We start from the raw sequence: 72,089 nt of genomic DNA, 5'->3' as shown, positions 1-72,089 counted from the left end.
ACCGGAGAGCGTAGTCCGGATAGGGGGATTCATTACCATATTCACATAGGCTAGACTTCTAGGGTTTAGCCATTACGATCTCGTGGTAGATAAACTCTTGTAACACTCATATTCATCAAGATCAATCAAGCAGGAAGTAGGGTATTACCTCCATAGAGAGGGCCCGAACCTGGGTAAACATCGTGTCCCCCGTCTCATGTTACCATCGATCCTAGACGCACAGTTCGGGACCCCCTACCCGAGATCCGCCGGTTTTGACACCGATGCTTTCATTGAGAGTTCCACTGTGCCGTCGACAAAAGGTTTGATGGCCCCTTCAATCGTCGATAATAACGCCGTCCAAGGAGGAGTCTTCCTCCCCGGACAGATTTTTGTGTTCGGCGACTTCGCACTGCGGGCCAACTCGCTTGGCCATCTGGAGCAGGTCGATAGCTATGCCCGATTAGGTCAGATTTGGAAGCTTGAACTACGTCGCGGATATCCATGGAGACTTGACCTTCGATGGATTTGAGACCGCGGCGATCGCTCCCCCTCTCTCCGATGAACATGACTTAAATCTGTCATCGGATCACATCCAGGAGATGGATTCTGTTGCTGCAACGGCCTCAGAACCGTAGCAGACCGTGCCCTCCGAGGCCACAAAGTCCGCGGCGTTGGAGCCGCACATAGACTCGACATCCTACAATGCTTGCGTCAATGGAACTCCGGACTCGTCTCCGGCTACACGTTCCGGATCAGGTGCGCCTGCGGACACCGAGCTGGATCGGTTATCGATTTTCGAATTTAGCGCCGCAGACATCTTCCAACATTCACCTTTGGGTGACGTACTAAACTCTTTAAAGAACTTGTCCTTGGAGGAAGACTCACAACCGAACTATGTCGGTTCGAGCTAGAGGCGAACGACGAGGAATTTTGCTTCCCACCCGCCACCCACTTCATAGCCACCGTCGGTGACTTAACCGACGTGCTTGACTATGGCTCCGAAGACATTGACGATATGGACGACGATGCCAACAAGGAGCAAGGCCAAGACCCGCCATTTACTGGATGCTGGACGGCCACCTCTTCGTACGACGTGTACATGGTTGATACACCTAAAGGATCTGGCGACGACAAAGAAGAGCCAGACGCGAATAAACCCTCTGAGACGCAGTCCAAGCGCCGGCGCCCCAAACGCCGCTCTAAGCCTCGTCGCTCAAAAGATAGCAATACTGGCACCAGAGAAAATAGTACTCCGGGCGATGCCGAAAACAACGAAGACCCTGTAGGAGCTACATTCGAACAGGAGGAATATGACAACAGGCAAGACAACCCTGATGAACAGGCCATAGAAGATGACTCGGAGGACGATAGTTACCGTCCACTCTCCGAGGAGGAGACAAGCCTCGACAATGAAGACTTTATCGTGCCTGAGGATCCTCTGGAGCAGGAGCGCTTTAAGCTTCAGCTCATAGCCACTGGAAGGAGCCTGAAAAAGAAACAGCAGCAGCTTCAAGCTGAACAAGATCTGCTCGTCGACAGATGGACTGACGTCCTGATAGCCGAAGAATACGGCCTCAAGCGCCCAGCCAAGAGCTACCCGAAATGCAGACTGCTACCTCAATTCGATGAGGAGGCACCAGAGCACACATCTCCCTCGCGTAACGCGGAACGACCACCACGTGGTCGAGACAGGGCGGTTGACCGGCCACCCCGCGGTCGGGATAAAGCGGCAACTCAGGCCAAACAACAGCCTGCCCCACCGCCCCGTAAAAATAAAGACGGAAGAGTTCGGGGTCACACGTACGACCTCCGGCAGACCCTGGACAGTAGAGCAGGACATACAAGATCGATCTACGGATCGCGAGGACGCGCCTTGAGGCACGATGACAGTTACCTATTCGGACGCGACAAACTTAATCACATCGGGCCGATAACCACAGACGGACTCCGTCGGAGGTGCGTCGCGACGCGGCCCGCTATAGAGGCGCCGCACACCCTCTCTGCTTCACAGATGAGGTGTTGGATCACGAATTCCCCAAGGGGTTCAAGCCTGTCAATATTGAATCATACGACGGAACAACCGACCCTGCAGTGTGGATCGAAGATTTTATTCTCCACATCCATATGGCCCGAGGAGACGGCCTCCACGCTATCCCTCCCGTTAAAGCTCAAAGGACCAGCTCGACACTGGCTAAACAGTCTGCCTGAGAGCTCCATCGGCAGCTGGGAGGACTTGGAAGAAGCCTTCCTCGACAACTTCCAAGGTACATATGTCCGGCCACCCAATGCCGACGACTTAAGCCACATAGTTCAACAATCTGGAGAATCAGCCAGAAAATTCTGGACTAGGTTCCTAACGAAAAAGAACCAGATCGTCGACTGTCCGGATGCCGAAGCCCTAGCAGCCTTTAAGCATAGCATCCGGGACGAATGGCTCGCCCGCCACCTCGGCCAAGAAAAGCCGAGGTCCATGGCAGCCCTCACGGCATTTATGACCCGCTTCTGCGCGGGAGAGGACAGTTGGCTGGCTCGCAGTACAAACACAGCCAACAAAACAGGCCCCTCCGAGGACAAAAACAGCACCGGCAAGCTCCGGCACAACAGACACAAACGCCGCAGCAATGGCGATAACACCGATGACACAACAGTTCATGCCGGATTCAGTGGCTCCAAGTCCGGCCAGCGAAAGAAGCCCTATAAAAGGAGCAGTGGAAGACCATCCAGCTTGGACCGCATACTCGATCGTCCTTGCCAAATACATGGCACCCCAGACAAACCGGCAAATCATACTAACAGAGATTGCCGGGTCTTTAAACAAGCCAGCAAGGTAAACAGCAAAAACAAGGAAGGGGAATCACAGAGCGAGGACGATGAGGAGGAGCCCCGGCAGCCGAGCACTGGGGGGCAAAAGAAATTTCCCCCTCAAGTCAAAACGGTGAACATGATATACACCACACACATCCCAAAAAGGGAGCGTAAGCGAGCACTTAGGGACGTCTACGCGGTAGAGCCAGTCGCCCCAAAATTCAATCCGTGGTCGTCGTTCCCGATCACCTTCGATCGCCGAGATCATCCAACCAGCATCCTCCATGGCGGTTCAGCCGCACTGGTCCTCGACCCAATCATTGACGGATTTCACCTGACACGAGTCCTAATGGACGGTGGTAGCAGCCTCAACCTGCTCTATCAAGACACAGTGCGGAAGATGGGCATTAACCCCTCACGAATCAAACCAACAAAGACTACCTTTAAAGGAGTCATACCAGGCATAGAGGCCCGTTGTACGGGCTCAATAACGCTGGAGGTAGTATTCGGTTCCCCGGATAACTTACGAAGCGAAGAACTAATCTTTGATATCGTCCCATTTCGCAGCGGCTATCACGCCCTGCTCGGACGAACCGCATTCGCTAGATTCAACGCGATACCACATTATGCTTATCTCAAGCTCAAGATGCCCGGTCCACGTGGCGTCATTAGAGTAAATGGAAACACGGAACGCTCCCTCCGTACAGAGGAGCACACCTTCGCCCTAGCAGCAGAAGTACAGAGCGGCCTTCTCAAGCAGCATTATAATCCGGCTGCCGAGCCCCTGGACATCATCAAGAGGGTCCGGACAACACTGCAGCAGGACAGCTCGGCTCGTCACGAGCCGAATTAGCAATTCGGCCTCCGTCCCAGCCCCGATGAGGCAACGGCATTACTACCGCACGTACATAAACTACGCATTCAAAACCCCATGGGTATCGACGGAGGCATAACTCGTTCGTGATCCACAGTACGGCTTGACCGACCCTGGGATTCGCCCGCTTTTACTTTTTTTATGGGTTTTCTTCTCTTTTCGAGGTCTATACAGACAACCCGCTTTCAGAACACACCAAGGAGGCAAGGAGCTTCTGCGTACAGGGGAACCCCCAGGCGATCTCTAATAAACGATTACCATACTTGTTTTACATACCCACACGCAGCTCGCCCTTGGTTACGGCATGTTAAATAGCCTTACTCGCTCATCGCATTACTTGTACAAAGTACGCCTCGACGTACTAGTTACATCACAATGGTGAATAAATGGTGGCGTCAGCTCATTACTTCATTTTTTCCGTTTCCTCACCTTAGTATCTATTACTCATTGCACATGTACACCATGGTACGTACTGCTACGCCAGGGGCTTCATTACACCCCGCATCACGGCAATAAAAGTCCGAACACTTTTACAGTACAGTTCGGCACCCCGAATTTGTAGCATTATCGGCTCTGAATCATGTCTTTGGTCAAAGTTGAGTTGCCCGGCTCCTGTGTTTACTACCTTACGTTCCGCTATATCGGCTAGGGTAGTAAAGGGAGAACTACTGCGATTGTGTCCCAGTTCTTCCGGATGAGCACCTCAGTAGAGAAAGCCGAAAACTGACTGTCATGATGCAGCGAGAGCCGGTCAGCTGTTCGCGAGGTTCCAAATCGTTGGAGATTTTTTCCGCTTCTTGCGAAGAACCGGTTCTTCTGATTAGGCGTGTATAACGCCCCTGATTCGGCCTTCCGAACACCAGGGGCTTCGCCAACTTTATCAATTGTCAAACTCCTATGGCTAAGTGAGGGCGGTAAAGGCCGCATAGTCTGATTGCCTTGTTCGTTGCGCTAAACACCTCCTTTAAGGACCAGAATGTGGAGTAAAGAGTGTTTAGATTTATCCCAAACACCCCCGTACTATCTACGTGGGGGCAGAAGCCGCCGACTGGTCAACCCTCAGATTTAATAAACGGCCGCACAGGAGGTAAAATTTAAATCATAAACATTATACTACATAACATCATTGTTCCATATTACAGAACAAGGTAATATACATGTTCTCATGGGAATATAACATCCTTCGAACATTGCTCCGCCACAAGGCGTGACCCCTCCAGAACACCGTCAAAATAGTGCTCGGGTCAACGATGCTCCTTGCCCTCTGGCGGTCCCTCGGTCATCAGCTTCTTGGCATCCAGCTTCGCCCAATGCGTCTTGACGCGGGCAAAGGCCATACGCGCACCTTCAATGCAGACCGACCGCTTCACGGCTTCGAGCCGCGGACAGGCACTCACAAGCCGCTGCACAAGTCTGAAGTAGCTGCTAGGTATAGGGTCGACAGGCCACAACCGGACTATCAGGTCCTTCATGGCTAGCTCTACCAACCTGTGCAGCTCGACCAACTGCTTTAGCTGGTCGCTGAAGGGCACCGGATGTTCGGATCCCAGATGTTGGGACCAGAATAGCTTCTCCGTAGACATCCCTTCTTTGGCTCTATAATACCCGGCAGCATCTGATACACTGTGCAGCAGATCCGTAAACGCCCCTGGAAAATCCAAATTTAGGATAAGTACAAGGAACATTTCTTCTACATACTTGCTATGCATGGTGAAAGACTTACCCGCTGTAATCTTCTTGGCCGCCTGAATTTCTTGGAGGGCGCTCTGGGCTTCGGCTCGTGCATCCTGCGTGCTCTCGCGGACCTTCGCCAATTCGGACTCTTGCGCCTTACAATCGCGCTCCAGGGACTCAAATCTCTCTATCGCGCCCTGGAGCTGTTGCTGCGCCTCGCCAACCCGGGCCTCGTGCTTCTCGCGCGAGGCGCATTCCTTGGCCGCTTTGTCCTCGGCCTCGGCTAGCGCCTTCTTAAGGGTTGCCACCTCGGTCATGGCCCCTAATAAAGTTTATGACACTTTAGTCCAGTCGGACTATTCATTTTTTCCAAACATACCCACAGGTTACTGCATACCTTGGCTATCCTCCAGCTGCTTCTTCACGAGGCCGAGCTCCTCCTCGGCCCGCTCCAGTTTCTGCTTTAGTCCGGAGACCTCCGCAGCATGAGCAGTGGTAGCCTGCAGCGATACCTGCTTATTCACATAGACAACTCATGTTAGACTCCTGCGATATTTATTCTTGATCCTCTGTTCGGCTTTTCTTCCCGAACACCAAACAGAGCATCAGGGGCTACTGTCTATACTGTGATATTTTTCCTACAATCACATAACTTACCTCAAAGCCCGTTAGAAGGCTAGTGCAGGCTTCGGTCAGTCCGCTTTTGACGAACTGAACCTTCTCTATCACCGCGTCCATAAGGACACGATGTTCATCCACAATAGAGGCGCCTCGTAGCGCCTCTAGTAGATTATCTGGTGCCTCTGGTTGGACAGAGGTCACCGGTGGAACAGGCACATTCCCTCCTTGTGGGGAATGCCGTTTGCTGGACCCTGGAGCCGTGTAGATCTCCGGAATGGTATCCGGCTGAGGGCCGAAGGGAACTCGGGTCCCGCCACCAGTCCCCGTATGTCCGGCGGCCGAGGAGTCATCCTGGGGCGTCACCCCGATGATCTCCGGAATCTCGCCCCGGCCTGGGAAAGTCTTTTTGGACGCCACCTCGTCATCACCCTTGGGCGAGACGGAATGAGCAGGTGGCTGAGACATGCTAGCCATCTCCTTCGAATCCAACGAATCCTCTGTCGAGGATCGCGGGGAGCCATCGCATGCTGGACTGCAGTAACACGGTTTAAAGTATATCAATATCACAACCCAGGAAGGTCAGATGTTTTTGGATTCTGGTACTTACGAGGCGGCCTGAGGCTTGGTCCGACGAGGTCGCTCCGGACTGCTATCAACATCCCACACAGAGTTATCCGTGAGGGAGCCTCTAACCCTCTTAGGTGCTTTCGCCTCCGGAATTGTGGGGGGCGCTCTCTTTTTCCTCCCCACTTCAGGTGGGGAGTCGTTTTCTTCTTCCTCTTTGTCGTCAGACAGAGAGGAAGTCTCGCTTACGGACGTCACGTCCGGAGTGCTTTTCCGGTGAAGGCCCTTCTTGGCCCTTGTGGCCGCCTTTTTAGCCGTCTTCTCCGGCACCACGTAAGGTGCAGGGAACAACATTTTCGTCAGTAACGGTTATTCTTGGTCCTCGGGCAGCGGAGCCGGACAGTTGATCTCCTCTGCCACCTTGATTCAGGCCTGAAAATAGGGGAAGGAAAGCTTAAATTTCCTCTCAAAATATGCTAGTAGAGGGTACTCCTTGAAAACATTAAAAGAACTGACCGGGTTGGGCTGGCGTTTTAAGCTAAGCCCGCGATCTTCGGTCGTAGGCGGTGGCGTCTCGCCGGCCTTGAAGAGCACTTTCCAGATTTCTTCGTGCGTCGTGCCGAAGAGCTCTAGTAGCGTCTAGTGCTTGGCCGGATCAAACTCCCACAGATAGGAAGTCCGGCATTGGCACGGAAGGACCCGATGAATAAGCATGACCTGGACCATGTTGACGAGCTTGATTTTCTTGTCTATCATGTTCTGGACGCACGTCTGGAGCCTAGTCAGCTTGTGCGAAGGACCCCAGGTTAGGTGTTGGGGATCGTAGCAGAATTTAAAAAAAAAATCCTACGCATCACCAAGATCCATCTATGGAGTATACTAGCAACGAGGGGAAAGGAGTGCATCTACATACCCTTGTAGATGGCGAGCGGAAGCGTTCCAATGAACGAGGTTGATGGAGTCGTACTCGCCGTGATCCAAATCACCGATGACCGAGTGCCGAACGGACGACACCTCCGCGTTCAACACACGTACGGAGCAGCGATGTCTCCTCCTTCTTGATCCAGCAAGGGGGAAGGTGAGGTTGATGGAGATCCAGCAGCACGACGGCGTGGTGGTGGATGTAGCGGGATCTCGGCAGGGCTTCGCCAAGCTTTTGCGAGAGGGAGAGGTGTTGCAGGGGGAGAGGGAGGCGCCAGGGGCTGTGTTGCTGCTACCCTCCCTCCCCCCCACTATATATAGGACCCCTGAGGGGGCGCCGGCCCTGGAACCCATCTACATGGGGGGGCGGCAGCCAAGGGGGAAGGGGGGTGGCTTACCCCCCAAGCCAAGTGGGGCGCCCCCCACCCCTAGGGTTTCCAACCTTAGGCGCAGGGGAGGCCCAAGGGGGGGTGCGCCAGCCCACTAAGGGCTGGTTCCCTTCTCACTTCAGCCCATGGGGCCCTCCGGGATAGGTGGCCCCACCCGGTGGACCCCCGGGACCCTTCCGGTGGTCCCGGTACAATACCGATAACCCCCGAAACTTTCCCGGTGGCCGAAACTGGACTTCCTATATATAATTCTTCACCTCCGGACCATTCCGGAACTCCTCGTGACGTCCGGGATCTCATCCGGGACTCCAAACAAGTTTTGGGTTTTCGCATACTAATATCTCTACAACCCTAGCGTCACCGAACCTTAAGTGTGTAGACCCTACGGGTTCGGGAGACATGCAGACATGACCGAGACGCCTCTCCGGTCAATAACCAACAGCGGGATCTGGATACCCATGTTGGCTCCTACATGTTCCACGATGATCTCATCGGATGAACCACGATGTCGAGGATACAATCAATCCCGTATACAATTCCCTTTGTCAATCGGTATGTTACTTGCCCGAGATTCGATCGTCGGTATCCCAATACCTTGTTCAATCTCGTTACCGGCAAGTCTCTTTACTCGTACTGTAATGCATGACCCCGTGGCTAACTCCTTAGTCACATTGAGCTCATTATGATGATGCATTACCGAGTGGGCCCAGAGACACCTCTCCGTCATACGGAGTGACAAATCCCAGTCTCGATCCGTGCCAACCCAACAGACACTTTCGGAGATACCCGTAGTGTACCTTTATAGTCACCCAGTTACGTTGTGACGTTTGGCACACCCAAAGCACTCCTACGGTATCCGGGAGTTGCACGATCTCATGGTCTAAGGAAAAGATACTTGACATTGGAAAAGCTCTAGCAAACGAACTACACGATCTTTGAGCTATGCTTAGGATTGGGTCTTGTCCATCACATCATTCTCCTAATGATGTGATCCCGTTATCAATGACATCCAATGTCCATAGTCAGGAAACCATGACTATCTGTTGATCAAAGAGCTGTCAACTAGAGGCTTACTAGGGACACGTTGTGGTCTATATATTCACACATGTATTACGATTTTCGGATAACACAATTATAGCATGAACAACAGACAATTATCATGAACAAAGAAATATAATAATAACCATTTATTATTGCCTCTAGGGCATATTTCCAACAGTCTCCCACTTGCACTAGAGTCAATAATCTAGTTACATTGTGATGAATCGAACACCCATAGCGTCCTGGTGTTGATCATGTTTTGCTCTAGGGAGAGGTTTAGTCAACGGATCTGCTACATTCAGGTCCGTTTGTACTTTACAAATATCTATGTCTCCATTTTGAACACTTTCACGAATGGAGTTGAAGTGACGCTTGATATGCCTGGTCTTCCTGTGAAACCTGGGCTCCTTGGCAAGGGCAATAGCTCCAGTGTTGTCACAGAAGAGAGTCATCGGGCCCGACGCATTGGGAATCACCCCTAGGTCGGTAATGAACTCCTTCATCCAGACTGCTTCCTGTGCTGCCTCCGAGGCTGCCATGTACTCCACTTCACATGTAGATCCCGCCACGACGCTTTGCTTGCAACTGCACCAGCTTACTGCTCCTCCATTCAAAATATACACGTATCCGGTTTGTGACTTCGAGTCATCCAGATCTGTGTCAAAGCTTGCGTCGACGTAACCCTTTACGACGAGCTCTTCGTCACCTCCATAAACGAGAAACATATCCTTAGTCCTCTTCAGGTACTTCAGGATATTCTTGACCGTTGTCCAGTGTTCCATGCCGGGGTTACTTTGGTACCTTCCTACCAAACTTACGGCAAGGTTTACATCAGGTCTGGTACACAGCATGGCATACATAATAGACCCTATGGCCGAGGCATAGGGGATGACACTCATCTTTTCTCTATCTTCTGCCGTGGTCGGGCATTGAGCCGTGCTCAATTGCACTCCTTCCAATACAGGCAAGAACCCCTTCTTGGACTGATCCATATTGATCTTCTTCAATATCTTGTCAAGGTACGTACTCTGTGAAAGACCAATGAGGCGTCTTGATCTATCTCTATAGATCTTGATGCCTAATATATAAGCAGCTTTTCCAAGGTCCTTCGTTGAAAAACACTTATTCAAATAGGCCTTTATACTTTCCAAGAATTCTATATCATTTACCATCAATAGTATGTCATCCACATATAATAAGAGAAATGCTACAGAGCTCCCACTCACTTTCTTGTAAACACAGGCTTCTCCATAAGTCTGTGTAAACCCAAACGCTTTGATCATCTCATCAAAGCGAATATTCCAACTCCGAGATGCTTGCACCAGCCCATAGATTGAGCGCTGGAGCTTGCATACTTTGTCAGCATTCTTAGGATCGACAAAACCTTCCGGCTGCATCATATACAATTCTTCCTTAAGGAAGCCATTAAGGAATGCCGTTTTGACGTCCATCTGCCATATCTCATAATCATAGTATGCGGCAATTGCTAACATGATTCGGACGGACTTCAGCTTCGCTACGGGTGAGAAAGTCTCATCGTAGTCAACCCCTTGAACCTGTCGATAACCCTTAGCGACAAGTCGAGCCTTATAGATGGTCACATTACCATCCGCGTCTGTCTTCTTCTTAAAGATCCATTTATTTTCTATGGCTCGCCGATCATCGGGCAAGTCAGTCAAAGTCCATACTTCGTTTTCATACATGGATCCTATCTCGGATTTCATGGCTTCTAGCCATTTGTCGGAATCCGGGCCCGCCATCGCTTCTTCATAGTTCGAAGGTTCACCGTTGTCTAACAACATGATTTCCAGGACAGGGTTGCCGTACCACTCTGGTGCGGAACGTGTCCTTGTGGACCTACGAAGTTCAGCAGTAACTTGATCCGAAGCTTCATGATCATCATCATTAACTTCCTCCCCAGTCAGTGTAGGCACCACAGGAACATCTTCCCGCGCTGCGCTACTTCCCGGTTCGGAAGGGGTGACTATCACCTCATCAAGTTCCACTTTCCTCCCACTCAATTCTTTCGAGAGAAACTCTTTCTCCAGAAAGGACCCGTTCTTGGCAACAAAGATCTTGCCTTCGGATCTGAGGTAGAAGGTATACCCAATGGTTTCCTTAGGGTATCCTATGAAGACGCATTTTTCCGACTTGGGTTCGAGCTTTTCAGGTTGAAGTTTCTTGACATAAGCATCGCATCCCCAAACTTTTAGAAACGACAGCTTAGGTTTCTTCCCAAACCATAATTCATACGGTGTCGTTTCAACGGATTTCGACGCAGCCCTATTTAAAGTGAATGCGGCAGTCTCTAAAGCATAGCCCCAAAATGAGAGCGGTAGATCGGTAAGAGACATCATAGATCGCACCATATCCAATAGAGTGCGATTACGACGTTCGGACACACCATTTCGCTGAGGTGTTCCAGGCGGCGTGAGTTGTGAAACGATTCCACATTTCTTTAAGTGCGTACCAAATTCGTGACTTAAATATTCTCCACCACGATCTGATCGTAAGAATTTTATTTTCCTGTCACGTTGATTCTCAACCTCACTCTGAAATTCCTTGAACTTTTCAAAGGTTTCAGACTTGTGTTTCATTAGGTAGACATACCCATATCTACTTAAGTCATTAGTGAGAGTGAGAACATAACGATATCCTCCGCGAGCCTCAACACTCATTGGACCGCACACATCGGTATGTATGATTTCCAATAAGTTGGTTGCTCGCTCCATTGTTCTGGAGAACGGAGTCTTGGTCATCTTACCCATGAGGCATGGTTCGCACGTGTCAAATGATTCGTAATCAAGAGACTCCAAAAGTCCATCCGCATGGAGCTTCTTCATGCGCTTGACACCAATGTGACCAAGGCGGCAGTGCCACAAGTATGTGGGACTATCGTTATCAACTTTACATCTTTTGGTATTCACACTATGAATATGTGTAACATCACGTTCGAGATTCATCAAGAATAAACCATTGACCAGCGGGGCATGACCATAAAACATATCTCTCATATAAATAGAACAACCATTATTCTCGGATTTAAATGAGTAGCCATCTCGAATTAAACGAGATCCAGATACAATGTTCATGCTCAAAGCTGGCACTAAATAACAATTATTGAGGTTTAAAACTAATCCCGTAGGTAGATGCAGAGGTAGCGTGCCGACGGCGATCACATCGACCTTGGAACCATTCCCGACGCGCATCATCACCTCGTCCTTCGCCAGTCTCCGTTTATTCCGCAGTTCCTGTTTTGAGTTACAAATATGAGCAACCGCACCGGTATCAAATACCCAGGAGATACTACGAGTACTGGTAAGGTACACATCAATTACATGTATATCACATATACCTTTGGTGTTGCCGGCCTTCTTGCCCGCTAAGTATTTGGGGCAGTTCCGCTTCCAGTGACCACTTCCCTTGCAATAAAAGCACTCAGTCTCAGGCTTGGGTCCATTCCTTGGCTTCTTCCCGGCAACTGGCTTACCGGGCGCGGCAACTCCCTTGCCGTCCTTCTTGAAGTTCTTCTTACCCTTGCCCTTCTTGAACTTAGTGGTTTTATTCACCATCAACACTTGATGTTCCTTTCTGATCTCCACCTCCGCTGATTTCAGCATTGAATATACCTCAGGAATGTTCTTTTCCATCCCCTGCATATTGAAGTTCATCACAAAGCTCTTGTAGCTCGGTGGAAGCGACTGAAGGATTCTGTCAATGACCGCATCATCCGGGAGATTAACTCCCAGCTGAGACAAGCGGTTGTGTAACCCAGACATTCTGAGTATGTGCTCACTAACAGAACTATTTTCCTCCATTTTACAGCTGAAGAACTTGTCGGAGACTTCATATCTCTCGACCCGGGCATGAGCTTGGAAAACCATTTTCAGCTCTTCGAACATCTCATATGCTCCATGTTTCTCAAAACGCTTTTGGAGACCCGGTTCTAAGCTGTAAAGCATGCCGCACTGAACGAGGGAGTAATCATCAGCACGTGATTGCCAAGCGTTCATAACGTCTTGGTTCTCTGGGATTGGTGCTTCACCTAGCGGTGCTTCTAGGACATAATCTTTCTTGGCAGCTATGAGGATGATCCTCAGGTTCCGGACCCAGTCCGTATAGTTGCTGCCATCATCTTTCAGCTTGGTTTTCTCTAGGAACGCGTTGAAGTTGAGGACAACGTGGGCCATTTGATCTACAAGACATATTGTAAAGATTTTAGACTAAGTTCATGATAATTAAGTTCATATAATCAAATTATTCAATGAACTCCCACTCAGATAGACATCCCTCTAGTCATCTAAGTGAAACATGATCCGAGTTAACTAGGCCGTGTCCGATCATCACGTGAGATGGACTAGTCAAGATCGGTGAACATCTCCATGTTGATCGTATCTTCTATACGACTCATGCTCGACCTTTCGGTCCTCCGTGTTCCGAGGCCATGTCTGTACATGCTAGGCTCGTCAAGTCAACCTAAGTGTATTGCGTATGTTCCGAGGCCATGTCTGTACATGCTAGGCTCGTCAACACCCGTTGTATGCGAACGTTAGAATCTATCACACCCGATCATCACGTGGTGCTTCGAAACAACGAACCTTCGCAACGGTGCACAGTTAGGGGGAACACTTTCTTGAAATTATTATAAGGGATCATCTTACTTACTACCGTCGTTCTAAGCAAATAAGATGCAAAACATGATAAACATCACATGCAATCAAATAGTGACATGATATGGCCAATATCATTTTGCTCCTTTGATCTCCATCTTCGGGGCACCATGATCATCTTCGTCACCGGCATGACACCATGATCTCCATCATCATGATCTCCATCATTGTGTCTTCATGAAGTTGTCACGCCAACGATTACTTCTACTTCTATGGCTAACGCGTTTAGCAATAAAGTAAAGTAATTTACATGGCGTTATTCAATGACACGCAGGTCATACAAAAAATAAAGACAACTCCTATGGCTCCTGCCGGTTGTCATACTCATCGACATGCAAGTCGTGATTCCTATTACAAGAATATGATCAATCTCATACATCACATATATCATTCATCACATCTTCTGGCCATATCACATCACATAGCACATGCTGCAAAAACAAGTTAGACGTCCTCTAATTGTTGTTGCAAGTTTTTACGTGGCTTGTATAGGTTTCTAGCAAGAACGTTTCTTACCTACGTAAAACCACAACGTGATATGCCAATTTCTATTTACCCTTCATAAGGACCCTTTTCATCGAATCCGTTCCGACTAAAGTGGGAGAGACAGACACCCGCTAGCCACCTTATGCGACTAGTGCATGTCAGTCGGTGGAACCTGTCTCACGTAAGCGTACGTGTAAGGTCGGTCCGGGCCGCTTCATCCCACAATACCGCCGAAACAAGATAAGACTAGTAGCGGCAAGAAGAATTGGTAACATCTACGCCCACAACTGCTTTGTGTTCTACTCGTGCATAGTAACTACGCATAGGCCTGGCTCATGATGCCACTGTTGGGGATCGTAGCAGAATTTAAAAAAAATCCTACGCATCACCAAGATCCATCTATGGAGTATACTAGCAACGAGGGGAAAGGAGTGCATCTACATACCCTTGTAGATCGCGAGCGGAAGCGTTCCAATGAACGAGGTTGATGGAGTCGTACTCGCCGTGATCCAAATCAACGATGACCGAGTGCCGAACGGACGGCACCTCCGCGTTCAACACACGTACGAAGCAGCGACGTCTCCTCCTTCTTGATCCAGCAAGGGGGGAGGAGAGGTTGATGGAGATCCAGCAGCACGACGGCGTGGTGGTGGATGTAGCGGGATCTCGGCAGGGCTTCGCCAAGCTTCTGCGAGAGGGAGAGGTGTTGCAGGGGGGAGGGAGGCGCCAGGGGCTGTGTTGCTGCTGCCCTCCCTCCCCCCACTATATATAGGACCCCTGGGGGGGCGCCGGCCCTGGAACCCATCTACATGGGGGGGGGGGGGGGGGGCGGCGGCCAAGGGGGAAGGGGGGTGGCTTACCCCCCAAGCCAAGTGGGGCGCCCCCCACCCCTAGGGTTTCCAACCCTAGGCGCAGGGGGAGGCCCAAGGGGGGCGCCCCAGCCCACTAAGGGCTGGTTCCCTTCCCACTTCAGCCCATGGGGCCCTCCGGGATAGGTGGCCCCACCCGATGGACCCCCGGGACCCTTCCGGTGGTCCCGGTACAATACCGATAACCCTCGAAACTTTCCCGGTGGCCGAAACTGGACTTCCTATATATAATTCTTCACCTCCGGACCATTCTGGAACTCCTCGTGACGTCCGGGATCTCATCCGGGACTCCGAACAACTTTCGGGTTTCCGCATACTAATATCTCTACAACCCTAGCATCACCGAACCTTAAGTGTGTAGACCCTACGGGTTCGGGAGACATGCAGACATGACCGAGACGCCTCTCCGGTCAATAACCAACAACGGGATCTGGATACCCATGTTGGCTCCTACATGTTCCACGATGATCTCATCGGATGAACCACGATGTCGAGGATTCAATCAATCCCGTATACAATTCCCTTTGTCAATCGGTATGTTACTTGCCCGAGATTCGATCGTCGGTATCCCAATACCTTGTTCAATCTCGTCACCGGCAAGTCTCTTTACTCGTACCGTAATGCATGATCCCGTGGCTAACTCCTTAGTCACATTGAGCTCATTATGATGATGCATTACCGAGTGGGCCCAGAGATACCTCTCCGTCATACGGAGTGACAAATCCCAGTCTCGATCCGTGCCAACCCAACAGACACTTTCGGAGATACCCGTAGTGTACCTTTATAGTCACCCAGTTACGTTGTGACGTTTGGCACACCCAAAGCACTCCTACGGTATTCGGGAGTTGCACGATCTCATGGTCTAAGGAAAAGATACTTGACATTGGAAAAGCTCTAGCAAACGAACTACACGATCTTTGAGCTATGCTTAGGATTGGGTCTTGTCCATCACATCATTCTCCTAATGATGTGATCCCGTTATCAATGACATCCAATGTCCATAGTCAGGAAACCATGACTATCTGTTGATCAACGAGCTAGTCAACTAGAGGCTTACTAGGGACACGTTGTGGTCTATATATTCACACATGTATTACGATTTCCGGATAACACAATTATAGCATGAACAACAAACAATTATCATGAACAAAGAAATATAATAATAACCATTTATTATTGCCTCTAGGGCATATTTCCTACATTAGGCCCCTCTCTTGCCAGGAGGTGAGCCGCATCGGGATTCCGGATCGGAATTCGGGGGCCGCCGCCCAGTCGACATCGCGCGGCTTGGTGATGTAGAACCACCCCGATTGCCACCCCTTCACCATCTCCGCAAATGAGCCTTCGGGCCAGGTGACGTTGGGCATCTTGCCCACCATAGCGCCTCCGCACTCTGCTTGTTGACCGCTCACTACTTTCGGCCTCACATTGAAGGTCTTCAGCCACAGGCCGAAGTGAGGTGGGATGCGAAGAAAAGCCTCACAAACGACGATAAATGCCGAAATGTTGAGGATGAAGTTGGGGGCTAGGTCATGAAAATCCAGCCCGTAGTAAAACATCAACCCACGGACGAATGGGTGAAGAGGGAACCACAGCCCACGGACGAAATGTGTAAGAAACACAACCCTCTCGTGGGGCTCGGGAGTAGGGACAATCTGTCCCTTGGCCGGGAGTCGATGAGTGATCTCCTTGGCCAGATATCCGGCCTCCCGGAGCTCCTTGATATCCTTCTTCTTGACAGAAGAGGCCATCCACTTACCTCCAGCTCCGGATCCGGACATCTTTGGAGTGCTTTCTCGAACAAGGGAAAAGCTAAAGCTTGGGCGCTGGAGCTCGGGGACGGAAGGGCTGAGGAGGAACCGAGGTGTGGGTAAAGAAAGGGAATCTGTTGAGGATATAAACCTTAGAGTCACCCGCCAGGAGGGGCCGGGTTACTCGTACGGTCGTTGCCAGAAGCCCGGAGCCAAGTTTGAAGACGATGGGCCAGAGATGGGCTGAGACCCGGATATAGTTTAAAGCCCGTAGTTGTAATCATTGTTATGGTAGAACTTGTAGTGTAAGACAAGTATAGTTGAGAGTCCGAGCCGGACACTCTTATGAGCCGGCCGGGACTCTCAGGGCTGCTGGGCGTCAGCCTCCCTATATAAAGGGACGACCCGGCAGCGGTTTAGGGGCGAGAACAATCTCATCGAGAGCCGGGATAGCAAGTTTAGCTCCCTGGTGATCGTAACCCTAATCAATACCATCTCAACTGGACGTAGGCTTTTACCTTCACCGTAAGGGGCCGAACCAGTATAAACCCTCGTGTTCCTTGTCCCATTTAACCCCTTCAAGCTTCCTAGTTGCAATGGCTCCATGACTAAGTCCTAGCTCGAGGACATCTGCCGTGACAATTCCACGACAGTTGGCGCCCACCGTGGGGCCAGCGCACGGTGGATTTGAGTTCTTGAAGGGCAGCTTCAAAGGGCTCAAGGGATACGCTGTGGGCCGGATGACCAAGAGTCGTCGCGGCAAGCTCTACATCGACGATGCAGACTGGGGCCCCGACGCTGGCTCAGTTGAGTACGGGTACCGGGTCCCCTTCGGCAGAATTCATGTCTTCATTGGCAAGATTGGTGAGCAAGGCCCTGAGCCAGATCCCTGCGCTGATCTCATCGAAACGTCTCAGCGCGCACGACCCGCCCGGGCCCGGCCTGCCTTAAGGCGCGCTTTTGTGGGATGCATCCATGGAGGGCCCTCTGATCCATCTGGGTCTGGTGATGAGGCGGCCGCCGGCTCTGACGGCGAGTCGGTCACCGATGAGTCAAACTCGTTGTACCAACTTCAAGATGGCAGGCTCATGGGTTGTTCCAATGGCGAAAGTATTCCGGACCTTTTTGAGCCGCCAAGCCAGGTTGGAGTTTTTATGGCTGGTGCGCAGCCTGTTCAGAACCCCACTGCCGGATCGGGAAACCCGGTGCCCTCTCCGGCTCAGGTGCTGATGGATCTCACGGACAAGATGACGGCCCTGTTGACCGCCACGGTTGACCCGGCGGATCAAGCCCAGCATGATGCGGAGGTGGCACAGTTGAAATTGGATCTGATAAAAGCTAAAGAGGATCTTGCAGCGGAAGGAATCAGGCTGGCTGCGGAGCCGGCGGCTCTCGATGCCCAGACTCAGCTGATTCAGGCGCAGTCCTTCCAACTCACGATGGATCAGAACGCGGCCAATGAGGTCATGAGAAGGAGGCATCAAAAGGCCCAGTCCCGACTCCCGCCGGTTTATGATCCACGCAACCTCTTCAACACGCCAGGTGCAGGGTCTAGTAACCCGCCAGGGGTCATAGCACCCGGGTCTGGACCCCTTATTCAGCCACGAGTGATGAGGCCTCCCCAGGTGCCCCCTGCCCCGCCTCAGTATGTGCCAATACCCCCGGGTCATTATAATAACCCACTGGAGAACATGGTCGCTGCGGCAGCACGGCTGGCGGCTCTTCCCGTTGACGGCGACTCTCCGACGGCCATTGAGACCCGCCGGGTCAGGGAACTCCTTCAGACAGCACTGACGCAGCAAGAGGCGTACTCCTACAGCCGGGACAGGATCCACTCGACCCCTCGTCCAGGCCAGAGCCCGAGTTACAGCCGGCACATGGTCTCAGCAACCGGCTCAAGTAACGTCCGACGCCATGACCCGCCCCCTGGCCATGGCCCAGCTCATAATGGAGCCTTTTACGCAGCGGACCAAGCGCGGCAAGAGGCGGAGCAAGTGCCTCAATTGACGGCTTACCAGACCCCCCACCCGACTTATCCGACGACTTCCGTGGATGTGGGTATCCCTACCAGGACCGGGGGCGTCCCTTGTTTGGTGCCAGCTATCCGTAATGAACGTCTACCTAAGGACTTCAAAGGCCCTAGGAAGGTGCCTAACTACACAGCTGACTTACAACCTGCAGCCTGGATTGAGAGTTATGAGATGGCTATGGAATTGCTGGAGGTCAGTGAGGCGGCCATGGCCAAGTATTTCACCATGATGTTAGATGGAACTGCCCGCACATGGTTGAAAGGGCTACCACCAAATTCCATTGGGTCTTGGGCTGAGCTGAAAGCCCGGTTCATCCAAAACTTCAAGGATACCTGTAGGCAGTCTATGTCAATTGTGGATTTGACTAACTGTAAGCAGCAGGAGGGTGAATCCATGACCCATTGGGTTCGCCGGGTCAAGGAGATCATACATTCATCAGGTAAGATGGATGCCGATTCTGCAGTCTTAATGTTGGAACAAAACTGTCGCTTTGTGCCCCTAAAGATGAAACTCGGGCGACTTAAACGCGACTGCACCGATATGGGTACACTGATGGCGGCTCTTGTCAAGTACGCCGATTCCGATGGTACCAAGGATCCCCCTTCAGATGATGAAAGGACAGGGAAGGGAAAGAAGAACGGCAATGGCAAGGGTCCTCAGTTTAACCCGGGGAACCAAGGAGGAGGCAAGCGCAAGGCTGATGGCAGCCTAGAGTTTGTAGCCAATGCCAACTCCCAAGGTAACAACCAGCGACGCAAGGGGAGGCCCCCTCCCCGAGGCGGCGGGTCAGGTCCAACGCTGGAGCAGCTGTTGAATGAACCTTGTCCAAGGCATGGCTCTAGAGAGAAGCCAGCGACTCATCTATGGAAGGATTGCGCGATCATGAAGGCCTTTAAGAATTACAATGGCCCGGGCGGCGGCTCAGGTGCTGGCGGCGGCTCAAATTCCGGTCCTCAGAATGGTCAAGGGGGTTTTAATCAACAGGCTGGCCAGGGTCATCAACAGCAGCAGGGGGGTTATCAGACCAATCCAAAGCAGCTAAGCGGTGGACAGTATCATGTATTTACCACTAGTCTGTGCAAGCGAGATCAGAAGCTTCACAAGAGGGCTGTGAACGCTGTTGGGCCGGCGGTCCCACGCTACTTACGATGGTCAGAGCAGCCCATAGTGTGGAGTAGGGAGGATCACCCTCCTCAGGTGGATAACCCGGGCCACTTGGCCTTAGTGGTGGCTCCTCAAGTGGGAGGTTATAAGTTCACAAAGGTGCTCATGGATGGAGGTAGCAGCATCAACATCCTCTATTATGAAACTTTTCGTCGTATGGGGTTGGTTGATAAGAACCTCAGCCAGTCCAACACTATCTTTCATGGTGTAGTACCTGGTAAGTCGGCTTATCCAGTTGGCAAGATCGAATTGGAAGTGGCTTTTGGTATGAGAATAACTACAGGGTGGAGAAATTGACCTTTGAAGTGGTCAAGATAAGAAGTCCATACCATGCTATATTTGGATGGCCGGCTTACGCCAAGTTCATGGCACGACCGTGTTATGTGTACCTACAGCTCAAGATGCCGGGTCACAATGGGACCATTACGGTTCACGGCAGCCGGAAAGTGGCTCTGGAATGTGAGGAAGGCGACGCGGCTTATGCAGAATCTGTTTGTGCTACAGAGGAGTTGAAGTTTTACAAGGACAATGTTGACCCAACAGACATGACCTCTCTGAAAAAGCCGACTACGGAAAATGAGCCGGCGATGAAATTTAAGTCGGCTGATGAGACTAAGCTTGTTGATTTTGTTCCAGGGGATTCATCTCAGCAGTTTAGCATCAGTGCCAATCTGGATCCAAAGTAGGAAAGCGCGCTCATCGAGTTCATCCGTGAGAATAGGGACATCTTCGCATGGAAACCCTCTGACATGCCAGGTGTACCTAGAGAACTCGCTGAGCATACTCTCAACGTTGATCCTAAATTTAAACCGGTCAGACAGTTCCTTCGGCGGTTTAATGAAGAGAGGCGGAAAGCTATTGGTGAAGAAGTAGCCCGGCTCTTGGCAGCCGGGTTTATCGTGGAAGTTTTTCACCCAGAGTGGTTGGCTAACCCGGTGCTTGTACTCAAGAAAAACGGCACCTGGCGGATGTGTGTGGACTACACGGACTTGAACAAGGCGTGTCCGGCTGATCCTTTTGCCCTCCCCCGTATTGATCAAATCATTGATGCTACGGCAGGTTGTGCACGTTTAAGCTTCTTGGATGCTTATTCTGGTTATCATCAGATCAAGATGGCAGTTAAGGACCAGGAGAAGACGGCGTTTATCACCCCCTTTGGAGCCTTCTGTTATGTGTCTATGCCCTTTGGACTCAAGTGTGCACAGGCGACTTACCAGCGTTGTGTACAGAACTGTCTTCATAAACAGATTGGGCGCAATGTTCACGCTTATGTGGACGACATTGTGGTTAAATCCATCAAAGAGGAAACCCTGATAGATGATTTAAGGGAAACCTTTGATAATCTTCGGGTTTATAAGATGATGCTTAACCCGGCCAAGTGTGTCTTTGGTGTTCCTGCAGGCAAACTTTTGTGCTTCTTGGTTTCTGACAGAGGCATTGAGGCTAACCCGGAGAAGATCAAGGCCATCACCTCCCTGGCTAAGCCGGCATGTATAAATGACGTTCAGCGCTTGGCAGGTCGCATCGCTGCTTTAAGCCGGTTTATAAGCCGTTTGGGTGAGAAGGCCATGCCCCTATATCAGTTAATGAAGAAAACGGATACCTTTGTCTGGAATGATGCAGCTAATGCCGCCTTTGAGGATCTAAAGAAGCAGCTGGCAGAGCCCCCAGTCCTTGCTGCTCCGGTTGATAAGGAGCCCTTGCTACTGTATGTGGCGGCAAACGCACGAGCCGTCAGTGTGGCTATTGTGGTGGAACGCAAGGAGGAGGGTAAGGAGCATCCAGTTCAGCGGCCGGTTTATTATGTCAGTGAAGTGCTCATTGAGTCCAAGCAGCGGTACCCGCATTGGCAGAAGCTGGTATATGGTGTGTTCATGGCGAGCCGGAAACTTAAGCATTATTTTCAGGGCCATCCCATCACTGTGGTCAGTTCTGCCCCCTTGGTGATATCATTCAAAACAGAGAGGCCACAGGGAGAATTGCTAAGTGGGCTATAGAACTTGGACCCCACGGTCTCAAATATGTGCCACGCACTGCTGTTAAGTCTCAGGCCTTGGTGGATTTCATCAATGATTGGACAGAGTCACAAGTGCCCGAGCAAAAGTCGGATAACACGTATTGGACTATTCATTTCGATGGGTCCAGGCAGTTGGAGGGCTCGGGGGCTGGCGTTGTATTGGCGTCCCCTAAAGGTGACAAGTTCCATTATGTGCTACAGTTGATGTTTCCTTGCACTAACAACGCAGCTGAGTACGAGGCCCTGCTCCATGGTCTTCGGATGGCTAAGGAGATGAGCTTGAGCCGGGTAAGGTGCTTTGGTGACTCAGACTTGGTGGCTCAACAAGTATCAGGCACGTGGGATTCTAAGGATCCTCTCATGGCGGCTTATCGCCGTGAGGTCGACGCCATTGCTGGGCACTTTCAGGGCTACCAAGTGGAGCACATTGATCGCAGGAAGAACGAGGCGGCTGATGCTCTAAGCCGGCTAGGCTCTCAGCGAAAGCCGGTGCCGCCTAACACTTTCCTGGACGTCCTGTATAATCCTTCGGTTAAGTTGCCTACAGAGGAAGACTTGGCTGTCCCTGACCCGGAGGCACGGCTAGTGGCGGCTCTTCATGTCATACCAGACTGGACAATGCCATATTTGGCTTATATAACCCGGGGAGAGTTGCCTGAGAATGAAACTTTGGCCAGGCAAATAACCCGGCGGGCTAAGTCAATGATCGTTATCGACGGCGAACTGCATCATCGCAGTGTTTCAGGGGCATTTCAGGGTTGTATCTCCCCTAAGGAAGGTCAAGAGATCTTGCGTGAGATCCATGAATGGGATTGTGGCCATCATGCCGGCTCAAAATCCCTTGTGGCCAAGGCTTTCCGTCATGGTTTTTATTGGTTGACGGCTCATGCTGATGCAGAGGACTTGGTCAGTAAATGTGATGGTTGCCAAAGGTTCTCACGACGGGCTCACGTGCCGGCTCAGGAGCTGAGGATGATCCCAATTACTTGGCCCTTTGCGGTCTGGGGGCTTGATATGGTTGGGCCTTTTAAAAGGTCCAAGGATAAGAAGACCCACCTCTTGGTGGCAGTTGATAAGTTCACAAAGTGGGTAGAAGCGGAGCCCGTTAGCAAGTGCGATGCAGCCACGATAGTTCAGTTTATGAAAAAGGTGATTTTCCGCTTCGGTTTTCCGCACAGCATCAGAACTGACAATGGCACCAATCTATCCAAAGGCGCTATGGAAGAGTTTTGTCAACGAGAGCATATCCGACTTGATGTTTCCTCAGTGGCTCATCCCCAATCCAATGGTCAAGCTGAGAGAGCTAACCAGGAGATTCTGAAGGGCATCAAGCCCCGGCTTTTGGTCCCTTTGCAACGGACGCCGGGTTGTTGGGTGGAGGAGTTGCCCTCCGTCTTATGGAGCATCAATACTACTCCTAACAGGTCTACAGGCTTCACGCCTTTCTTCATGGTCTATGGAGTAGAAGCAGTCCTCCCCAGCGACATCCGTCACGACTCACCTCGCGTAGCGGCTTATGTTGAGACGGATAATGAACAGGCGCGCCAAGATGCTCTTGACTTGTTGGATGAACAGCGTGATGTGGCGGCAGCCCGTTCAGCGATTTACCAACAAGACCTGCGTCGTTATCATAGCCGCCGGGTCAAATCCCGGGTCTTTCAGGAAGGCGATCTCGTGCTCCGGCTCATCCAGGATCAAACAGATGCACACAAGTTATCCCCACCTTGGGAAGGGCCCTTTGTGGTCAGCAAGAACTTGCACAACGGGTCATATTATCTCATTGACATTCGGGAGCACAAAGATTCACGTAAGTCTGAGGAAGAGACCCGTCGGCCGTGGAACATAGCTCAGCTTCGGCCTTACTACACTTGAGCTACCGGCTCTCGTGGTGTACATATTTGTCTCAGCCATGTATATATTATGATAAGTAATAAAGCAGGACCTCTGTCCTTTTTTCTCCTCCAAATATGCATGTGTTATTTTTATTACAAGATTACATGATGACTTAAAGGAGGATCCGGCTTATGATCGTATTCGAATCTAGCCGTAAGCAGTAAAGTCACTTGGGGGCTTCCTGTTCAAACATGGGTCGTATTCGAACCAAAGAGAACATAGCTGTCGATACCCATTTGATTGGCAAAGAGCCGAGCTCATTGGGAGGTTATCTTTGGTCATATTTGAATCATAATTTAACCCCTCTGAGAACCGACGAGGATCGTATTCGAATCAGTGTCGTTAAACAATTTTAAAAATCACTTGGGGGCTTCCTGTTCAAACATGGGTCGTATTCGAACCAAAGAGAACATAGCTGTCGGTACCCTCTTGATTGGCATCGCCACACCCGCTGGGGGCTATATGATCGTATCCGAATCTTGGCTTAACCCCTTTGGGCCGGGTCTCTGGTAGTATTTGAACCGGAAGCCCCTAAAAGTTCCTCTGCTTTATCACAGGTTTACTCTGATCATGTCAAGGTGTGTACGGCCGGGTCTCACTTTACCGGCTTAACTTTGGTTTACAGTGTTCGTTGAACGCCATGGGTATCATTATGACAGATAAGGCGGAATTAGGATACCAACCTTGTTACCCGGGTTACTTAAACCGGAAGTATGCTTACGGGCCGCTAAGTGTTATTACGGCTATGTCAAGCAGATAATTGAGGACCAGTCTCTTTTTGATTCATATTCCGGGTTATCTATCCAAGACACCTGATGCTCCGGGCGGTAAGCCGCCTTGAGACTTGTGATTTGCCTTTTTATGCAGAATACTTAAAGGTACCTCTTTGAGGTTGAGATAAACAAAAGGATGATTATGACCCGGAGAAATATTAAGGAGACAACTTCAAAAGACCTTGGCATTCAATACGTGCACGATGGCACGGAAGAGATAGACTGTTGCACCTACTCTATTACAAAAACTCTTCAAGTCTAAAAGGTGGAACATTGTTTGATAAACCGCCAGCCAAATTATGATGCTTGCTGAGTTGAGGTCCCCGGCTCATTCCTATCTCCTCCTCCGGCTGATCCCTAGACCTCGAAGGTTGATGACTTCTAGTTGATGCCGCTGAGAGCTTCGAATTGGGCTTCTTCATCAATTAACCCGGCCGGGTCAATCTCCGGGGCGAAGGTGTGCTGACGAGCCGGCGGGATCAGGTTGAGGGCTTCATAGCGAGGGGTCGGAATCCTCTGATTCTCCGCGTCATAACCCGGCTGGCACTTGGTCAGATCTGTGTCATTCCCGATGAGGGTGGCCACCGGGCGTACAGCTTTCACGCACGCTGCGAAGTCCTTCTGGTCGAAAGCTGAGCCGTCTTCCTTCAGGCTTGGATAACCCAGGGCGATGTCTGCCGGGTCTAGTTCCGGCAGAAGTGCCTTGGCCCGGCTCAGCGCGGCGATTGCGCCGGCTCTCGCGGAGGCCCGTCGCAGCTCTTGGATCCGCTGAGGCAGAACGGCGAGCCGGCGCAGGACTTCGGCCAGATGAGTTGGCACCTCGTTGGATAGGGCCACCACAGCTAAGGCACGCTGTGACCCGGTGTAGAGCTGTTCCACCAGGGTGTACACGGCCTTTAACTTGGTGACCATGCTCTGGTTGAGGTTGGCACTCCTGGGACCTATTTAACAGAATCAGATAAGCCGGTGACAAGGATGACTCATGACATATATAAACTTGATGAAAGCCGGTGAGGCGACTTACCGAAGATAGCGGCCACCATTTGGGAAACCTGGCGCTTTAAGCCGGAGAGCTCGGCGGTCTTCTCAGTGAGAGCCTTCTCCGCCTGTTCCGCCCGGGTCACCAGTGCGGCCTTCTCTTCGACCCAGGCTTTTCTCTCAGCATCGAACTCGGTCTTCAATTTTTCTTGAGTGGCGATGCTGGATACAAACTTGGCGTTTGCCTTCCGGGTCTCCATCTCCTGCATCTTCAGCCGGCTCTTGAGATCCGCAAGGTCCGCCTCTAGTTTCTTGCCAACAGCCTGCATATATTGCCGGGTTATTAACAGTCATTATATAAGTCCCAAGTGTTTTCCAAGCAAAGACACTTGGCACTTGGGGGCTAATGCATATTGAATGTATCTATCTACATACTGCCGGCTCAGTTGAGTAAGCCGGAACCTAAGTCTACAACATATTCAAGCATAAGTCGTCGACTTGGGGGCTAGCATGGCAAAGGTAACTATGCAGGAAGTAAGAAGACATCAGAAGGATACCTCAGATTTTTGTTGGATTTGGTTGACCATGGCGACCTCGGCGTCCCGGCTCTTGTGTACTTGGCTGATGTAGCCAGAGACAAGCTCTCCAATGCTCAAGTCGGTGTAGCCGGAGAGGTCCAGGTTCACCTGGTGGGGCTGCAGCAACTCCCCCTTCGCGGAGCATTTGGCCAACACGGTCGGTCTCCCCGGCTCAACGAACTCCGTCCGGGTGATAACCACGTCCGGGTCGTCTGCTGGTGGAGCTGAGCCGGAGGCCTCCGGGTTAACCGAAGTTTCGGTCGTTGCCTTGGTAGTCGGGGCAGAGGCCTCAGGTGCCGTGTCCATTGGAGTGGTGGCTTCGGGGGCGGAGGCAGCTGGCGGCTCTTGAGCTGTCACCTCCGGTTCAGGTACGTCCGGCACTCCGGCTGACCTGGTCTTCTTCGCTCTTTTGGTGAGCTTTGCCTGGGCACTGAAAAGACAGAAGTGTTAGGCACACAAAGAGTAAGTACAGACAAAGATACTGTAAGATGATTGTTGTTACCCGGGCGCAGTCTTGAAGGCCGGCAGATTTGACTGCATGGAGTCACCCGAAGAGGGGGAGGTCTCCTGATAATTGGAGTCAGAAGAGTTGAGTGGCTGACAGATAACACCCGCCAATGGATGAAAAGGGTACAAGTGAGAAAAAACCTCAGTGCGACGCTTCCTTGTTGCGTCGGGTAACCCGGCGGAGAGATCGGTATCCTTGTTGGTCTGGGTGTGACGCCGGCTTTCGTGAACCTGTCGCTTCAAAAGAAATTGAGGGTCTTGATGAGCTAAAGGATGTGAAAAGCTTACTTTCCGGGTTACCCTTCGGACTTTCAGCTGTGGCAAGGGCTCCGAGTCGGAGGAAAGTGACATTACCTCTTCAACCACCGGGTTACTGGCGCCGGTGTCATCCTGTCAATGAGCAAGTGTTGATAAGGCGGACAGCAACAAACCACAAGTACAACAAGAGTAAAGGCTTAGGGGTTACCTCTGACTCGGAGCTGTCGCTTAGTTGCATCAGCTCCGAAGCAGTAGGTCTGCTTCCTTTTTTACGAGGGTCGGCTTTCTTGGCGGCTTTCTTCGCCTTCCTGGCCTTCTTGGCCGCTTCATGGTCATATTTGACCCGCCAGAACTTATCATCAGCCTGAAAAATACAAGGATGAATTTTCAGAACGGTTCAGATGCAGGTTATATGCAGAAGGAGATAAAATATTAAAGTCAGTGGCTTACCGCTGGGGCCGGGTTGGTCTTGCAGAAAGGGGCTAACCCGGTCCTTCCACAGTTTGCCAGACTCTCGTTTAACAGAGCCTTGGTCTCTTCCTCAGCAACATCTTCTAGAATATCATTGCGACTGTGCCTCTGAGGGTCATCCTTTCGCCCAGTGTACTCACACATTAAGCCGGGGCGGCGGCTCAATGGGATCACCCGCCATGAGATCCAGACCTGTACCAGGTCGATTCCGTTCAGGCCGTTGCCCAGGAGGGCCTTGATTTTATTGATAGTCGGAAGCAGAGGCTGGCGCTCCGCTGCAGTCAGCTTGTCCAACAGCGGGTGAGTCGGCTCTAGACGTGTTGGGCGAAAGCCGGGCAGCGGGTTCTCGTCAGTCGGGGACGTATCTTGGCAGTAGAACCAAGTCATATTCCAGTCCTTGGGGTGGCTCGGCGGCTCTGCGTAAGGGAAAAGACAGTCCCTACGCCGCTGGATGGAGATGCCACCTAACTCCAGACTTGGCCCATTGGCACACTCATTTTGGCGGTTTAAGTAAAACAACTCTCTGAAGAGCAGCAGACTAGGCTCTTCTCCAAGGTACACTTCGCAAAAGACTTGGAAATTGCAGATGTTGGACACGGAGTTGGGTCCTATATCTTGAGGCCGCAGGTCAAAGAAGTTGAGCACGTCCCTGAAAAACTTTGAGCCGGGCGGTGCGAAGCCCCGGCTCATATGATCTGCGAAGATCACTACCTCCCCGCCCCTTGGCTGTGGTCTCTCTTCCGACGGGTCAGGGGCACGGTAGGACATGATTTCCTTCTTAGGCAAATATCCGGACTTAACAAAATTGGCCAGGGTCTCGTTGGTGACGTTGGACCTCATCCAGTTGCAATGATGGGGGCCTTGGGAGGCATGGTGAAAGTTGGTGGTCTATGACAAAAAGGAAAAGTGTCCGGGTTAATTATAAACCGGAGATTTACAGTTCCAAACTATGGTGGCGGTTTATGAAGGGGACTAATGGTATATACTCAAATATGGTGGTTTTCTCTAAGTCGGAGGATTCTACGAAGCATGGTTTTCTTTAAGTCAGAGGATTCGGCAGCGTGTGGTTTCTTTAACCCGGAATCGTAAGCCGCCAAGATTCAATAGCTGCAGTTTTTACTAAGTGTGGTAAAACAGGTTTCACATCTTGCAGTAACTTTTTTGGATCAAAATGGTCGGGTGAAATGAAAATTTTCTAGACCTAGAAACAGACGAGCGGATGTTCTTGAGCTCGAACGAATCATCTATACAGTGGAAAGAGATCTACTGGCACTTGAAATGAGGCCTAAACAACTACCGCACTAGTTTTATACAAGGCTAAAGATCAAACAAGTGCAGTGACTATGAGAACTACCGAGGCTTGTGGCAATGGCGATGAACACGAAGAACACAGACGAACCCTATGGTAGATCTATCTGACCGGGCAGAAGAGACTCACCGGAGTTGGAGAAGAGCGGAAGTCGCCGCCGTTTATCTGGTCTGAGTCAGGGTGATGCAGCGGCCGAGTTGATGAAGACCAGGGGCGCGACGGCGGCGGCAGTGGCAGAGCTCGGGCAGAGGAGTGACGGCGCGAGGAGGAAGAAGAGAGCGTGAGAAGAGCCTGTCGGGCCGGCCTATTTATAAGGCAAGGTCATAAGTGGGCGCGAGATTCAAGGAGACTACGGCGTGGTTATCTCCCCCCCACAACGCCTCGATTTTCGGAATGACAGTAAAAGCAAAGATCCGTTGCGGATCTGGCGGAGTAAAAAACGGACTTAATGGAGGATGACGTCATGGCGGATTATCCGGAGCTCAGAGGATGACGTCACTCCGGGTTATGGCCTTCACATGAATGGTAAGCTGGAGATTTTTTCTGTTAGAAGAGTTGAAGATTGACGTGAGCCGGCTCAAATCAATCTGGGGCCTAATGTTGAGGATATAAACCTTAGAGTCACCCGCCAGGAGGGGCCGGGTTACTCGTACGGTCGTTGCCAGAAGCCCGGAGCCAAGTTTGAAAACGATGGGCCAGAGATGGGCTGAGACCCGGATATAGTTTAAAGCCCGTAGTTGTAATCATTGTTATGGTAGAACTTGTTGTGTAAGACAAGTATAGTTGAGAGTCCGAGCCGGACACTCTTATGAGCCGGCCGGGACTCTCAGGGCTGCTGGGCGTCAGCCTCCCTATATAAAGGGACGACCCGGCAGCGGTTTAGGGGCGAGAACAATCTCATCGAGAGCCGGGATAGCAAGTTTAGCTCCCTGGTGATCGTAACCCTAATCAATACCATCTCAACTGGACGTAGGCTTTTACCTTCACCGTAAGGGGCCGAACCAGTATAAACCCTCGTGTTCCTTGTCCCATTTAACCCCTTCAAGCTTCCTAGTTGCAATGGCTCCACGACTAAGTCCTAGCTCGAGGACATATGCCGTGACAATTCCACGACAGAATCCTTACCCCCTTATAAAGTCCATGAATGTCAAGCGCCTCCCCACTCGCCTTAAACTCGCCTATTCCCAAGGGTCGTGCAAACGGCACGGTTGGGTTACCCTTGCCCGCGTTGATGAGAATCCCGCAATAAGGGGACACGATCTCTGCTTCGACAAGACGTGCCAATGGCAACCGCGTCTCGGAACGTGGAGCGACAAACGAAAAACGGTTCGAAATTATGACCGGGCGGACGTGATGTCGTGTTGTAAAAAGTTGTGAGCGGATAGAACTCGTGTAAAATATATATATATTCTCTCTGCGGTTGTGTATGGTGTGTGTAACAGGTCCGGATACAATCATCGCATCCGAAGACTATCTTGGAGTTCGAAAAAAGGGGAACCCGCCTTGCAATGTCGAAGAAAATCTGCGCGTCGGACTTCTCGTCATTGAAGCCAGGTTCAGGGCTACTGAGGGAGTCCTGGACTAAGGGGTCCTCGGGCGTCCGGCCTGTTATCCATGGGCCGGACTGATGGGTTGTGAAGACATGAAGGCCGAAGACTGTACCTGTGTCCGGATGGGACTCTACTTGGCGTGGAAGGCAAGCTTGGCAACCGAAGATTCCTTCTTATGTAACCGACCCCATGTAACCCTAGATCTCTCCGGTGTCTATATAAACCGGAGAGCGTAGTCCGGATAGGGGGATTCATTACCATATTCACATAGGCTAGACTTCTAGGGTTTAGCCATTACGATCTCGTGGTAGATCAACTCTTGTAACACTCATATTCATCAAGATCAATCAAGCAGGAAGTAGGGTATTACCTCCATAGAGATGGCCCGAACCTGGGTAAACATCGTGTCCCCCGTCTCCTGTTACCATCGATCCTAGACGCACAGTTCGGGACCCCCTACCCGAGATCCGCCGGTTTTGACACCGACAATGACCAAGCACAAAAATTGGAATAGTTGAAAATAGTCTTACCCAGGTACAATCTTGAAAGCTGGAATTTGTGTTCCCGTTGACTCGCCAGAGGAGGAATGAGAAGTCCCCTGATAGTTTGAATCAGACGGGTTAAGAGGTTGTCGAAAATAACCCGCTTTGGGGTAAAGTATGTTAGAAGTATGTAAGACCTCTGGACGGCGTTTGCGAAGTGGAGTGTTTGGTAAACCGGAAGAGGTGATCACGTTGCTGCTATGCCGGGTCGTGCGGCGAGCTTCATGTTGGTGTTTCTTCAAAAGAAAGTTTGGATCCAAGTGAGCTAGAGGGTGAGAAAATCTTACTTTCCGTCTTGCTTGACGGGTTTTCTGTGTTGGCAGAGGTTCTGAGCCGGAGGAAAGAATAATTACCTCTGCGTCACCAGCACGGCTAGCCTCTGCGTCATCCTGATAATAATGATTGTCAATGAGATGTATGAAAAAGGAGCCAAGTGAATCAAGTTCTACCTCTGACTCATGATTATCATCGTCATCGTCAATGTTTAACTCGGTGGACTCGGCGGTTTTCTTTTTGGTGGGCTTCTTGTTGGCCTTGGTTTTGACACGAGGTGCTTTGTCCGGCTTATCCTGCGGTTTCCTCTTCCAAAATGGATCATCAGCCTGTTAAGATTGGAAAAATCATAAGAGAATATTAAGGATGTGGATTAAGTAGGAATCGAGCAATTCTTACGGCTGGTGGCTTGTTGACAGTGCAGAAAGGACTAAGTCCAGTTTTGTTGCACTCTTTTATAGGTTCATTCAACAACTTTTTGGTGGCTTCACTAACTTCTGCCTCACATAATTGAATATCACAATGGCGCTGAGGATCTTTGACATCACCAGTATATTCGCACATTAAGCCGGGGCGGCAACTTAATGGCAAGATACTCCAAGATAGCCAACACCGGAAAAAATCGACGCCAGTTAAGCCGTTAGCCATAAAGGCTCTGAGCTTTGAGAAGGCAGGTGCATACTTGGCCCGTTCCTTTGCATCAAGACGTTGGGGAAGTGGATGGTTATTGTTAAGCCGGTGCTCGCGGTAACCCGGCAGAGGATTTTCACCAGCCGGGGATGTGTCTTGAACATAGAACCAAGTCTGGTTCCAATCTTTGGGGTGGCTATGTAGCTTGGCATGAGGAAAACTGACATCTTTCCTCTTCTGAATAATGACTCCACCAAGTTCTTGGCATGGCCCATCAACAAATTCAGTTTGGCGGTTTAAATAATAGAATTCCCTGAATAGATCAACCGTGGGTTCTTCTTGAAGATAGGCTTCACAGAATACTTGAAAATTGCAAATGTTAGACACGGAGTTGGGTCCGATGTCTTGAGGGTGCAGTTGGAGGAAATGAAGCACATCACGAAAAAAATTGAGCTGGGAGGGCTGAACCCCCGACCCAAGTGATCAGCAAAAACAATCACTTCTCCATTTTTGGGTTGAGGAAGGAGTTCATCACCAGGAGCTCTCAAGTGGATATCCTCCTTTTTGGCTAAGGCGCCAGTGGCGACATAATTGTTCAGTTCTTCCTCGGTAATCCGGGATTTGACCCAATTGCAAGAAGTATATGTCTTAGTCATTTCTGAAAAAAGATTATGCCGGTTTAAGGTCACATGGTTAAGCCGACTTACGGTTAAAGGAGCACGACTAGGTATTAAGCCGGAGCTTGATATCACAATATAACCAAAGAATTATTGGAGGCTTAAGAGGGGACTAATGATACCTGGTGGGTTACTATTTTTGAGTTAAGCCGCCTATAACGATGTTGAAAGAGCAGATCTACAGATGAAGCAAAATGGCTAAGTGTTCAGAGAAACAATTTTCATAGATTGATGTTATTATTTCAGATCTAGCGCACTTTAGTTAAATACAAAAATATTCAGACCTAAAAGTATCAGTGCTTGAGCAGTTCATGGGTACAGATCGATTTTCATCTACGAAGGACATATTCTAATAGTAAAAGGGATTGTTATGATCGCCGCGGTGTAAAAGGAGTACCAAGGGCGAATCAAAAATCCTACAACCAAGAACAAGGACGACCTTCGATGAACTTCGTCGAAACCCTAATGGATCTATGAGGAGAGGAAGAAGAAGAACTAACCAGGGCTGTTGAGAGGCAGAGGTGCGTGGATGAGATCTGGTCCGAACAGGTTGATGCAGCGGCCGTTGTCGGAGCAGAGGCGAAGGTCGACGGCGGCGGCGGAGCTCATGTGCTAGGGCGTCGCGAGGAAGAAGAAAAGACTAAGAGGCACGGGGGGGGGGAGTGAAAGAGACCCCCGGCCCTATTTATAAGGCAAATGGATAAATGACAAGCGCGGGAATCGAGGAGGTCAAAAACGGATATGTGGCAGTGCAGACGCCTCGATTTTCGGAGATACATTAAAGATTTTGGATTTGTGCAAAATTAATGACACGTGACGTCACGGCGGGTTACCATGATCCCAGAGGATGACGTCATGGCGAGTTACAAGTTTTCGCGAAGGCAATGAAGAAGGAATTTTTCCAAGGGTTGAAGATTGATTTAAACAAGTTTAAATCAACCTGGGGCCTAATGTTGGGGATATAGCTATTGAGTTAACCCGCCCAGGAGGGGCCGGGTTATACCCATGGCGACTCATAAGACAAAGCCCATGAAGGAATCAAAGATGGCGGTTCATGAGGATAAATTATGAAGGGCCCAAGGCCCAAGGGCGTCTTAAGGCCCGTAGGTATAAACCGCCATATGTGTATGACTTGTACTATAAGGCAATTGTAGTTAAGTCACCGGGCCAGATACGTTTATGAGCCGGCCGGGACTCTGTAAGCCACCGGGCGTCAACCTGTGTATATAAAAGGACGACCCGGCGGCGAGTTAAGGGCAAGAAACGAGAGATCGAAAGCTAGGTCAAGCGTATTCGCTCCCTGGTAATCGAGACACAAGCAATACCACCTCAAACTGGATTAGGCTTTTACCTTCACCGCAAGGGGCCGAACTAGTATAAACTCCCTGTGTTCTTTGTCCCGTTTAACCCCTTTAATCTAATCTCGTTGCGATGGCTCCACGACTAAGTCCTCACACTAGGACATCTGTCGTGATAACCCCACGACATACATGGTATGAAAATTCATTTCGGGTTGGTTCTTTTGGCAGCTTAAAAAATAAGCCGCATCCATCCGAGCTTTTCTCATAAGTCGCCTAGGGATTCTAGTATAACTGATTTAGAAGTCTCAAAAAATTTAAGAGCCAGCTTATTTTTTAAGCCGTCCAAAAGAACTGGTCCTTCATGATGCATCTAATAATATTGATCTCAGACTGTGATTGTTGATATTTTTTCTTCTAAAGTTAGTCACACTTTAAAAAAGTTGACTTTGACCAAATTTTTATATGCAAACTAAAAAGAAAGGAAGGGAATATAATATGTGTTGTGTTGTGTTGTGTTAACGAGTTTAATCAGTTGCTCATGGAACTCATTAGCTCGCTCATTAAGCTCGTTAAGTTTAACCAGCTGAAATATACTCTGTTCATTAAGAAGCAAGCTACGAGGTTGACGAGATGAGCTCTCGAGCGGTTATTAAGCTCGTGAGCTACAAGCTTTTGGTCTAACCCTAGACCCGAGTAATGATGAGTACAACTATCCAATGAAGAGTGATGTTTGAAAAGGTTATTGTCGGTGTGTCTAAGAACCAAACATTGTATTGTCAGCTACAACACTTTGAGAGTTCGATGGGACTGAACACGTCTAGCTTTCTAGATCATGGTTGAACGTAAGAAGAAAACAAAGGGAAGAACACACAGGAATACTCAGGTTTAAGCCACCATATTGGTGTAATACCCTACTCCTGCACTACCCTTTATTTCATATGATAGTTTTTTTCGAAAAGGGGGGACTCCCCGGCCTCTGCATCAGAACGATGTATACGGCCAACTTATTAAATAAGCAAATAGGTTCAACAAGGTCTTAGAGTCTCAAACGAAAATAAAGGAAAGCTCATAAAGAGCCAAAGGGCCAATAACAAACTAGCCACAAAAAGCCACAACCGGCTGGCATAAGAAAGATAGGTAAACTAATTGCCTATCCTATTACATGACCGCCATCCAAACCGGGTGAAGATATCCCGTGCTACCATCTCCCAGCGAATAGATCCAGTAACCAAACGCTCCCTGGCCTCCGTCGGAGTGAGTAGCGACCACATATGGATCAACGAAGTGCATGGAAAATAACCTGCAAAAAATGAATATTTGTTGTTAAAAACCAAATCATTTCTGCAGTTCCAGACTGCCCACAATAAAGCATATACTCCTACGCGAATGTGTCTCGCTATTTCGGACTCTATCCTGTTAAGCCACGTTCCAAATAACGTGCTGACAGAACTCGGAGGAGTAATATTAAATGCAATATGGACCGTCCGCCATAGAACTTTGGCTAACGGGCAATCAAGAAAAAAGTGTTTGATCGTTTCATCCCGATCACAGAAACTACACCTAGTAGGTCCTGTCCAATTACGCTTTGCCAAATTGTCCTTGGTTAATATTACTTGTTTATGTACAAACCACATAAACACATTGATTTTCAAAGGAACTTTGACAGTCCAAACATGTTTGGAACTAGGAATAGAGCTTGAATTGATAACATCAAGATACATTGATTTAACTGTAAACTCTCCAGACCTAGTAAGCTTCCAGCGTAATTTATCGGGCTGTTGAGACAGCTCAACCTCCATCAGTCTACTCACTAGATGAAGCCATTCTTCCCAACGATTGCCGACTAGCGTCCTTCTGAACTGAATATTAAGGGGAATGGATTGAAGTACCATTGCAACGAAAGTATCACGTCGTTGAACAATACGATATAGAGACGGGTATTGAATGGCAAGGGGGGTCTCTCCAAGCCAAGTATCCTCCCAGAATCGCGTGCTAGCACCGTTGCCGATAATAAACTTTGTCCTATAAAAAAAGGTTAATTTGACTCTCATAAGCCCTTTCCAAAAAGGTGAGTCAGTCGGCCTCGCTGTCACCTGGGACAAAGTTTTGGAGTGAAGATACTTGCTACGGAGGATCTGCACCCAAGTAGCATCAGTCTCGACCGATAACTTCCACAGCCACTTGCTGAGAAGACACATGTTCTTGACCTCAAGATTCTCAATGCCAAGACCCCTTGGTCTTTCGGTCGACAGATAATATCCCACTTGGCAAGTCTGTATTTTCTTTTTAGTTCATCGCTCTGCCAGAAGAATCGTGATCGATAAAAGTCCAGTCTTTTCCTAACTCCAACTAGGACTTCGAAGAACGACAAAAGAAACATAGGCATACTCGTGAGAACCGAGTTTATCAAAATTAATCGGCCTCCGTATGACATGAGCTTGCCCTTCCAGCAACTCAGTTTCTTTTCAAATCGGTCCTCGATACACTTCCATTCTCTGTTTGTCAGCTTACGATGGTGGATTGGTATACCTAAGTATGTAAAAGGTAAAGTCCCCAATTCGCACCCAAACAATTGCCTATAAGCCTCTTGTTCGTCATTGGCTCTACCAAAGCAGAACAATTCGCTTTTGTGAAAGTTAATCTTTAACCCGCTCAATTGTTCAAATAAGCATAACACCAGCTTCATATTTCTCGCTTTTGCCAAGTCATGCTCCATAAAGATGATCGTATCATCGGCATACTGTAGGATAGACACACCACCATCAACTAGATGAGGTACCAAGCCACCCACCTGACCAACCTCCTTAGCCCTTCCTATCAGAATTGCCAACATATCAACTACAATGTTGAACAGAATAGGAGACATCGGATCCCCTTGTCTTAGGCCCTTATGTGTCTGGAAATAATGACCTATGTCGTCATTCACTTTAATTCCAACACTCCCTTTTTGTGTGAATGATTCTACCTGGCGTCGCCAGGCTTCATCAAAACCTTTCATACGCAAGGCCTGTTGAAGGAGAGGCCATTTGACTTTATCGTACACTTTCATCTGCGCAATAGCTTCAAACACCTCTTTCTCCGAGAACGGGGCAATCAAAATATCATTCTCATCAACAGTAAGTTGAGGCACATCCTCAATCGTGGACTCATCCAGGGACACACAACTATCTTCCGGAGGCCCAAACAACTGCTTATAGTACTCAGTTATATATAATTTTAGGTTATCCTGACCTAAAATAGTTCCTTCATCTTGTTCAAGCTGAAAGATTCTCTTCTTTCTGTGCTTGCCATTAGCGATCAAGTGAAAGAATTGAGTGTTCGCGTCCCCCTGGACAACTTTGCGAACCTTAGCCCACAACGCCCACTTTAATTCCTCTTCACGGAGAAGCTCTTTCAACCTCATCTCCGCTTCCAGTTTAGCATGAAGCTCCGTGGCTTGCAAAATTGTGGATTCGGCTTTGCAAATCCAGGGACTGAATAAGTGTAAGGAGCCTTTCCTTTTCGACCTTATAAATCCCACTAAGATGCTTAGCCCACCCACGCAAGAAACTTCTCAAATGCCTGATCTTATTCTGCCAGCGCTCAACCGAAGTCCTACCTCCTGCATCCTTAGCCCATTCCCTGGCTATCAGATCCAAGAAGCCATCACGTTCAAACCATGCCAGCTCGAATGAAACGGAATTTTTGTTACCCATGTGGTTTGGCTCACCCGAGTCCACAAACAAAGGCGTGTGATCAGAAATTCCACGCGAAAGAGCCTGGACCGTTACCAAAGGGAATTTCTGTTCCCACTCGACACTCGCTAGGACTCGATCCAGCTTCTCAAACATCGGGTTTGGCAAAGCATTAGCCCAAGTAAATTTTCTACCGGAAAGCTCTATCTCTCTTAGATCCAAGCTTTCAATAATGGTATTAAACATAAACGACCATCTGCCATCAAAATTATCATTATTCTTTTCCTCTCTCCTCCTAATGATATTGAAATCACCCCAACCAGAATTGGGAGCTGCTCAGAGCCGCAAATTCGAACAAGATCCGCCAAGAACTCTGGTTTAAGCTCGGGCTGTGCGGCACCATAAACCGCCACCAGAGCCCAATTAAACCCATCAGCTTTCGACCTAACCCGAAACTTAACCGCGAAGTCTCCCATCACTACACTTCGGACTTCCAGCGGATCGCATCTCACTCCAAGTAAGAACCCACCCGATCTTCCTCTCGGAGGCAGGCAGTGCCAATCGAAATCGACACCTCCCGATAAAGTATTGAGAAACTGGGGCGCAAAATTATCTCTACCAGTTTCTGAGAGAGCAATAAAATCCAATCTATGCTCGATAGACGCATCTACAAGAAACCTTCTTTTAGCCAAGTCTTTCAGACCTCTGCTATTCCAAAAGATCCCTTTCATATTTCATCATGAATTTTTTTAGTAGTACGGATCCTAGCACTCCTACGTACCGCTGAAGCCGGGCAGATCTTCCGCTTCCACTTGCGTTTGGGTTTGCTTTAATCCTCCACCCGGTCCTCACAACCGGGCTTAGTGGATCGAACTACTGCAGCCTCTAAAGTGTCATCCTCTTCCTCTGACTCAGGAATGGATGGTGCAAGATCCGCACAAAAATTATCGAGCACCCTGACCCCCAACACATGAATGTCTGCATCATTCATGGGTTTTACCGCTGCTAAGTTTCGAATCGTTTCTAAGGCGCGTTCCGCTTCCAAATCTAGGAGATCATTAACAGAGTTGGAAATTTCACTATCATTGCTACCTAGTGAAACTCCTAATTGATGTGCATTATTAATAATCTCATTATTAGAAAAATGCATAATAGAATTAGAAATGTTGACCGACATACCAGTAGTGACCTCAATGTCACAAAGCTTGGCCGCCCTAATGGCGCACCGCTGCTGCATGTCATCAACCTCCGGGTGATCCTGGAGAAGATAGCTCATCCGTCGCCCCGCAGAGACCGGATCCGGGATCCCTCCAAAGGCGATGACCTCCTCCCGAGTGACCCCACTCGGAGTGAAGCCACCAGCCTCACCCCCAGCACACAGCGAATCTGCACCCCTCGAAGAATCAGCCGGAGCTGCCGGAGGAAGCGGCGGGGAGCTCCCCGACCCCACTAACGTCTGCCTCGAAACGAGGCCCTGGGCCGCCGGTGCGCCGGGAGAGGGGAGCGCGAGGGCCGCCTACCCGAGCACTCCTCCCGCCCCAACCCTCTAGCTAGATGGGGTCACCGGCGCCACAGGGGATGCGACCTCCCTAGCCGCCAGAGGGGAAGAGGGGGTCGAGGCCACCTGCCCCGGACCGCCTCCCCTACGCCCAGCCGCCGTCTGCATCTCTCGCGCCACGAGAGGAGGAGAAGAAGTCGAGGCCACCTGCCCCGGACTCCCTCCCCTAGGAAGAGCCTCCAAAGTGGACGTCGTCTCCCGGATTGAGACCGCGGGGAGAGTGGGAGAGAGAGGAGCCACCTGCTCAGACTCCACCTCCCCTCCCCAAACCGAAGCCGTCACCGAGAAACTCCTCACCAAGCCTCCGAGCACGGGACAATCAGCAGCATCAACCTCCAAGGCAGGAAGCGTGCGCTCAAACACATCATCGGACTCCACCCGGTCACTCCAGAGTCTGGGAGGGGCAGAGGCTGGCTCAAACGACCCAAACCTCAGAGAACTCATAGGCACCGAGGAGGATGGTGCCGTCCCGTCCCCGGGCCCGTCCCCGGGCGTCTGAGTAACGGGGCCCGATCCGTTGGACACCTCTCGTCCAGCATCGTCAACCGGTGCCTCCTTAGCACCCGTGTTGTCATCACCCTCGTGCATATCTACATCAGTCCCATTGATAGCCTCAGCAAAGAGATCTGCATCCTCAAACTCAATCTCTAGGTTGAAAATCTGTCCCCCATACGTCCACTTGACCACATCAGGGACGAACTCAATGTCCAGAACACTCACCAATAGTCGGGCCACCCCATGAGCGCGGGTAAAGGCCATATCCACTCTCTCAGGTTTCCCAACCATAATACCCAAGCTAGCCACGACCCGAGCATCCTGCATCGGCTCGGAGGGAGCCCCGGAAAATCGTAACCAAACCTGAGTAAGGGGCTTGCCCTGTGGCTCAACCTTCTTCCACTTGTGGAACTCCAGAATGCATTTTGTGCCAGGTACACTGCATAGCCCAAAACTCAGCAGTCTCTGCAAATCTTCCACAGAGGGGAAGTCAACCTTGAACATGTTGGCCTCAATACTGACAAGCTCCCACTGGAAGTCACCTGGAGCTAACTCCTGAAGCCTCTGCACAATCTGAGCCTCAGAGACATCTCCTTGGGTAACTTTCACAACCCAAGTGGTCAAACTCTGGGTCTCCACAGGAATCTCTCTCGCAGCCGGAGACTCAAAGAACATCAACTCAGCACAATATACTCCATACATTGTAAGAGTCGGAACCTGATCACGCAAAAACGGGCAATCCCCCGTAACATGTGCTGGCTTACCACACGAATCACAAAGCTCCGCCACGCACTCAGCAATGAAGTGGCCCTTCTCACCACAACAATAGCACAACATCTTCTCCTTCTTACGCGCCCACTTGGACGCTCTCTCCGAGTCTGACCTGTCTGCCGCCTCAGCTGTAGCCACAATCCCAGGTACCTCAGCGTTGGCCAGCGCCGTCACGACGTCCATAGCCTGGCTAGACAAATCTGGCGTTTGACCGGAATCGGCTGCCAGGACAGAGGTCGTCTGCTCGACAACAACAGGTGGAGGGGGCTGCCTGTTACGGTACCGACCTCGACCACCACGAGGACCCCGGTAGCCACCTCGCTGCCGGTAGTCAGGGCCAGATGCCCCCTCAACAAAACCACTCGGAGGGCCGAGAAAAGGTCTCTTAGCAGAACCATCACTCTGCCAAGCATATCCGCGACCACCTCCCGTCGACGACGAACCACGGTGTTGGCCTTCCCCATATGCATTGTGACCATCGTCCCCCCACTGTCTCCAGGGAGGTTCATTAGACCCACCAACAACCGCGTTTTGATGCGACTGCGCTGGGCCAGGCCATTTTTGCGCCGGCCTCATGATGTAGTGAGGCGGTGGCGCAGGTCGATGCGACCTAGTTGACCGAAGTTGGCCTCGGACCTTGCGCTCCGCCCCGCCCCGTAGCAGCATTCACCGCCGTGCTCGGCGCCGTCGGCCGGGGACCAACAGGCCCGCCCCGACCCGCTGCTGGCACTGGTGGCCTAGACGCTGTCGGCTGGGAACCAGAAGGCGTCCCACTCCGACCCGCAGCGGGCGCCGGTGGCCGAGTCCCGGGGTAGCCACCTCCTCGGCCCACAGCGGCTTGCGTAAAGGCCACCGGAGGTTTAGGGCCACCAGGAGCCGTGGCGCCACGCCCAGCGCCCACAGTCGGCGACGGCGCAACCCCGGCGCGGCCACTCGCAGCCACCGTCGGAGGTTTCTTCGCTGGTGGTGCCCCCGCCCCTAGGCCCGCCATCGCAACGAGGGGCCTGATCCGTTTCGCTCGTCCAGAGCCGCAGGAAGGGAAAACCGGCGTCCCGTGCCGACGAACCCTAGCTAGCGGCACAGAAACGTACGTAGGGACATGATCGATCAAAACTCTGCATGTGTCGGTGCACGCAAACTTGATGGGTTTCGGAATAGCCTGGGCCTCATACCCAGCTATCTCCGGCCCAACCAATTGCGGCCTAGTGTCTGTCAGATTCGGCCCATCGCGGCCCAAGAGAAATTTCAAGCGAAACTCCCGAGCCGCCCTGATCCCGATCCCCGGGATCGCCGGCGTGCGTGCCGCGGCCGGCGCCGGCGCCAGTCCGGCCACTTTCCGGTGCGCATGCTTCCTCTTCTTAACCGTAATCCATGACTTCAGACGGATCAAATCGAAGAGCGTAAGGTTCGGAAGACTTACCTTAGGCAGGGGGCCCTTCCATGGCCTGATCGCCGTCGCCACCGTTCTCCGGTGAACAACGCGACGGACCATCTCCTTCCTCTCTCCTGCGTGAAGTCCAACCCTAGCCGGATCGTCGGGAGGCAAGACCTTGTCGACCGTCATGGCCACTTGGTCTTCGTCATAGCCGAAGTGGAAGAACTCGCAGATGAGATCCGACGGCGTCGGCGACAGCGGTGAGGCCGCCGGAGCATCCCCGTCACCGTCCGCATCGTCTTCATCAGAGTCGGCCAGAGCCCAGAACCAGCCGCCGACGCGCTGATGAACCCCAGGAGATGGGGGCGGCGCCCCCGCAATCGCCGCTCCAGTCGCCCCGGAGTCGCCCTCATCGCCGCTCAGTGCGCTCATTTCATATGATAGTTGACTACAATGTGTGACTTGTGTTGCGAATCAATCTCCCCTTGCGAGGTCATAGCCTCCCCCTATTTATATGGCCATCTGGGGACCTTCACGGAGACTCTCATTGGCTGAACATAACATTGCGTAGGCTGGCCTAAGAGCATCTCCAATAGCTTGTCTACATAGCTGTCTATACTCGTTTTCCACGACGTGAGCCCAAAACAGGCGTCCAGCAGCTTGTCTATATGGTCGTCCAAATATACCCATCCTCTAAATCGACCTTGACAATGTCGACGCTTGGACAATATGAAGGCGTCGTCTAAACTCAGCTGCAGTCATGATTTATTCCTCTCTCCAGCGACGGCCCACCTGTCATGGTCCCTGTATATAGACGTTCTGATGCAAAACTGAACGTGTATATGAGAGAATTTTTTTAAACCATTGTCTATATAAATATATAGACATTTAAATATACACATGCTTGGAGATGCTCTAAGCTTGTACCGACGAGGCATGGTCGCCTGCGCCACGCGCATACGTGCTCTGGCTCTTGATGATGGCTCCCAGGGTATCGTCGCATGCGCCACACGCGTACGTGCTCGTGATGATGGCTCCCAGGGTAGCGTATTGCACCACAGATATTCACTTGCTTCTCTCATACAGTGTGGTCAGTGCCAAGGTACCGGCCCTGTAGTAACGTACCGGGGAGGTGGCCGCTCATGGCCACCGTGGATGACCGTGGCCGAGGGAAGGTCAAGCATCTCTAGCTAGATCCCGTATAATGTCCCGACCCATAAAATAATCGTCAAAATATGGGTCTGCGCGAAAAATATTGCCCGGTCAGATGCTATAAATGCATCGGATCCGTAAAAAAATTTGAGGGGCGCGGTAAAATCACATCTCCAGCCCGCGAAAACGCAGGTTTCCCCCTCGACCCGACGGTGCCCCGTATCCCAGAAAAGCGGTTAGCGGGAGCGACATTTCAACCCGCGCCCATTCCCCACCCCCTTCCGCGGCCGCCCGACATTGGTTCCGCCCGTTCACCGCCGGCGATTCCGGCCAAATCTGCGGACGGAATCACGCCGCGGGGGCACCCCTAACCCTGTTCCACCTAGCCGCTTCACCGGCTCCCCGAATCCGCCGAGCGGAGCCGCCCCTAGTCGCCGTCACCGCCGCAAAGCCACCGCCCCCGAGCAGCCGGTGAGTATTTGTGCTTGTGCTTTGGGATGCGCTATGCATAGTTGGTTCATGCGGCGTTCGTATTTGTGAATTTAGATGGATTTGAGCCCTCGCGTCAAGTTCCTGCTCGAGGATTCGTCCGATTGGGACGACTCGGATGTTGAGACGCTGCTCGAGAACCATCGGCAGCAGATGTTGGTGATGGCCCTCGCCGTGAAGGAGCACGAAGATGAGAACCGAAAGAGACGGCAAGGATCGACCATTGGCCGTCTTTGCATTCCTCGAAATCGCCATCTCGGAAACAAGATGTTGATGCAAGACTACTTCGCCGACAATCCAACATATCCGCTGCACCTCTTCCGGAGAAGGCACCGAATGCGCCGATCCCTCTTTGTGAAAATACTACAAGCTTGCGAGACCAATTGTCGGTATTTTTCTCAAAGAAGAAATGCCGCGGGCTTAAAGGGATTTAGTGCATATCAAAAAATCTCGACAGCTATGCGCGTAATAGCATACGGCATTCCGACTGACTATGTCGATGAGTATCTTCACATTGGTGAAGATACTACAATTGAGTCAATGCGTAGGTTTGCCAAAGTGATCATCCGTGTCTTCGGTCCTGAATATCTTCGGACACCCAATGAGAAGACACAAAAAAATTAATGGCATCAAGTGAGAGAAGAGGTTGGCCTGGCAATGCTAGGAAGCATTGATTGTATGCATTGGACTTGAAAAACTGCCCGAAGGCATGGCAGGGAATGTATTGTGGCAAGTCTCGTGATGCAACATAGAGGTCGTAGCATCCGAAGATTTATGAATTTGTCATTGCTTTTTTGGTGTGCCCGGTACTCTCAATGGTATCAATATGTTGCAACGGTCTCATTTGTTTGCTAGGCTTGATTGTGGTGATGCTCCTGCTTGCAACTACACTATTAATGTGCATGAATACACAAAGGGGTACTATCTTGCGGATGGTATCTATCCTTCTTGGTGCACATTTGTCAAGAGCATCAAAGACCCCAAAACTAGGAAACAATGTGAATTTGCAAGGGCACAAGAGGTTGCCCGAAAAGATATTGAAAGAGCATTCGGGGTTTTGCAATCTAGGTTTGCCATTGTTCGTGGTCCTGCTCGTTTTTGGGACAAGCGATCCTTGAAAAACATCATGACATGTTGTGTTATTCTTCACAATATGATTCTCAAAGATGAGAAAGGCATGAACTTGGAGTTCTTCTACGACAATATGGGTAGCCGTGTCAAACCAGCTAGAGACCCTAACCGTATTAAAGCATTTCTTCAGACCTACCGGGAGATTGAAAATGCAAACACCCACTTTCAGCTTTAGGAGGATCTCATTAAACACCATTGGCAAAGGGCTGGGCAGTAACATATTCCATTTTGCATTCATTTCAGTTCATTCATGTGTGATTTGTATTCAGGACAAGTTTTGTATTGAATAATTTACTTTGCTTCAGTGATTTCAATAATTATTGTAATTTGAATGATTGTTGTATTGTAATATTGACATTTCATCTTATATTAAATTAATAATTTTGAATATGTGGCATATGTGTCAAATTCAGATAAAAATCCATCCGTTCTGCGGACCGCTGCGGGCGCCGACCAAGTAAACCGAAGCTGTAAAAAAAAATATCCGCGGGTTTATGATTCCCGGGATGATGATTCCCACGAGGGCCTATACAATTCAGGGTGTCCGGGGATGTCCTCCCCGGGAGCGTTAACCCGGAGAGCTGCCGCACCGCGGGGCCACGGTCAAGTGCCTGGCCGCCGCCCGTGGTACCCCGGTTTATGATGAGTACAACTATCCATGATGTTTGAGATACATGTATGCTACTCTCTCCGGTCCAAAATATTTGAAGTTCTAGTTTCATTCTAAGTAAAAAAATAGGTTCAACCAAGTCTATAGGAAAATATATCAACATCTACAACACCAAATTAGTTTCACTATATTATTGTAAAGTATATTTTCATACTATATATATTTGATGTTGTGGATATTAAAAAAAGTTTGACTTAGGACAAACCTAGAACTTCAAATATTTTGGAACAGATGAAGTACCTCCTTGTGCTTTGTGAGGATTCATCATTTCCCTTGTTACTTGTCTGTAATTCTTTGTTACTACTCCCTCCTTCCCATAATATAAGAACGATAATGTAAAAAACGTTATTATATTATGGGACGGAGGGAGTAGATTATTGTATATAACATACTACATAGTTTTTAATTCGAGAATGGAATGGATCTTTCATTCTACTCTCTCCGTCCAGAAATACTTGTCAGAGAAATGGATGTATCTAGACGTATTTTAGTTCTATATACATCTACTTTTATCTATTTCTGTGACAAGTAATTCCGGACGGAGGGAGTATCATCTACCAGCGTTTCAAATGAGGAAACCTGAATTCATGATTATTTATTCAGATAGAAGTTTGTATATCATAATTACTGTTCATTATACTCCCTCCTATCCATATTAATTATCAATTGTTGCTGATTTAGTACAACATGGATCGGAGGGAGTATTAAATTGACTGCACAAAGGAGTCTTGTGCAACTGGCCTAGCTAGATCCATTCACATCATTCACGGTGAACACCTGGGAAACATTGCCTCTGCAAAGTTGCTGACGCCAAACTCGTGAGCGACGCACAGTACATACAGAATTTCGATATTATGCATAGAAGAAACAAGGGATGACGATCGATTTACTTTCTGGTCTACTTTCGATGAGGTTTGTTCACCTTCTGGTCTACTTTGCGGAACGTATTGCTAACGCAGGGAATGGCAACCTTGAAAATGAGTCACACATCAGGTCATGGTGTCAAGGGCATGAACATATATACTATCAATCTACCATATCCATGTTTAACTATTTTCAAGACAATACCAGCTGACCACCCTCAATGTACAGAAATATCTACTTGTTGAGGTGTGATGGCTCTGAGCCAATAGCTATGTCGAAACCTGGAGGAACAAAAACGGCATCATCCCATTTTGAGGAGGAGCTATCCTGCAAGCATATACCATTGATTTTGGTAAGGTTATAATATGACATCTAAGGGAAGTAGGGAACCGAATGAATCAAGGTTTCATAAGTGGAGCATTAAACAGCTTCCATATGCAAGATTCTGGAGGAAAAAGGGCCCAGAAATGATACGAGATAAGGAAATATTCCAATGATGTCACAAAACTAGTCTAGCAATGTGATCACATATAATTACGAAATTTTCATGTTAATTTCGTGCCTAAACTATGGTCAATTGCATTCATGCACCACAATAGGTGATTGCAGTGCATATGATATGTTGTTTTCTAGTCTAAGACTACGCTCCAAACCTCTCTAGCTACAGTATTTGTCATGCCCCTTCCATCTAAACAAGGATATGGTTAACTCAACAATATGCTGAAACAATGTTACGGTATTTGTGTACCTTCATTGATGTGATGATATCCTCCAAAGAACAAACCTGAAGAAGCAAATGAGTCAACAAATGTGAAGTCAAAATTCGTCATTCATAATAAACAAACAAATAAATGTGGCACCTGTGTGTCACCAATCCTAACAGCAGGGATAGGATTTTGCTGGTCACTAGATGCTCGGTGCAGTGACTTGTCTAAGTCCTCCTAGACAAGTTTAAAAGTTTAAAGTAAGAAAATGTGATAATCAGGTGTGCGAAGGGGAATATGATAATCCTGACCTTTCTGAAGAAAACTGGACGATATCTCTTGTTATCATTCCTCAGAACAAGGCTCCTTGACTGAAAAGCAGGTCAGCAAGTAGGTCAATTGTCTTAATGATGGAATTCTTACGAGAAAGGAGTTAATATGAAGCAAGACAGTATTGAGCATTAACTAGCTTCTTTACCGAGTGATGCGACAAAATGTAGTAGTTGATCGCTCAGTTTAAATAGGACGACATAGTCAAAGATGGTGGTGACATGGTGGCACATAAATGTGCTGATGATGGTGGGGGACTGGAGTATGATGGCACAAGGGGCACAAAGGGGGTGTGCATAATGGCAGAGGCTGTTTCTTACACAAAGCTCAAGGCAGTTCTTTACACGAGGGTGGAGAAGGTGGCAAGTGCCATGGACACTGTTGACATATGATGCCTGAAGAAATCAGTTTGCAGGAATCCATATAGGGTAAGAAGACCACCTGATCCTCCCTGCCCCTGTGGAGCGGCTGCCGACCAGGCACCGTTGCGCCACTTGGATCCAGGAAACACCTCGATCAGGCCTAGGGACACCCTTACCCAACCATGTTCATCACAATACAATCTTAACCCCTAACAAAATGTAAACATAGCTTAGGTACTACATCATTTGAAAATAGTGGAGGATTGCTCGCCCGCTTCAACGCGGAGCGGGAGTTGGCTGGCGACAGTTTTAGCAGGAGTTGGCTGGCGACATGGCTGTGCAGGTGCATCCATCGCCTGATGTGCACGAGGGCTCGAGGTCGACGCGACGGCGCCGTGGGAGCTCGTCAAGTCCCATCACCCGTGCCGCCCGGCTTTGCCAGACCTTGCCTTCAAGCCGCTTTCCCCCCTGCCAGACTGGATTCGCGGCCTCTGCTTCCACTGCCTTAAGCCGAGGCACAAGGCCAAGACCTGCCGCAACAGAGTGACCTGCAGGCACTGCTTTCTCTCTGGCCACTGCGCGAGGAAATGCAGTAACAAGCCAGTGCCCCATCTCCTCCCTGGTGCTCGCCCTAAGATGCAGCCAAGCCAACCATGACCGGTCGTGCGGCCCACTGCCGCTCCTCTGCTTCCGACAGGCGCCAGTTGCCACTCCACCTCGACAAGCGCCTCCCTGCGCCATGGCTTGGAGTGGCGACCACTCTGCGAGGCCGGTGGAGGTCTTCACTGTTGTGCATGTAACGCCGGCAATAATGCAGGAGCCGGCCGTCCTCGACTCCAACGCGGTGGTCATGTGGTTCGACCGCGAGCTGCACGCCGGCAAGAAGGACGTCTCGGCCATTCTCTGCAAGGCCAACGGAGCACTGCGAATCGATGTCACCGTCACCAACCACCAACCCGAAGCTTTTTTGGTGCATTTTGTCCATCAACACCACTATGCCAAGGTGGCATCGCAACAGGAGCTTTAGCTTCGGGTCTGCCGCCTCAAGGCGCATGGGCAAAATGTCGACCTCAACCACCACGTCAAGCTTTGGGATGAGGTTGCCTCTCCATGCCTGGGACGAGCACACCATGGTGAAGGCCATCCAAGCTCAAGACCGAGGCCGAAGTGCTCGGCCTTTGGGCATGGATGACGTGCCCCAGCAGGGTCCCCAGGGTGAATTGGATCACCCTTCCGGCGAGGAACAACGGCGAGCCTATCTATGGTCGCCGCGGGCTGGAGCATTGGGTGCTTCTCCACTTAGCAATCCATGAAGACTCATCAAGCGGGAGCATCGTTTCCACCCCATACAACTGACGCTGCCATATTGTCGATGGGGAGACTCAGACCGCATGACTGTCGCGAGCGCATCTCGCAGACCGTGCAGCACTACCGCCGTGACCAGGCCGACGGCCACCGCCGCGGTGACCGCAACAATCAAGGTCGTGTCTAGTCGAGTACAAGTGGAGGCGGATGGGAGGATCACATCCATCGCAGCCTCTCCAGGGCGCCCCGCGAGGGAAGGCAGGAGCGCAGGGCGTGACGAGTGCAAGACCGTGACGGGGGACGTCGTCGCAATGGACAGGGAGTGGAGCAATGATACGTCTCCAACTATTTTTTTTCATGCTATTATATTACCAATCTTGTACGCTTTATATGTAATTTTATATCATTTTTGTGGACTAACCTATTAACCTAGTGCCCAGTGCCAGTTTTTATTTTTTTGGCTATTTTTTTTGTTTTGCAGAAAAACCATACCAAACAAAGTAAATTTTACGGTGATTTTTTTTGGACAAGAGACCCTAGAAGCTTCGGGGAGAAACAAGAGGACACACAAGGCCACCACAAGCTGAAGGGGCGCCATCAGCACTTGTGGGACCCTCAAGCCTCCGTTTGACCTAATTTCAGCGCTTAAATTCCCTAAAATCCAAAAAAACAGAGCAAGGCCCAAAACAATTTTATCGCCGCCGCAACTTCCGCGATCCCATCTTGAGACCTTTTTCGGTACTCTGCCGGAGGGGGAAACCATTGGGGAGGCAATCTTCATCAACCTTGCTGCCTCCATGATGATGTGAGAGTAGTTCCCACAGGACCTACGGATCCATAGCATAGCTAGATTTTGATCTTCAGTACAATGATCTCTTCGGAGGTCTATTCGATGTAATTCTCGCGGTGTGTTTGTTGGGATCCGATGAATTGTGGGTTTATGATCAGATTATTCACTGAAAGTAATTGAGTCTTTTCTGAGATTTATTGTGTGTGATTTTATAGCCTTGTATTTCTCTCCGATCTATCCGTCTTCTTTGGCCAAGTAGATTGATTTATCTTCAGTGGGAGAGGTGCTTGGTGGTAGGTCCAATCTTGCGATGTCCTTATTCTGTGACAGGAGGAGTCGCAAGGCACGTATTGTATTGTTGTTACTAAGGGTAAACCGACGGGATTCGAACACATTATTTGATCTTACTTTGTCTACACTATGTCAGCATGCTCAAAGCATTACTCTATTTGTTATGAACTTAATACCATACGATGCATGCTGGATAGCGGTCGAGGGGTGGAGTAATAGTAGTAGATGTAGATGGATTTCGGTCCACTTGTCTCGATGCCTATATATTGATCATGCCATGAAGAATCATCATAACTATGCGTTATTCTATCAATTGCCCAACAGTAATGTGTTTACCCACCATTGCTATGCTTATGAGAGATGCCTCTAGTGAACCTATGGCCCCTAGGTCTATTCACTTTATATTTACTAAAACCCTAAAAATACTTGCTACAATTTATTTACTTCTATTTTCTATTTTATTTTATCTATCTACCACTATCAGATTTAATCCTTGCAATTGCTCGAGTACAAGGGGATTGACAACTCTCTTGCCTTCGTTGGGTGCAAGCATTTGCTTTGTGTGTGTGTGCAGGTACCTCTTATCTTGTTTGTGTGGCGTCTTCTACTGGTTCGATAAACCTTGGTTCTTAACTGAGAAATATACTTTTTGCTACTACACTACATCACCCTTCCTCTTCAGGGAAAACTCAACGCCTATCACAAGTAGCAAGCAGCAACCGCAGCAGGCTCCAGCTCGAGCAGTGGGGTGGGCACTTGTCTGGCAGAGCACGCACGGGTCTCGCTGCCCGTGCACGGCCGCAACCCGTCCAGGCAACCCTCCCCTGCAGCTGAAAGGCAACGGGAGCAGGACGCCCTTACCCTGCCAGTCTCACCGCCACTGTCGCTGACCTCTGTCCTCCAAGCTCACCATGTTCCAAGCGCGGGGAGGTGGCGATTGTGGCTCATGTTCGCATGCCGTCAGCCTGGCCCTCATCGACCTATGCTCACCATCTAGGTTGTTGCGGCCTCTAATCGATCTATCACCATTGCGCCCACCGAGCTTCGAGGCGTCGCCCACACCACCCCTTCTCTGCACAGCCATTCTACGACGCACGCCATCCGCACCATGCATCAACAAGAGGCTGCCTGACGTGCCAGTCGTTCCTACGGGGCACCGATGGCATCTTCGGCACAGCAAGGTGAAGTTCTAGTTTGCCGCACTTGGGCACTGTGAAGGATGGCCAGGATGTTCTGGGGCAGTGCTGGAGGCTCTTGAGGAGCGGTTCAAGGATCAGCTCCCTAAAGATGTGGTTGACGCAATGAGACCCCTATCAAGCTTGATGATGCCCTATTTAACAACATAGAAGAGGCACTGGTCAGCCGTGCTGGGCCTGATGGACTTGACCATGTCGACGGTGGGGCTCCGATGGATGCCTGAGACCCTGGATCCCTCTAATCCATGTAGTGATCTGCATTTATCAATGTATCAAAAACTTCCAAGGGCTGTATGTGCTCCTGGTGCACTGTTGGGGTCTTTTAGACTAAGGTGTAGTTCATGTGTTTGCATTCATAATTGGGCGGGTTTGGGCCATTGGTTGTAGGTCATGTTCGTGTAATGGCGCCATGTGTGTTTGTATCATGTACTGTCCAAGGGTGAAGATGTTTCCTTATGATGGAACAACCTACAAATGTGCTTAGTTGGCATGTGAGGGGTCTCAACTGCCCAGACCGTCGCACCACCATCCACGAGACTGTGGCCGCTTCAACCTGTCAAATTGTGTTTGCAAGAAACAAAGCTTGAGAATGTTGACATGTTCACGACGCTTTTCCTTGGAGGTAATAGGCTGCGGAATTTTGCTCAAAGGCCATCGATCGATACCCGTGGAAGTATACTAATGCTCTGCGACGTTACTAACGTTGTGGCCACCGCCTACAGTCTTTCGGCTTCGATCCATGTCAAGCATTCTGATGTCCGCTTCCGCCTCACCACCGTGTACGGGCCAACTACATCCTCCCTCAAAGAGGGCTTCTTCGCCGAGTTGCTTGGCCAAAAGCCCCGGACTTTGTGGCTGGCTCTGGGTGATTTCAACCAAATCTACCGTGCTAGGGACAAAAAATTGCAGAATGTCAATACAAGGCGAATAAACCGGTTTCAGGCAACTTTGCAAAGCTGTGACCTTAAGGAAATCCACCTTCAGAACAGGCGCTTCACTTGGTCAAATGAGCAATCGAACCCAACTTTGTGCAAACTTGACTCTTATTTTTGCAATGCGGAGTGGGACATCTAGTTCAGCACACATATTCTTCATGCCCTATCCTCGCCGCTATCCGACCACTACCCCCTCTTACTTGCCGATGATAAAGGACCTTAGAAACCCCGCAGATTCAAGTTCGAGAATTTTTGGGCTTCCCTCCCGGGCTTCCAGGATGTCATCTCGACGGATTGGAATGAGCAGACTGTGCACGCCGATCCCTTCCATGTGTTGCACCACAAGTTGAATACAACCAGCAACCGCCTCTTTACTTGGAGTAAGGGATTGTTTTCTAGGGAAAAGCTCCACCACGCGACACTCCTTGTTATCCTGCGCTTGGACATTGCCCAAGAGTCCAAGCATCTCTCTGTTATGGAGGATGACATACGGCCCAAGCTCAAGCGAAGGATCATTGGGTTGGCGGTGTTGGAGTGTGCCCGCAAAAAGCTATGTGCTAGGCTATGCAACCTTAAGGAGGGGGATGCGAATACCAAAAAAAATCATCAGCGGGTTAACTCAAGGAGAAAGAATCACATTCATAGGCTCAAGCTGGGTTGGGTGACGGATCATGAGCAAAAGGAGCAACTTGTCCAGGAGCACTTCTCCAATGTGATGGGCAAGGGGACACCGAGATCCATGGACTTCAATTGGGAGGAGCTCAATTTGGAGCCGCATGACTTATATTGCCTTGGGGATCCCATAATCGAGGATGGGGTGCGCGATGCCAGTAACCAAATGCCTGGAGACAAGGCTCCCGGACCGGATGGCTTTACGGCCTATTTTTTAAACGATGTTGGAGCACCATCAGAATGGACATCATGAGGGTGGTCTCCTCCTTTGCCAGCCATCGCACAACCAACCTTCACTGCTAAACACCGCAAATGTCGTGCTCCTGCTGAAAAAAGATAGGGCTGAGGAGATCTCTCATTACCGCCCTATTAGCCTCGTCCATGCCATCGGTAAGATAATTGCGAGGATCCTAGTCATCCGTCTCGCTCCCCAGATGCACAAACTTGTATCAAATGCCCAAAGTGCCTTCATCAAGATGAGAAGTATTCATGATAACTTAATGTATGTTCGCAATCTTGCGCGACGCCTCCACACGAGGAAAACGCCGTCCCTTCTCTTCAAGCTTGATATTCGGAAGGCGTTTGACTCGATCAAGTGGGACATCCTTGACCTTCTCCAGTGGCGTGGCTTCCCGCCTAACTGGATTGCCGCCCTCCTCAGCACTTCGTCCTCGTGCATTCTATTGAATGGAGTGGCCGGCAAGCCCATCCCTCACGGTCGGGGGCTCCGTCAAGGGGACCCGCTTTCCCCCTTTTTGTTTGTCATAGCCATTGACCCACTTCACAAGATTCTCGAGTTGGCAACGGGTAAAGGCTTGTTCCACAAGATTCATGGCCGATGCGTGGTTTTGGGGACCTCCCTCTATGCGGACGATGCTGTGGTATTCATGGCACCCGTTAGAAAAGAGATTGACAACCTCGCCATCATCTTGCATTTATTCGGCGATGTCACTGACATATCCACAAAGTTCCAGAAGAGCTCAGTGGTTCCTGTTCGTTGCGGGCACATCAACTTGGCAAGCATCCTCCACCCCCTACCCGTGGCTCAGGCTTCTTTCCCTTTGAAATACTTGGGGCTGCCTCTTTTGGTGTGGCAGGTGAGAAAGGTGATTTTCAATACCTGGAAGACAAGGCGGCTTCCAAGTTGACCACTTGGGATGGGCAAAACATCACTGCTATTGGTCGTTGTGCCCTGGTGAAGTCGGTGCTCTCTTCGCAACTCATCTTCTCCATCCATCGCTCATCTTGCCCCTGTCCACGTTGCACAACATCAACAAAACTGAGAGAGCCTTTCTTTGGGAGGGTACGAACAAAACCACTGGTGTTAAGTGCAAGGTGAATTGGAATGCGGTATACCAACCTAAGGACCTTTGTGGCCTTCGTGTGCTAAACACGGAGAAGTTTGCTCAGGCTCTCCGACTGCGGTGGTTGTGGTTTGTATGGAAAGACCCAACCAAGCTTTGGGTGGGCATGGGAAACCCTTGCGACGAGTTGGACTCCACCTTGTTCTATGCCTCATCAGCCATCTTTGTTGGTAATGGCGCAAGGATGCCTTTCTGGGATGCGCCATGGGTGCATGACCGCAAGCCAAAGGACATTGCGCCTCTCATCTACTCCCTTCGTTCCAAAATAGATGACTCAACTTTGAACTAACTTTAGTACAAAGTTGGGTCATCTATTTTGGAACGGAGGGAGTACAAGGCATCCAAAAGAAAAAACTGGAAGGTCCGTGAAGCTCTTAACAACGATGCTTGGGTCTCCAAGATTAGCATCTCGTCATCCTTTTCGCTGAATCACCTACGTGAGTTTGTGACCCTTTGGACAACTACCTGTGGATTCCATCTTGACGACAATGCCGAGGATGAGATTGTCTAGAAACACACCGCTAGCGGGCAATATACGACCGAGTCGGCTTATAAAGCATAATTCCATGGTACTATTCAATTCCCAATGGGATACACTGTGTGGAAGGCTTGGGCACCACCCAAGGTAAAGTTCTTCGTTTGGTTGGTTATTCAAAACAAGGTATCGACGGCGGATAGATTGGAGAAGCGTGGATGGCCTAACTGTGGCCTCTGCCCTCTTTGAAAGTGGGAGCAAGAGTCTGTGGACCACCTCTTCTACAAATGCCGCTTCTCCATCCGGCTATGGGGATTGCTAAAAGACTGGTTCCAACTTGTACACATCGATACTTCCTTGTGGCACCTATCCGGCTCCATCAAAGATTGGTGGGTGGGCCTCTCTGACAATTCGATCCGCAATAGGAAAGCGATGGCCTCGCTCACCATGTTCGTCGCCTAGACCATTTGGAGCGAGAGGAATGCACGTGTGTTCCGTCAAGAAGAGTGCTCCGCTGACGGTGCTTCTCACCAATATCAAGAAGGAGGCCAAGCTCTGGATCACCGCAGGTGGTATAAAATTGGGTCAAATGATGCCGCGAGAGTAGTGTCTAACTGTTGTTTCGGGGTGTTGTGGCACTATCCGTGTTGTAGCGCAGACTAAACTCTATTCCTCTTCTTATTTAATGAATGAGGCAAATCTTTTGCCTCTTTAAACAAAACTAATGACTAAACCCAAATATTGTTGGCTGCTGTTTGGTAAAAAGAAATACTGAGATTAAATCTCAACATGCATGTGTGCACCTAAGAAGAAACAAGAATCAATACACACAATACTTTGATTTTGTCCATCCTTGGACAGTGGCTCCTTACTTTGATACTACTCAACAAATTCTACCATGTACATGAATTCAGAACTATAAAAATAGATGAGGATATTCAAACCTGGAAAACAGGAACTCCTGGAAATCCCTCATTCAAAAATTCCCCTCCATCTTGCATCAACTGCAAGATAAAAATGCTAAACTGTTAATTTATTGCAAGAGTGGTTAACTATCATCACAATAGAAACGCTCCAAAATACGAGGGTGAATCAAAATATATCAGCCCAAATCGTTAAAAAAAAGACGTGCACCAGTGCATGTAGTCTCAATTAGAGATAGAAAAATAGAACAACAAAGTGGTTCAATTCCTTTAAAAAGGAGATGTGAAATGAACACACCTTGACTTCACAATGGCTCCACAGTTCTCACTAACTGATGAAATGTTATTATTTCCTATAAGGCCTCTATCTTTTATGCTACTCCCTCCGTAAAGAAATATAAGAGCATTTAGATCACTACTTTAGTGATCTAAACGTTCTTATATTTCTTTACAGAGGGAGTACTTATTGTCACATAAGTCTGGTAGCACTTGCACAAAACAAGGAGAGAAACAATGGAGGCGTAAAGCAGCAGAGATGGAATGAACGACAGAACATGCCTTGTCAGTCATATGGTCTCACAATGTTGTCTAGAAATCTATGAAATCCGTTGTCATTTTGTTAGTTGAGAAACTAGCTATCAACCACCCAGTAAAGCACATGGAAATTAATCAAGGTCGCGCATAAGCTGCTGGATCAAGAAATCAGTACCGAACATTGAACATGTAAACATACCGTTATTTAACTTAGCCATGCTGCAGATGCTATGGATTTGATCTGTCGGATAATAACTAGAGCAGGTAAACTATTTGAAGTCCTACAAAAAATTGGTCTTGCGGTACAGATACTCAGCTGAATATAAGGACCAAGCCCCTTCCCCATTTGAACATTGCAAAACAACTAAAGTGACAGGTTTACCGGTATCCCAGGGAGTTATGCGGATATGTGCTCTCGATATCTTATAGAAAACCGATTAAGAGGGGCCAATGTGAAGTGTTAAGATGGGTTTATATGGCATCTTGGCGCACTTAAATTCTCAAAGAAATTGTTAAATTGGAGCACTGAAGCATATCTTGTGCTACAGGGAAACTGTTGCAAACAGTGAATAATTGAATGCAATGTAAAATGGAAGCACAGATGGTTGGGTTTTCTTTCCAATGAGTATATACATAAATAAAAAGTTAAAACAAGAAAACTGATGACAACTTACAAGGCCAAGTATTTATGTATAATCACAACAAGATCAGGTGACCAAAACAATACCAGTTGCAATTTTCTAAAACTCCACTAAGAATATCATCATGGGTCAACCAACATTTCGCATTATTACATAAGGGAAATATATAATATGATCCGGTAACATCAATAAGAAGATCAAATTTGCTAATAAATCACATGCACTACCATCTATTTCGAACAAATGTTACCTTAATTGCATTAGCCACCTGAGAAGGATCAGGAAGAAATCTAAATGCCACACCATCAGACTTCAGTTGGATAACCTGAAAACGAAATCATATATCATATGTAAATAAGATGCTCCAAAAATAGGTACACATGGAAGACAACGCGGAATCAGGAGTACATGATTTCCAAAAGATAAATGAATACTAATGACACCTGAATGGGCTTTCTAGTAAACAAGTAGCATCTTCTAAACTAGAAACATTTATAAATCTTGCAAATCCAGGATTTCATATGAAATGCGACCTCATTTAAATACAAGCAATCAACTTGAATCGGGACCTTAACTACTACTACTCCGTCCCCTTATGTAAGACGTTTTCAAAAGCCGCTTGCAAAAACGTCTTACATTATGGGATGGAGGGAGTAATTAAAAACCTTCCAGAAAAACTAATTCATGAGTGCAGAACCCGTTCATGAGTGCCACCACAACAAAGCCCTCAAGATATACATGACTGGTGATTTCCAAGAAATATATTCCCACTTAAGGCTTGGAGAATGACATTAAACGATCAGGCAGCTTTAAGTGAACAAATGAAAGTGATGCCCTGACTAAATGACAGATGAAACCCCATTTTAGATATATCAAATTCGCACCCTGCCATGACTTCCATGAGACACGATTACTGTTCCAAATTTAATTGGCATGCTAGTCGCTGGACATACAGGATGGTTACAGCGCCAAGGCTACTTAGAGAACACGCCATTAGAGCATCGCATTCGAGGATTCCGTCGAGCAAGACCTATGGAAACCAAATGCAAGCGCCTGACCTTGTTGAGCGCAACAGGTACCACGGTGGAGCCAGCGCGCATATCGTCGTCCATTTGTGCGAGGAGCATATCGGCGTCCTCCCTCCGGAAGCAGAGCATCCCGAGCGCTGGTGGATGCCTCGCGCTTCCGCCCACACCGCCGGCCACATCCCCTCCCCCGCCCCTGTGGGTTTTCGACACGAGCATAAATTCCTGCGCGGAGTTAGCGAGGGCGTACACGGGCACCCCGGCGAGCCGGTCCTCGATCTCGGCGACTGGCAGCGCCGCCGACGAAGATGGGGAGGGGATGCGAGCCCATGGCGGCGCAATGGCCCGTGGGAGGGGGAGGGAGGATAGGAAGGAGGTGAGGTGGGTCTGGATGGGGAGGAAGGGGTTTGGATTGTTGGGCTTGCTCAGGCTAGGGTTTGGGGTCGAGGTGGAGGCAGCTTTGTTGAGCCATGGGAAATCGAAAGGCATGGCGGTGGCCGGTGGGGAGATGGAGAGGAGCGAAGAGGTGAGCACGGACAAGACGACGAGTCGACGAGCACAAGGGTTTTGGAGAGAATTATCTGGTCGTCCCACCGTCAAGATGCAGGTGGCAAGGTGAAATGTCTTCACATGTTTTTTTTTCTTTTCTTTTAAACTTCCAACCTATATTTATTACTCGCCTTTGGCACGAAAATTAGCACAAGACTAGTCACAAATTAGAGTCATGAACCATGGTTACAGAAAGTTATCTCCGCGATATCCTTTAACAAACGTGGTTGGTTGATTCACAATTAGAACGGTTAGCTTACAATGACCGTTTAAGACATAATATCGGGAGATGATTGCTACCACTTCTTAGATTTTAGGATTATTTGAAAAACTTTAGGCGTCTAAGATTTTGAAAAGGGGAAAGTATATATGATCTATCATGTCATGGCACCATAAAGAATATCAGAAGTAACAAAAATTATAACTAGGCTTATGAACCACCCAGCGACGACTATAAGCACTAGAGCGAGTTGAAGCCGCGCCATCATCAAACCAGTCGGGAAGTCGTAGTGCTAAAAACACACACACACACACACCCTCCCCAGGATCAGTGCAGCAGAACATCAACCGTCGTGGATGAATAGGAGCGTAAATCGGAAGGATCAAACCTATAAACACACGAACAAAGAAGAATGAAAATCATATCCAAACAGATCTACCGAAGACTCGCACCTATTGAAATCCCGCGAGATCAAACGGGGACACACCCCCACACGTACTCTGACGATGGTAGATGCACCACCAGAACAAGGATTGGATGTGGGAGACATTATTCTCACTAGGAACATCGCCGCCGTCACATAACCCCACGCTGAACCAAACAAGAATAAGGGGGTCCCTCCCATCGGTGAGGGGTCAGGTTCCTCCGGACCACCAATGTCCAAAGGCCACTAAATATGGGGCGGACCAGCCGCAACGCGAACAGGAATAGGGAAAACCTAATCGCCTAGTAGTCACCTCGTAGGAAAGTTCATATGGGTTGTTTTCGCATTCAGTATTTTGATGCCTTCCGGTGAAGGGAGATTAATTAAGGATCTGCTAGACCAAAAAAATTGAGCTTAGCCCCGAAAAACTCTACATAGGCTCATTGTGGCGGGGATGCTATAAGAGCATCTACAGACCCGAACCCCCATAGCCGCCCCAAAGGCCCGGACGCAAAAAACGCCACCCAACCGGGCGCCCCATAGCCGGCCCAAACGCCCGGACTGACTGGCACTCCCCATATCTGGCCCATATCTTGGGTGGATATGGGAAGGCACGGGCACGTCCGCCACGTAGGACTGACCGCTAGGGTCCGCGGCAATTCGGTCATATCTACCTCACCTCTCCTTGCCCTAACAACACTCTTGTCTACCATGTTCGCCCTCCTCCGCATTGCCGCCATCGGACTTCCACCGGTATTGGTGCTCCGCCACCATCCCCAACGCAGGGCTTCACCACCGGACGGCCTAACGCATGCTGCTGCCGATCAGGACGCCACCGGAAAAGGTTGCCACCACCGGACGGCGTTGTCGGATTTCGGGTTCCGGCAAAACCCTTAAGGTTCGAACACTGGGGTGCGCGCGAAGATCTCCCCCTCACCGATCACGCCCTCACACACTTTGCGATCTCTAGGCTAGGCACGGCGAACTCACAACACACGAGGACACAAGATTTATACTGGTTCGGGCCACCGTTGTGGTGTAATACCCTGCTCCAGTGTGGTGGTGGTGGATTGCCTCTTGGGCTGAGGATGAACAGTACAAGAGGATGAACAGCCTCCTGAGGAGAGGTGCTCTTGTGCTTGTTGAACTTGTGGGTGTGAGGATGGCCCATCGAACCGCCCTTCCTAACGTGGTGGCTAGTCCTATTTTATAGAGGTCCTGATCCTCTTCCCAAATATTGAGTGGGAAGGGATCCCACAACGGCCAAGTTTGAAGGGGGACAGCTAGTACAGTTTATCCTCACAAAAGTAGTCTTCGCCTGCCAAAGGCTCTGGCGGTGACACCGTGTTGGGCTCCACGGTGACCTCCATCTTGCCGTCATGCTGGTCTTGGTCTCGTTGCACCGATATGGAAACCTTTACCCGATGCCTCGGAACTCCTCGCCTGCGCTTGCCTCCTTAGCACCAAAGAGGAAACAAGGACACTGTGCGCGCTGGCGCCCGCCTGGTCTCGATCGTCATGGCTTGCATCATTGGAACCTTGCGAGGTTTGCCTTGCCTTGATCTCTCCGCCCCTCGCGAGCTAGCCTGGTGAGACCGCTCCAGAGGGGGTCTTGTGTCGCCCGCCTCGCGAGGCTTGGCCCCTCGCGAGGGTCTTGAGTGCTCGCTGGTGAAGATGGGCCGTACGGGCCCGCTTGTGGAGCCACGCCGTGGGCCGCAGGCAGGCAAGTCTGGGGACCCCCGTTCCCAGAACGCCGACAGTAGCCCCCGGGCCCAAGGCGCGCTCGGACTTGGCTTCGAGGCGAAGCCAAAGGGCAAGTGCGGAGCGCCGCGGGCCCCAATAGCCTGCGGCCTTAGTCGACACGTGGCGGTTGATTGGACGTGGGCCTCTCCGCTTCCCCACGCCGCCTCGGCAACCGCCCGACTTGACGAGTCCCTGCTGCATGCAAAGAAAAACCATCATTGCCTGTGATCGTGGGGGGTGCTGGTTGCCTTCTCCTGCTATAAATGGGGAGGGGGGCTGAGCCCCCATCGCCCATCTCTTCCCATTCCGCTCGCTTCTCCCCTTTGCTCCATTGCTAGTAGCGACACCAATGGCGCCGCCGAAGAGGTTTTCCGCCGCGGAGAAGGGGAAAAGCCCGTCTGGAGGGGCCCGGCTCGCCGATGCCCAAGCGTGGACGCGGCCGTCCCCGCAAGCACGCCGCGACCCCCGCCGCGGCCCCCCGCATCCGCGGCGGCGCCGCTTTGCGCAGTGGGGGTCGCCCTGGTTGTGGCAGCCCTGTCGGTGAAGAGAGACGTGCCGTGGTCGCGCGGCCTCCCCGGCCGCGCTTCCACTCAGCGGAGGTGCTGCCGGAGTTCGTCGTCTGGTCGGAAAACCCAGCGGCAACTGGCTTCAGCTCCCACGCTTCTTCGCCGACGAGCTGCCGGCCGTCGGTCCAGGCGGGCTCTGGCTGCAGGCGGACGGCTGCTGCAGCAAGGCTTCCTGGGTCGCGGTCGAGGTCTCCGTCGCGGGCAACATAGCCATGGCTCGTGACTGGCAAACGTTTGCCCGCGCGCGAGGCCTAGGCAGGCGGTGCACCCTCCACTTCAAGTACGACGGCGACGCGACCCTCTACGTGAGGGTGTTTGGGGGAGACGGTCGCTGCGCCGGGTGCTGCCCCGAGATCAACGATGGTGACGAGGTGCTCGGTCTTGGCGATGGTCGTGACGAGGATGAAGGCAAGCCCGCCCCTGGTGCCGACCACGTCTCGTCCAACTACGGCAGCTCTTCCTCCGACGATAGCTCCAGCAGCGGCTATGACCAGCCGCCGCGCTCGCTTTGAAGGTGGCAGCGGGTCGTCTCGCCACCGCGCCCCAGTGAAGCATGAGGAAGGATCTGGCTAAGCTCGAGAGAGCGTCATGGGCCCGCCCCGCAAACTGCCGCAGGGGCACGCGCCGCTTTTGTTTCATTCTTTCTTTCCTTCCTGTATTAAGAGAGAAACCAGTATGGGGCCCCGGAGGGGCGTGCAACAAACTATGATTTCCCGGTTATTATGTTATGTTTATCGTTTCTGTATTGTGTCGCAGCATAAATGTCTTATATAGGTACGTAGGAGTAACTTAGCTTGACGTGCTTGAAGTAGTCTCTGCCTTACGAGGCTCGCATTCCTCAGTACCTGGCCAGGCTTTTTGGGAACTGCAAAAAAATTTAGTTAGGGAATTCCGAGCCCTGATCGCTGGCGCCGCCACCAGCCATGACTCAACGCCTCGCATCGCGGTACCCGTGGGGCACGGATTAGGGGAGGAGCGCCAGCTTGCTCCTCGAACGAGGGTGCTTCGCGAAAAAACAAGACGCTCATGAGGGCATCTGTCCAGCCCCCTCGCGAGGGACGCGAGAGAGAGTGCAGGCCAAACAGAGAAATGAAGGCAGAACAGAGGCAGAAAGCGATAGGGCGAGACCAGCAAGAGAACACTAGAAAGCAAATTTCGATTAAAGAGGGGCGAGCCAATTGCGGAAAGCAAATGAAAAGCCGCGTCCGGCAACTAGTCTAGTCTTCTTGTCTTCTCGCCAGCGCGGAGCTAAGTGCTTCCACTAGGACGTGGGAGGGAGCCCCCGAGGCCCGAGGGGGGCACTCCTGAGACTCCGGGGCGTGCACAACCCCACTCATTATTACGTGAGAGTGTCACGAGCAGAGACCTTCACAGGCACTGGGCCTTCTTCACAGGCGTTGGGCCTTCCTTCAGGGGTAGAACTTCCGGAGGTGCTGGATGTTCCAGGCGTTCTGGATGGGTACCCCGTCCTACATCTCCAGGCGTGCGGCGCCAGGCCTGGAGACGTGGACGACCTTGAACGGGCCCTCCCACATGGGCGAGAGCTTATGCAGCCCTTCCCTGGAGAGCACCCGCCTTAGGACGAGGTCACCCACCTCGAGCGTCCTGGAGCGGATGTTGCGGCAGTGGTACGGCCGCAACGCCTGCTGATATCTTGCCGCTTGTAGCGTGGCTTCACGGTGGCGTTCCTCCCCCAGCACGGGGTCCATCCCCCGCATGGCGTCCTGCTGCGCCTCATCAAACGCCAGGACACGCGCGGAGCGATGTTTGACCTCGTGAGGGAGAACCGCTTCTGCTCCGTAGACGAGGAAGAATGGGGTCTCACCCATTGGCTTGGTGGCGGTGGTGCGGATGGACCATAGCACGGACTGGAGCTCATCGTGCCAGCCCCTGCTGTAGGCCTCGAGCTTCTTCTTGAAGGTCCTGGTCTTGAGGCCCCTCAGGACCTCTGCGTTGGCGCGTTCGGCCTGACCGTTGCTCCTGGGGTGCGCCACCGAAGCGTAGAAGATCTGCGTTCCAAGGTTAGCACAATATGTCTTTAAGAGATTACTAGTGAACTGCGAGCCATTATCGGTGATGATGCGGTTGGGGACCCCAAAACGGCTCACGAGACCCTTGATGAACTTGACCGCGGAGCCAGCTGGGATGGTGCGGACGACTTCTACCTCCGCCCATTTGGTGAATTTTTTGACGGCGAGGTAGAGGTATCGGTAGCCCCCAGGCGCTCAAGGGAATGGCCATGAGAGTGGGATGGTCTGGAGGCCCTGAGCCGACTGATGAATCTGCTTGGCGTGGAACTGGCAGGCCTCGCAGGACCTCACCAGCTCAGTCGCGTCATTGAGTGCCGTGGGCCAGTAGAGTCCGCTGCGGAACACCTTGCCGACGAGGGTTCGCGACGACGAGTGGTGCCCGCAGTCTCCTCCGTGTATGTCGGCCAGCAACTATCTTCCTTGCTCCCTGGAGATGCAACACAAGGAAACATCATTTGGTCGCTTCCTGTATAACTCACCGTCCCGGATGCAGTATGCCGTGGCTTGTCGGGCCACACGCTCCATGTCCTCCTCCTCTTCCGGCAGCGTCCCTTTCATCAGGTATTCCTTGAATTCATTGATCCAGCACCCCTCTTGAGGTTCGAGCACCAAGAGCAAGCGCGCTCCCGAGGTCGGGCCGCAGGCCGGGGCTCCTGAGGCAGGTGGTTGAGGGAGCTCCTCCCGAGGTAGCGCTGTTCTTGAGAGTGGCGGTGCTGCTGATGGTTTGAAGAGCCGCTCCTCAAAGACACCGGGCTCTTGGGGTAGCCGCTTGGATGCCCTTCTGGCGATGTCGCCGGCTTCCTTGTTGGTGCCACGGGCACATGCTGCAACTCCAGACCCGAGAACTGCTTCTTCATCTTGCACACCTCCATGAGGTATGCCTCCATGTGCTCGTCCTTTGGCTCATATACTTTGTTGGAGAAGTTAACAAGGAGCTGCGAGTCGCCCTTGATGGTGAGACGCCTCACCCCCAGGGCCACCGCAGCCCTGAGGCCAGCTATGAGGCCCTCGTACTCTGCTATGTTATTGGAGACCTTCTGAAAGATCGTGGATGTCGCCTAGAGGGGGGGTGAATAGGCGCTTTAAAATAATTACGGTTTAGGCTTGAACAAATGCGGAATAAACCTAGCGGTTAATTTGACAAGCACAAAACCTACAACAACTAGGCTCACCTATGTGCACTAACAACTTATGCTAAGCAAGATAAACAACTAAGTGATAGCAAGATATATGACAAGAAACAATATGGCTATCACAAAGTAAAGTGCGTAAGTAAAGGGTTCGGTTAAGAGATAACCGAGGCACGTGGAGACGACGATGTATCCCGAAGTTCACACCCTTGCGGATGCTAATCTCCGTTTGGAGCGGTGTGGAGGCACAATGCTCCCCAAGAAGCCACTAGGGCCACCGTAATCTCCTCACGCCCTCGCACAATGCAAGATGCCGTGATTCCACTAAGGGACCCTTGAGGGCGGTCACCGAACCCGTACAAATGGCAACCCTTGGAGGCGGTCACCGAACCCGTCAAATTGCTCGGGGCGATCTCCACAACCTAATTGGAGACCCCGACGCTTGCCCGGAGCTTTACACCACAATGATTGAGCTCCGAACACCACCAACCGTCTAGGGCGCCCAAGCACCCAAGAGGAACAAGCTCAAGGGCACCAAGCACCCAAGAGTAATAAGCTTCTCAACTTGTAACTTCCACGTATCACCGTGGAGAACTCAAACCGATGCACCAAATGCAATGGCAAGGGCACACGGAGTGCCCAAGTCCTTCTCTCTCAAATCCCACCGAAGCAACTAATGCTAGGGAAGAAAATGAGAGGAAGAACAAGAAGGAGAACACCAAGAACTCCAAGATCTAGATCCAAGGGGTTCCCCTCACATAGAGGAGAAAGTGATTGGTGGAAATGTGGATCTAGATCTCCTCTCTCTTTTCCCTCAAAAACTAGCAAGAATCCATGGAGGGATTGAGAGTTAGCAAGCTCGAAGAAGGACAACAATGGGGGAAGAACACGAGCTCAAGAGATAAGGTTCAATGGGGAAGAAGACCCCCTTTTATAGAAGGGGAAAAATCCAACCGTTATGTGCTCAGCCCGCACACGAGCGGTACTACCGCTCCACGAGCGGTACTACCGCTCTGGCGGAAGAAGCAGGGAAAAGGAGCAACCAAACATGAACCTTGGGGCGGTAGTGCCGCTTATAAGCGGTACTACCGCGCACCCCAGCGGTACTACCGCCGAAGGAGCAGAACACGGGACCAAAAATGCAGTAGCGGTACTACCGCCCGACCGGAGCGGTACTACCGCTTATAGGCGGTACTACCGCCCATCAGGGCGGTACTACCGCTTATAGGTGGAACTGCCGTGCCTTACTGCCGTGCAACTACTGCAAAACTCGACACGAAAAATGCAAGACCCAAAATCGAGGCGGTACCAGCGCGGAACCGTAGCCGTACTACCGCTTATGGCCATAGGCGGTACTACCGCTTTGGACAGCGGTACTACCGCTTGGGGCGATAAGCGGTACTGCCGCTCTGGCCGCGGTACTACCGCTAGGAAGCCAAAACTGCCATAACTTCTGCATATGAGCTCTGAATTGAGCAAACTCAAGCTTGTTGGATTGAGAAAGACGAGTAGCATCAAAACAGCGACTGGTTATAGTAAGAAGAGGCAGGGGAGGTATGCCAAAAAAATAGAGGAGTGAAACCTCCAACCGAGAAGAACCGGCATAACCTCCAACATCGAAAACATCATAGAAGATGCGAGTGAACTCCGTTTTCGATGAACTCGAGCTTGTCATCAAGATGACCATAAGCTCCAAAACTCACAAAGAGAAGAGCCAAACAAGAACCAACAAAGATGATGCAAGGATGCAATGGTTTGAGCTCTCTATGAACGATACGATCAAGCTACTCATCGAGAGCCCCCCTAGATAGTACGGCAATCGATCCTATAACCCGGTCTCCCAACTACCATCATGAGACCGGTAACATAGAAAACCTATCAAGAGCAAACCTTTGCCTTGCACATGGTCCACCTGAGCTAGATGATGACGATCTTGACTCCCTCAAGTTGGACCACCTTTCTTGGTTGTGTTGGCTCGATGAAGACTAGTTGATTGCTCCCCCATACTCCACTATGGGTGAGCCACTCTTCCGCACATCTTCACAAGTCCATTGTCACCACAATGGACGGCAAGCTTCAAGCATTTGATCTCTTCATGATGCTTCACTTGAACTTGCGCACCGCAACATCTTCACAAGTCCATTGTCGCCACAATGGACGGCAAGCTTCAAGCATTTGATCTCTTCATGATGCTTCACTTGAACTTGCACACCGCAACCTAACCCCACAAAGAACTCTCACAAAGATCATGGGTTAGTACACAAAGCGTAATCGACAATGCTTACCACACCATGGGATCGCTTGATCCCTCTCGGTACATCTTGTGCGCTTTGTGTGTTGATCAACTTGATTCACTCTTGACTTAGTCTTGATCAACCTTGACTCTTTCCAACTCTCTTCATTTGGATGATGTCTTGAAGGTAAACATGAATGATCACACAATCTTCTTCTTCAAGACATGCTTGCAATAAGCTCTACTCTCACATGACCAATCTTTGGATAATTCCTTAACAACACCTTGGTCACCACATAAACTCCTTGAAACCAACACATGGACTTCAAGAAAAGCCTATGGACAAATCCTTCAAATATAACTCAAGGCAACCATTAGTCCATAGAGATTGTCATCAATTACCAAAACCAAACATGGGGGCACCGCATGTTCTTTCACCTTCTCGCCGTGCTGGAAGCAGAGCTACACGGCATAGTAGACCTTGTCCTGGGTGGGCGAGATGAGCACCGCTCCAGCCCCCGCGCCCTGGCGCGAGAACGCGCCGTCGAAGTACATGACCCAGCCGTCCGGCGCTTCGCTCCCTGGAGATAGGGATTGGTTCTCGTCTGCTTCGAGCTCTGGGGCGTCAGTCCATTCCGCCACAAAGTCTGCGAGCGCAGCCCCTTTGATGACCCTGGTCGTGCTAAACTCTAGGTCAAATGCTTGCAGCTCGATGTTCCATTCAGCGACTCGCCCGGCAGCATTGGGACTCCTGAGCACTCTTTCCAGAGGGTAAGCCGAGACGACCTTGATGGGGTGACCCTGGAAGTAGTGGCGCAGCTTGCACGAGGCCACCAAGAGCGCGAGTAGGATCTTCTGAGGCATGGGGTGTCGTGCCCTCGCATCCCGCAGCACTGTGCAGACGAAGTATACCGGGTGCTCGACGAGGGCGGGTGAGCTGTCAGAGTCCTTGGCTTCCGTGGCTTGAGGCGTCTCTTTGGGGTCTTCGGCTTCAGGAGCCGGGCGACCTGCCGAAGCAGCCGCTGCATCAGGGGCATGACCTTGGTGCCGCGCTGCCTCGGCCGGCCTGGAGGCTTCACTTGGCGGGCCCTTGACCTGGCGCTCTTCTCGGAGAGCCACCAGCGCTGCGCTGGCGGAGTGGGGTGTGGCAGATAGGTAGAACACCAAGGGCTCGAGGGGTCGAGGCGCCACCATCACTGGCGGGCTGGTCAGGTATCTCTTGAGGTCTTGAAACGCTTGGTTGGCCTCCGGGGTCCACTCGAATGGGCCCTTCTTCTTCATCAGTTTGAAGAACGGTAGGGCACGCTCTCCCAGCTTGGAGATAAAGCGCCCCAACGCAGTCACACGGCCGGCAAGCTTCTGCATCTCTTTGAGGGTCTGTGGTGGACTCATGTCTTCGATTGCCTTGACCTTTTCTGGGTTCGCCTCGATCCCTCTGTGGGACACAAGAAATCCCAGCAGCTTGCCGGAAGGGACACCGAACACGCACTTCTCCGGGTTGAGCCGCAAGTTCACCTGGCGTAGGCTCGCAAAGGTCTCTTCCAGGTCTTGGATCAAAGTTCTCGCCTCCCGAGATTTCACCACAATGTCGTCGACGTAGGCCTCCGCGTTTCTCCTGAGCTGCCGCCCTAAGGCGATGTGCATCAGCCGCTGGAAGGTCGCTCCCGCGTTGCGCAGTCCGAAAGGCATGCAAGTATAGCAGTACACCCCGCACGGGGTCAGGAAGGCGGTCTTCTCCACATCTTCTACCGCCATCTTGATCTGGTGATAGCCTGAGAACGCATCCAGGAAGCACAGCAAATCGCACTCGGCGGTGGAGTCGACGATCTGGTCGATGCGTGGAAGCGGGAACGGGTCTTGGGGGCAGGCCTTGTTGAGGTTGGTGAAGTCGACACACATGCGCTCCTTCCCACCTTTCTTCAGCACAACGACGGGGTTCGCCAGCCACTCGGGGTACCGAACCTCGCGAATGGCACCCGCCGCCTCCAGCTTGCGGGTTTCTTGGACGATGAAGGCCTGCTTCTCTGCGGATTGTCGTCTCGCCCGCTGCTTCACAGGGCGTACGTTGGGGCACACCTTTAAGTGATGCTCAATCACCTCTCTCGGGACCCCTACCAGCTGTTTGGGTTCCCATGCGAATATTTCCTTGTTTGCGCGCAAGAACTTCACCAATGCTCCCTCTTGATCAGGGTCGAGGTCGGCACCTATGGTAAAGGTGGCTCCTGAGGACCCGTCTTAATCGACTGGCACCTGCTTGGTTTCTGCCTTGCCTTGTCTTGAGTGAACAACTGCTTCTTCTTGGTTGGTGCGGCTCCCTTGGCCTTGGAGGCGTCCGCGTCGGCGGGCTGCGCCGTCGCGACAGACTTGAGGGCAAGCTTGAGCGTCATCAGGGCTTCCTTGGTGCCCCCAACTACTGTGAGGACACCCTTGCTCCCGGGCATCTTCATGAGGTTGTAGGCCGGATGGGTCGCCGCCATGAACTGAGCCAGGGCCGGGTACCCGAGGATGGCGTTGTACGGGAGGCCGATGTGGGCGATGTCGAAGTCGATCAGCTCAGTGCGGTAGTTGCCGCACGTGCCAAAGGTGACAGGAAGGTGGATCTGTCCCAGGGAGTGGGCGGTGCCGCCGCCAACTCCTGAGAAAGGCTTGCTGAGGCGGAGCCGCTCGAGTGGTACGTGAAGAAGGCTGAAGGCCTCCATGGAGAGCAAGTTGAGTCCGGCGCCGCCGTCGATGAGGGTCTTGGTGACGAACACGTTGCAGATGGTGGGCGTGCAAAGCATTGGGATCATTCCCGAGCCGGTGGTGGAGACGGGATGATCCTCTGAGTCGAAGGTGAGGCCGGCCTCAGGCGCCACCCAACCCGGGGGAGCCCCCGGCCGCTTGGAAGCCGCGCCGATCTGGCGAAGGAATGACTTGATGTGACGATTCGAGGGTGGCGCTTGCGAGCCGCTGAGGAGGGCCGCGACCGCGTGGGGTGCCGGTGCCGTGAAGCGCACGACGAAGAGATCGCACAGCTCCTCCCAAGATGCCACCATGGATCCAGGGAGGTTGAGCAGCCAGGCGCGCGGCACGCCTGTCAGGGCCATGGGAAGCCAGTTGGCCATGACCTTGTCGTCACCCCCGGCCTTGAGGACGGCTTCCTCGTACGCTAGCAGGAAAACTGACGGGTCCGCCGCGCCGTCGTAGCGCGGCGACATCTCCGGCTTGAACTTGGGCGGCCGCTGCACCCGTCGCAGGGCGGGAGTAAGGGCCCAGAGCCCCCAGGCGCCGCCGTGGGCGCCCACAGATCCAGCCGGAAGAGCAGCGCCAGCCATGGGGAGCGGGCACGAAGATGGTGGAGCGCGGATCGACGGAAGAAAAGATCCTGCGCACCCCTACCTGGCGCGCCAAATGTCGGATTTCGGGTTCCGGCAAAACCCTTAAGGTTCGAACACTGGGGTGTGCGCGATGATCTCCCCCTCACCGATCACGCCCTCACACGCTTCACGATCTCTAGGCTAGGCACGGCGAACTCACAACACACGAGGACACAAGATTTAAACTGGTTCGGGCCACCATTGTGGTGTAATACCCTACTCCAGTGTGGTGGTGGTGGATTGCCTCTTGGGCTGAGGATGAACAGTACAAGGGGATGAACGGCCTCCTGAGGAGAGGTGCTCTTGTGCCTTTTGAACTTGTGGGTGTGAGGATGGCCCATCGAACCGCCCTTCCTAACGTGGTGGCTAGTCCTATTTATAGAGGCCCTGGTCCTCTTCCCAAATATTGAGCGGGAAGGGATCCCACAACAACCAAGTTTGAAGGGGGACAACTAGTACAGCTTATCCTGACAAAAGCAGTCTTCGCCTGCCAAAGGCTCTGGCGATGACGCCGTCTTGGGCTCCACGGTGACCTTCGTCTTGCCTTCCTGCTGGTCTTGGTCTCGTTGCACCGATATGGAAACCTTTGCCCGATGCCTCGGAACTCCTCGCCTGCGCTTGCCTCCTTAGCACCAAAGAGGAAACAAGGACACTGTGCACGCTGGCGCCCGCTTGGTCTCGATCGTCATGGCTTGTGTCATTGGAACCTCGCGAGGTTTGCCTTGCCTTGATCTCTCCGCCCCTCGCGAGCCAGCCTGGTGAGACCGCTCCCGAGGGGGTCTTGTGTCACTTGCCTCGTGAGGCTTGGCCCCTCGCGAGGGTCTTGAGTGCCCGCTGGTGAAGATGGGCCGTACGGGCCCGCTTGTGGAGCCACGCCGTGGGCTGCAGTCAGGCAAGTCTGGGGACCCCCGTTCCCAGAACGCCGACAGGCGTCCCGGTATGTCAAACTCTCCCATATTTTTGCCTCACGCTCTACGTGTTCAATTAAATGTTTGAGTTAGTTTTGTATTCTTTCGGTCATTACTTGTAGTACACCAATCGATTCGACGTAGAATGAAGGCTATGGAAACGATGATCTTGACAAATTCATATTCAACGAGTTCATCGCGCCATCGAATTCAGATGATGAGGATGCCAAAATGATGATGATGAGCATCCAAGAGGAGTTCGAGAAGGCAGAGGAGCATGCCCTAAACTTCAAGGTTCCATCAAGGGTTGCAGAGTGATTCTGCGTGATAGGATTCTCGGTGCACTACTTCTGTTCAGAAACTACTTCACATCGGTCCCAACATTCCCTAAAATTTTCTTTTGTCGTCGATACCGAATGAGCAAAAACTTTTTCTTGCGGGTAGTGGACAACGTGGAGAAGGCTGATGACAACTTAAAGCTGAGGAAGGATTGTTGTAGAAAACTTTCTTTCTCTCCTCTGCATAAATCCGGATGGGGGATCCCACGGTCTTGAACACCACGGTGCAATTTGCACACACTGTGGTAAAGGTGTATGAATCAGAGTACCTGAGAGAGCCAACTGTTGAGAACACAGAAAAATTGTTGGCAATTGGAGCAGCAAGAGGATTCCCCATTATGCTAGATTCAGATGATTGCATGCACTCACAGTGGAAGAACTGCTCAAAAGGTTTGCATGGGCAATACCAAGGTCATGTCCAAGAAGCCACCATAATACTTGAAGAAGTGGCATCGCAACCTTCACAGGACTTGTGGATTTGGCATGCTTTCTTTGGCACACCAGGTTCATGGAATGACATCAATGTACTCCAATGATCTCCTTTGTTCAAGAGACTATGTGACGGGGAAGCTCCACCATGCAACTATACCGTCAAAGGACGCAACTACACCATAGGGTACTGTGTTGCCGATGGTATCTATCCTCGGTGGGCAGTGTTTGTGAAGAATATATCTGATCCCCAAGGCAACAAACAAACCCGCTTTGAAACAATTCAAGAGGCAGTTAGGAAGGATGTGGAAAGGGGCATTTGGAGTGCTCCAAGCTTGTTGGGGTATTGTTTGTGGAACTGTGATGATGTGGGAGCCTGAGACACTTTGACAGCTCATGACATGTTGTGTAATCTGGCACAACATGATTTTTGAGGATGAGGGTGAAGGGGTAGCGCACAAGCATGATTTCGAGAAACTTGGTGTTCAGGTCCGTCTACCGGAACAAGAGGCAGAGAGCATTGCCAACTTCCTGAAGATGCATCGACAACTGCGAGATCAACATGTTCATATGCAACTTCTGGACGATCTTGTGGAGCATATGTAGGTCCACACTGGAAATCAATAAATTTTCCTCCAATTTATCAATTATGCACTATGAACAATATTTTTGTTTAAACTATGTTTGGATCATGTACTATTAAGTATGAATTATTTGTATTTGTGTGCACCAAAGCTATGTTTCACTGGTACAACGAGGTGCTATACAAACGGTTTTTAACCCCTTTCCGCGACGGCATTTGGAACCGTCGCCGAGTGAGTGACTGCGATAGGGGGTCC

The 72,089-nt window shown here is 50.8% G+C and overlaps 2 protein-coding genes across 2 annotated transcripts; one reads left to right on the top strand and one right to left on the bottom strand.

The window, feature by feature from the left end:
- Positions 1 to 43,169: 43,169 nt before the first annotated feature.
- On the top strand, positions 43,170 to 44,418 carry LOC141042986 (uncharacterized). Its single transcript, XM_073511901.1, has 2 exons — positions 43,170 to 43,321; positions 43,968 to 44,418. Exons 1-2 carry the CDS (start codon positions 43,170 to 43,172, stop codon positions 44,416 to 44,418), a joined length of 603 nt encoding a protein of 200 aa, XP_073368002.1.
- A 1,492-nt stretch (positions 44,419 to 45,910) lies between these two features.
- LOC109752939 (protein TIC 22-like, chloroplastic) lies at positions 45,911 to 57,886 on the bottom strand. The gene is made up of 7 exons (XM_020311862.4): positions 57,358 to 57,886; positions 56,550 to 56,624; positions 55,146 to 55,205; positions 46,793 to 46,852; positions 46,638 to 46,718; positions 46,526 to 46,561; positions 45,911 to 46,104 (listed from the first exon to the last, which is right to left on the bottom strand). The coding sequence occupies exons 1-7, from the start codon at positions 57,811 to 57,813 to the stop codon at positions 46,012 to 46,014; spliced, it is 861 nt and encodes a 286-aa protein (XP_020167451.1). The 5' UTR covers positions 57,814 to 57,886; the 3' UTR covers positions 45,911 to 46,011.
- Positions 57,887 to 72,089: the final 14,203 nt, after the last annotated feature.

Source organism: Aegilops tauschii, chromosome 3, assembly GCF_002575655.3.
Source record: "Aegilops tauschii subsp. strangulata cultivar AL8/78 chromosome 3, Aet v6.0, whole genome shotgun sequence".
Classification (NCBI taxonomy): Eukaryota; Viridiplantae; Streptophyta; class Magnoliopsida; order Poales; family Poaceae; genus Aegilops; species Aegilops tauschii.
This window is presented reverse-complemented; position numbering and strand designations above follow the sequence as displayed.

Coding starts and splice junctions, on each gene's coding strand:
- LOC141042986 (XM_073511901.1), top strand. CDS start 43,170: ATGGATTTGAGCCCTCGCGTCAAGTTCCTGCTCGAGGATTCGTCCGAT. Junction 43,322..43,967: donor GATGAGAACCGAAAGAGACG/GCAAGGATCGAC, acceptor TTTGTTTGCTAG/GCTTGATTGTGGTGATGCTC.
- LOC109752939 (XM_020311862.4), bottom strand. CDS start 57,813: ATGCCTTTCGATTTCCCATGGCTCAACAAAGCTGCCTCCACCTCGACC. Junction 56,625..57,357: donor TACCTGTTGCGCTCAACAAG/GTCAGGCGCTTG, acceptor TTTCGTTTTCAG/GTTATCCAACTGAAGTCTGA. Junction 55,206..56,549: donor AGGTGGCTAATGCAATTAAG/GTAACATTTGTT, acceptor TTTATCTTGCAG/TTGATGCAAGATGGAGGGGA.